The 62293-nt window shown below is 40.0% G+C and overlaps 3 protein-coding genes, 1 long non-coding RNA gene and 1 other non-coding gene across 6 annotated transcripts; 2 read left to right on the top strand and 3 right to left on the bottom strand.

Annotated features, from left to right (window-relative positions):
• Positions 1 to 15111: 15111 nt before the first annotated feature.
• LOC104417415 lies at positions 15112 to 18124 on the bottom strand. The gene is made up of 2 exons (XM_010028699.3): positions 15938 to 18124; positions 15112 to 15803 (listed from the first exon to the last, which is right to left on the bottom strand). The coding sequence occupies exons 1-2, from the start codon at positions 17990 to 17992 to the stop codon at positions 15357 to 15359; spliced, it is 2502 nt and encodes an 833-aa protein (XP_010027001.3). The 5' UTR covers positions 17993 to 18124; the 3' UTR covers positions 15112 to 15356.
• Positions 18125 to 27196: 9072 nt separating this feature from the next.
• LOC104414926 lies at positions 27197 to 29659 on the bottom strand. The gene is made up of 2 exons (XR_005545751.1): positions 28064 to 29659; positions 27197 to 27927 (listed from the first exon to the last, which is right to left on the bottom strand). It is a non-coding gene; the product is annotated as an uncharacterized LOC104414926 (transcript).
• On the top strand, positions 29378 to 31847 carry LOC120287597. 2 transcript variants are annotated; one of them, XR_005545752.1, is made up of 3 exons: positions 29378 to 29518; positions 29613 to 31632; positions 31717 to 31847. It is a non-coding gene; the product is annotated as an uncharacterized LOC120287597 (long non-coding RNA). The 2 variants fall into 2 exon arrangements; XR_005545753.1 differs by lacking the exon at positions 31717 to 31847 and having other exon boundaries at positions 29613 to 30485; positions 30578 to 31007.
• Positions 31848 to 31891: 44 nt separating this feature from the next.
• Positions 31892 to 34840, bottom strand: LOC104414917. The gene is made up of 2 exons (XM_010026139.3): positions 32743 to 34840; positions 31892 to 32605 (listed from the first exon to the last, which is right to left on the bottom strand). The coding sequence occupies exons 1-2, from the start codon at positions 34813 to 34815 to the stop codon at positions 32159 to 32161; spliced, it is 2520 nt and encodes an 839-aa protein (XP_010024441.2). The 5' UTR covers positions 34816 to 34840; the 3' UTR covers positions 31892 to 32158.
• Positions 34841 to 40652: 5812 nt separating this feature from the next.
• On the top strand, positions 40653 to 41294 carry LOC104417414 (E3 ubiquitin-protein ligase AIP2-like). The gene has a single exon (XM_010028698.1). The coding sequence runs from the start codon at positions 40653 to 40655 to the stop codon at positions 41292 to 41294; it is 642 nt and encodes a 213-aa protein (XP_010027000.1).
• Positions 41295 to 62293: the final 20999 nt, after the last annotated feature.

Below are 62293 nucleotides of genomic sequence, written 5' to 3'. Positions count from 1 at the left end.
TGCCCAGATCCCTGAAGATCTGCGCATTTGCTGATTTCTCTCTCATCATCCAAATTGCCAGCTCGATAGCAAACCTTCTCATTCTTGGCACCTTTACATGTGGGTTCCGGTGGCTCCTCAGGTTGATGCAACATATTTGATGATGTGTTTTGCAGCACTTAAATGAGATTCTTTGGGATCTAATTGAAATCTGGCATAAATACAAACACTAAACAAAATGTCAGGTCTAGAAGCAATAAGATAAAGAAGTAAACAAATAATACTCATGTATAGCTTTTGGTCAACTTTCTTTCCTCCTTCATCTTTGTCCAACTTTGAGGAACTTGACATCGGAATATCAGTCTTTTTGCAATTCTCCAAGCTGAACTTTTTAACAAGTTCTTTAGCATATTTTTATTGGTGAATGAAAATTCTTTCCTTCAATTGTTTTACTTGAAGTCCGAGAAAGAAGGATAGTTCACCCATCATGCTCATTTCAAACTCATCCCGTATAGTCTTAGAGAATTTCTTGCACAGATTTTCGTTAGGTGATCTAAAAATAATATCATCAACATAAATTTGAACAAGTAAAAAGTTTTTGTTTTCTCTTTTGATAAACAATAAAGTATCTACTTTACCTTTAACAAAGCTATTTTGGATTAAAAACTTACTTAATCTATCATACTAAGCTCAAGGTGCTTGCTTTAAACTGTATAGCGCATTTTTCAGTTTGAATACAGAGTCTGGTTTCCTTAGGTCTTCAAAACCGGGAGATTGTTCTACATAGACTTCTTCTTGGATAAATCCATTTAGGAAAGCGCTTTGGACATCCATTCGAAATAACCTGAAATTCTTATAACAAGCAAAATCAAATAATAATCTAATTGCTTCTAACCTTGCTACTGGTGCGTAAGTCCAATCATAGTCTATCCATTTTTCTTGCGTATATCCTTTGGCCACGAGTCTTGTTTTGTTCCTTATGACTTTTCCTTTCTCGTTCATCTTATTCCCGAAAACCCATTTTGCTCCAATAATAGATTTACCTTTTAGTTTAGGAGTCAATTCCCATACATCATTGATACTTGAATTGCCTGAGTTCTTCTTGCATAGCTTCAATCCAGTTTTCATCAGTTAAAGCTTCTTTTATGCTATTGGGTTCTATTTCAGAGATAAGAGCCACAACACTAGACTTTTCACGCCTTTTGGATCTTGTACAAATACCTTCATTAATGTCGCTAATAATAAGTTCTTTGGGATGACTGGACTTGTGTTTCCAGTTGCTAGTTGATTTGTCAGACTATTATTCTTTTTCTTCATTTGATTCTTCAATGATCATCCGTTGCTGGTCTTCTAAAGTCTGAGCTACTTCTAAAGATTTAGACTTTGTAGAGTTTGGAGTAGGTTCAGATTCTTCAAGTTGAGTCTGAATCGATTGAATTTGTATAAAGTCTTGAAATTTGACATTCATCGATTTCTCCACAGATTGAGTCTTTATGTTGTATACTCTGTAAGCTTTGCTGGTAGTTGAATATCTAAGGAAGATGCCTTCGTCTGATTTTTCTTCAAACTTACAAATTCGATCATTTGCATTTTTCAATATAAAATATTTGCAACCAAATACATGAAAATAGGAAACAATTGGATTCTTTCCTTTGAACAATTCATATGTAGTTTTTTCCATAATAGGCCTTAAGAAAACTCTATTAATAATATAACACGCTGTAGAAACCGCTTCAGCAAAAAAACGAGAGGAAATTTTACTTTTAATTAATAATGTTCTAGCCATTTCTTGCAACGATCTATTCTTATTTTCCACAACTCCATTCTATTCTGGAGTGTATTGTGAGGAGAACACATGCTAAAAACCAGATTCATTACAGAATTTAGCAAAGTCTTGATTTTCAAACTCACTTCCATGGTCCTGTCGGTATACTTGAAATAACATATCCTTTCTCATTTTGAAATTTCTTAGCAAATTTTATAAAATAAGAGAATGTTTCAGACTTACTTGCTAGGAAATATACCCAAGTGAATCATGAATAATCATCCACTATTACTACAATATTTCTTACCTCTAATATTCTGGGTTCTGGTTGATCCAAAAAGATCCATATGTAAGAGCTGCAGTACATGATTAGTGGAAACTTGATTTATTGGTTTGAAAGAATTTATAACCTGTTTTCCTAATACACACGGTGTGCATAGATCAAATTTTTGATATGTCGGTTGGATAGTTCACAAACAAGTTTCTTTGCAGAGAGATCTTGGCTATTTGCTTCATATTGATGTGGCCAAGTTTTCTATGCCAAAGATTAGCTTCCTCTTGAATTGAAATTAGATATTGAGATTCTTTTGGTTTGATATCCAAGAGATATATATTCCCATGTCTTCGCCCCGTGAATGTTTGAGAAGAGTCTTTGCTAGTTCCTAAACATATTCCTTCTTGAAAGTTGATTTTGTAACCTGTGTTGCACAGTTGGTTGATACTCAGCAAATTGTAGTTGAGTCATTTCACTAAGGAAACGTTGTTGATTGTGAGACTTCCAATCTTTATAGTTCCGCATCCCATAATTCTACCTTTGCTATTTCCTCCAAAAGAAACTTTTCCACCATCAACTTGCATAAGCTTTATAAAAAAAACTTGAGTCTCCTGTCATATGTCTTGAGCATCCACTATCCAAGTATCATTTAATTTTTTTTCTTGATAGTGACTTGCATTTAAAAAAGAAACTCAAGCTTTCTTTGGTACCCATACTTTCTTGAGTCTAGTGGAGTTAGTGCAATATACAGTCTTTGCCCAAACCTTCTCAATGGGTTTCCAAATCATAGGACATTCTTTCTCAAAATGTTCTGAGCTGTTGCACTTTGAACATTTAAGAGCACTGCAGCCTACAGGTTTTATGAAAACTTTTTGGAAATGATTTCTATAAAAATCTTTTGTAGGTCTTTGTTTAATTCTTTCCTTTACTTTTGAAAAATCAATTAGAGGAATGGTTTCAATAGTCATTCTCAAGTCAGATTTGTTAAAGTAAGGTCTTTGTGCTGAAAGAATCTTTTCTAATTTCTCAGAACCTATTGAAAACCTTTTCGAAAAACTTGAGATATCATTTTTCAAAAGTGCATTTTCTTTTGAAAGTGAGTCTGCATTTTCCTTCAAACTAATAAAACTTTTATCCAAAATTTTGACTTTTTCTTTCCAAACAATCTCCTGTTGCTTCAGTGTAGTGTTTTCTCTTTTTAGTTCGGAAATACTCTTGAGAGAGGTTTTGAGACTTAGACACAATTCATCAATATATTTAGAGACTTTAGTAGGAATTTTTAAATTACTTACCTCGATTTCACCGTCTGAATATGAGTCCTGTCTCAAAGTCTGAATCTGATTCTGATTGTGCCATTAGACAAATATTGGCATAATCATCATCACTCTCTTCACACTCGGTATTACTCTAAGTTTATGCTTTGAGAGCTTTTTTGTATTTCTCAGCTTTTCCCTTCTTTTTCTTCAGTAAGGGTCTGATGTGTCCATTTTTCTTGCATTCAAAACAAATCACATCTTTATTGGAATCATTGTCTTCAGCTAATTTATTTTGAAATTGATTTGTCTGTTAAACTTCTCATAGATGTTTTCTCATAGATGTTTCAAAATTATCCGTTCCTTAACATAGAACGGTAGACTTTGAGTTACTTGATGATCATCCATGTGGTCCCCATGTTCCGACCTCAATGGACGACAGCCGAATTCCGGAATACAAACTCAATAACTTAAAAGGTTTCCCGTGCAATGCAGAAGAGGAAGACATGGTGTATCATTTACTTTTAAAATCCTACTATGCATTACTCGAGTGTTGACATTGATCAACTACATCAGACGTCCATGCAAGATGTCAGAGGCATTACACGATTGAGAGATGCATCGCCGCCGTAACGATGAAGCACATCTTGATGACAGCTCGACGAGTATATCCAAGTCTTCACATGCAGGCGATCTTGAAAGTTTTATAGCAAAAGTTGCAAAGTTTCGGAAACAGAATCATCCTACCCTTCATTCACTAGAGCACGCAGTTCAACATCAGAAGTTAAACATCCTATGTCATCGGCATTTAAAACTCCATCCATGGATTCGAGTAAAGAGATGCTTCAGAAAAGGCCTCGCTTGCATTCCATGCCTATTCAGATATGCCCATCCATGTAGCAGCCAGGACGATGCTTGGTAATTACCCGACAAGCCATGTAATGGATGATTCGAAATACCGTTGGGATCTTTACTTTCTCAACAATAGTGGAAGAAACTAAAGTACATTGTGTTGCAGTCACTGTCGTATGCTTTCTTTGAGTATAAGCGTTCAGTAATTTCACAATATTTTAAAAATAATGTGAAAATATGAATGGACTTTTATTTTTCATGGGGTTGTTTAAGAAGATGAAGATGAAAGCTTCTATCTCACGGACAACCTTATTGAAAATATTCTAAATTTTGAAACTTATTCCTCACTTGTGTGCAATGTCATTATGTAATTAGTGAAATCTTATGTTTTTTTTTTGTTCATAAATGAAATATTATGTTATGAGGTGTTTTTTTTATTTGTGTGGGTTTGATACTAGAGGAAGTTGGCCAAAAGATCAAATGAGGAAATAAAATCGAGTAACTGTTGAGAAATACGGGTAACTCAAATCGTGTGTTGAGAAAAGGAAAGTTTTTAGGATAAACAACTCAAAATCTTTGACATAGGCTCTCTATAATCTGGATGAACCAAAGCTTAAAAGAGGAAACTATACTTGTTTCCTGAAATTTCTGTCAATGGCGGTGTCCTATGACTGAGTACATATAGACATACCCAACCCAAGAACGCTTTCACTTGCCATCTCCACAATTCTCGTAAAGATGTCGAATTATTACACTCGAGTCTTCGCAATACCAACGCGCGTTCCAGACGATGACGATGAATCTTTGCCCCAACCCAGTGTGATCCTGTCATGCCATGTCCAAAGCTACTGTAGTCTGTCCAAAGCACAAGGAGGAACAGGAGGCCGAATCTGTGAACGTAGCTTTTCATACCGAGCGGAGCATCCGAGCACACCGTTCGCATCCCGCGACCACTCGCCATCCTCGCCGTGGTGGGCAATCGTGTCCTCCATGATGGAGGGCATGCTGCTGCCCTTCCTTTGGACCGGATACAGTGGCTCGACATGAACGCGGGAAGTACGCGAGCAGGACATGCATTACCCGCGACGAGTTAGTGTCTGAGATCGCGAGGGTGTTGTCCCGCGAGGTGAACGACAAGGGGCGCAAGAGGACGAAGGTGATGGTGAGTATGACGCACGTGGTCACCGTCTCGGAGAGCGATATCCACGAGAGTCGTGAACGGCACTGCGTGATTTGCGCGGAAGAAATTGTGATGGGAGACCAGCTGGTTCGGATGCATTGCTCTCATGAATTTCATCATGGTTGCATCGAAGCTTGGCTGAAGATACACCAAACATGCCCTTTGCGTCGCTGCGAGTTACCCGCCAAGATGTCTTGAAGTCTCAGTCTTTTCTGGTTTTTCTAGGAGACCACTTGATGTAAATGAAGTTTCTGCTTGTTGGTCCAATTCTGTTCCGATCAGCAGTCGATTCCCAAGCCACTTTGTAAATGTTGGTAATTGCATAGGTTAGAAGATATATCGACAAGAGGAAACTACTCGAAATATTTTACTTGTTTGGTTGAATAACTATCAAAATTTTGTTTCCGCAGTGTCGGCATGTATTTCGTAAATTTGGGTGATTTCAAGAACTATAAGATAAGGCGCTCTCTTCAATTTTGATAAAATAAAGCAAAAAAAAGAAAAGAAAATTAATTTTTTACAGGAATCTTGTCAAACGCAGTGTAGGAATCAGTCCTATATCCTATTCGGATTAGTAATGTTCACTATATATACCCAATCCAAAATTGTTTGGCCTGTCATCTCTACAATCCTTGTTAAGATGTTTTACTATCGTACTTTCGTTTTTGCGATGCCGGCGTATATTCCCGACAATCGGTCTTTGCCCCAACCTCGGGTGATCATGTCATGCATCGTCCGACGTCGCCATATTCAGTCCGAAGTAGGAGAAGGAGCTGCATTACCGCCTCATGCCGATGGTGGCTTTTGGTACAGAGCTGAGTACCCGAGCGGGCCGTTTGCGTCCCACGACAGATCGCCATCATCGCCGTCACGGGCGATTGTGTCCTCCATGTTGGACGACATGCGGCTGCCCTTCCCGTTGGACCAGCTGGGGTGGCTCGACGTGAGTGCGGGCACTTACGTGATCAAGTGCCTGACTCGCGACGAGCTAGTGTCCGAGATCGCGAGGGCCACGTCCCACGCGGTGAGCGACACTTGCAGCGAGGGGCGCAAGACGACGAAGATGGTGGTGAGCATTGTGCACATCGCCATCTCGGAGCACGAGATGCAAGCCCGATGGCCGAGGTTCCAGTGGCGGATCATGCATTCGCGGATCCTATGGCGGCGGCTAATTTCGGGGCAGCGATCCGCGCTTAGTCTAACGAGGCAAGAAGGAGCAGTCACAACCCATGATCGCAATGCGGAGAATGTGTCGCGGACAAGGGTCATGAGGGAGTCGATGGATCATACTTTGGTTTTCGTTTTTGCGATGCCAGCGTATATTCCCGACAATCAGTCTTTGCCCCAACCTCAGGTGATCATGTCACGCATCGTCCGACGTCGTTATGTTCAGTCCGAAGTAGGAGGAGGAACTGCATTACCGCCTCGTGCCTCCGATGGTGGCTTTTTGTACAGAGCTGAGTACCCGAGCGGGCCGTTTGCGTCCCACGACAGATCGCCATCATCGCAGTCGCGGGCGATTGTGTCCTCCATGTTGGACGACATGCGGCTGTCCATTCCGTTGGACCAGCCGTGGTGGCTCGACGTGAGTGTGGGGACGCATGTGGCCAAGAAGTGCCTGACTCGCGACGAGCTAGTGTCCGACATCACGAGGGCCACGTCCCGCGCGGTGAACGACACTCGCAACGAGGGGCGCAAGAGGACGATGATGTTGGTGGGCATTGTGCAGATCATGAGGGAGTCGATGGATCAAGAGAGGATCAACTTCGGAGCTGCACATGAGTCAATGATTGAAAGCTTGAACAAAGTGGCGTTTGAAGGTGATCAAGGCTCAACTAGTTCGCATTGTGTGAATTGCCTGGAAGATGTTGGGATCGGAGGCTAACTTTTTCGCATGGATTGCTCTCATGAATTTCACAGAGATTGCATCGAAACTTGGTTGAAGATACACCCCCACATGCCCCCTATGTCGGTGCCACTTGTCCCCCAAGAAGTCAAGAGATTTTTAACTTTTCTGATTTCCTTAGGAGACTGGAGATTCACGATTAATTACGTGGATGCAAACAAAGTTTCAAATTAGTCCTTTTTTCGGAATTATAGGTTACTCTGATTATTATTTTTTAGTAATATACGTCATTTTGAATATTGTGAATACTTGTTATGGCTATATTAAATTTGTCCTTTTTTGTGATTATATAACGTATAATTGAGCTATTTTTATTATCTACCATGGAATTTTTTTTTTCTTTTTCTGGACTTTTGGACTTCTTTTGCATCCTTACCTTCCTCTGACTGCATGAGCTCCATTACCATGTTCTGCTCTTTTCCTAATAAATTAAAATTCTGTAACTTGAACCAAACCTATCTACATCATCGATTTGAAGTTATCGATTGAGAGTTTGTTTGGATTAATTTAAAGAAATTGCACAACTCGCCTCTTTTTTCCTTTTCCAAATCTTAAGAAAGAATTCATTGAAAGCTCCAAAATATTACCAAATTTATATATGAATTTGCATATCCGTATTTTAATATCTTGAGCCTCGCTTCAAAATAAAAAGTCAACTATCAAATTTCATGAGTCCGAAGATTTGAAAAGAAAATTGTATTTGAAAAGTTATCGCATGTCAATTATCAAGTTTGAAATCTTTTTCCCAGACATCAAGTTTATCATAAATTTCACAAAACTTGCATCAAAACTTGGGAACACCACGTATGTCCTCTGCGTCGGTACAACTTGTCGACCAAGAATTTTGAGATCCAAGTTTTTTCTAATTTTCCAAGTGATCGTGATTGATTACGAAAAATATTTGATTTTTGTAACCAAATTCTTTTATTATTTAGTGTGGAAAACTCCAAAGCCTGGACCGAAAATTACTTGGTTCAATCCAGGACGGTTTGGGCATTTAACCCAAAATTACTCGCTTTTTAAATTTTCTTTTAAAAAAATGTTATTTATATGATCAGATTTCAAGACTTTAAAATACAACTATAAAAAAGAAACAATAAATTAACCTAAGTAAGCATATGTATCATAATTATGTTTTCTGTTTACCGTGCATGGTTAACTCTCGTATTCAAGTCTGGCGGTGCTTTTTGAGGAAAATTATGTTATTTTGGGAAAAATGCTTATTGGTATTTAAGTTAGTTTCCGGATTTTTTTTTCTTTTTATGGAAATTCTTCTTCACAAAGCTTTCGGATGACTTGGACGTCATCTTTACGTCAGTTGAATGTTGTTGAAACTTGCAAAATAATTTTATGTTCAAGCACACGGGAGCCACGTATTGTTCATCTTCGAAACAAATAGATATCGACACATGCATTTAAAGTTAGAGTACGTAATATTCTATTCCAAAAGTTAAAGATGTTGGATATCGATGACCTACATGAATTGTATTTTAATATTTAGTCATTTATAATTTTTTTCTAATAATTCAAAAACTAAAATTTTATCACCTGGACACATAAATCTTTTAGAGGCTTGAACCATAAACTTGCTACACCAACAGGAAGGATGAATTGGGGCTTAAATTACAAACACCACCTAATGCAGAAAGTTAGCTTCTTTAACGGTGATCAGAGTACCTAATTTAAAAAATTAACATTATATGAATATTATGTTTTTCTTTTGTATAAGAGTATGTTTATGATCATTAGACTTGGAGTGCTTGAACACACTCATGTATTACAAATATGTTTTTGTTTACTGTAAAAAAAAGAGTAAAATATATTTTCTGAACCTAAATAAGATCAAATGTTTAAGGCGGGATTATACAATCGTAAGCTCTACTATTAGCGCGTGTTTGAAATTGGACATTTTATTTAATCTCTATCACCTCAATTTTTTTTTTTTCATAAAGCCACGTTTAAGTTATGTGTTTTCGTTTTTATCAAAACAGAACTTTTCACTTCGAATAGCCAAAAATGGTGGCAAATTTATTGCCTCCATTGTTCCAAGAAATTTGCCACGGGAGAATTACCAAAAAAGTCCTAAACCTATTGCAATTGTGCCAATTCAGTCCTAAGCCTTTTTTTTTGTCCAATTTAGTCCTAAACCTTTTATAATTGTGCAGTTCAGTCCATCCGGCCAAAATTGGCCAGCCGGTGCTGACATGGACGCCGGTGGGGATAGCCGGCCGGCGAGGTAATTTTTTAATATTTTTTATTTTTTATTTATTTTTTTTTCGAATTTTTAAATATTTTTAAGTATTTTTAAATATTTTTTTTTTTAGGCCTTCTTCTCCTTCCTCTCGGCCGGCGTCCGCCGAGGTGAGGGCCGGCGACCGGCCGTAGGTGAGGGCCGGCGAGGCCGACCTCGCCGGCCACCGGCGGAGGCGAGCCTCGCCCGGCGACGGCGGGCGGCCGTCGCTAGATCGGCGCGAGGCTCGACCTCGCCATGGCCGGGCGAGACCGAGCCTCACCGGATCTCGGCGACGACGGCCTCGCCGTCGCCGGGTGAGGCCGAGCCTCGCCAGTCCGGCGAGCTCGGCCCTCGCCGGCTGCGGCGAGGGCGAGGCCCCCGCGCGCCGCGTGGTGTAGTCGAGGAACTGCGGAGGAGCTCGATCTCGTCCTCGTCGGTCCGGGCGCCGGAACAGGGTTTTGCGATGGTCACGGCCGGGAGGGCCGCTTGAGCTCGGAGGGGAGATCGTGCCGACGATCGGGGACGGGGGAGGCGGCGGAGGTGGCGATGGCGACGGTAGCCTTGTCGGCCACCGGCGAGGTCGAGGCTGCCTCATCGGCCCGGGCGAGGCGGCCGTCGCCCCGATCCGGCGAGGCTCGGCCTCGCCCGGCCATGGCGAGGCGAGCGTCGCTAGATCCGGCGACGGCCACCTCGCCGCGCGGGCGAGGCTCGCCTCCGCCGGTGGCCGGCGGGCGAGCCTCGCCGGTGGCCGGCGAGGTCAGCCTCGCCGGCCCACCTCTGGCCGGCGTTCGCCGCAGGAAGGAGAAGAAAGAAAAAAATTTAAAAAAAAAATTTAAAAATTCGAAAAAATAAAATAATTATTTAAAAAATAAAAAAAATTACCTCGCCGGCCGGCTGTCCCCCCGCCGGCATCCACGTCGTGCCGGCCGGCCAATTTTGGCCGGATTGACTGAATTGGCACAATTATAAAAGGTTTAGGACTAAATTGGACCAAAAAAAAAAAAAAAGTTTAGGACCGAATTGACACAATTGCAATAGGTTTAGGACTTTTTTGGTAATTCTCCCAATTTGCCACCATTTTTGGCTATTCGAAGTGAAAAGTTCTGTTTTGATAAAAACGAAAACACATAACTTAAACGTGGCTTTATGAAAAAAAGAGACAAGATAAATGATGTTTTGGCCGGGACATATATAGTTATTTGACAGTTTTAATTCACTTTTGTTCTGTCACGTCCTTCCTTCGCTCAACCATTTCTTCTTCACTTAGGACCAAAGCAAGTTCATAAAAGGTTCTAACAAGACAAGACCACGTGCCGTGAAATATCATAGTGGGTACTATGGAGAGCAAGACAAGAAAAAGACACTGTATCAACAAGGGGAGGGGCTAGGGAGATAATTCAACAAGGCCCCTCAATATTGACCAGTAACGAGGTTATCGCAAATACAATCACAAAAATGTCTCGATTCTCGTAGTTTATGGCCTTAGTTCATTGCCTTTTGTTTTATAGAGTGAGTTGTTCGACTGCAAGTTTCCATTTTTTCTTTGCTTCTTATTCTATCCTATATAGTGCATTTAAGAGAAGCGAATAACTCGGATGATTTATGGATCCATTATCAGATTTCCTTCCATAGTCAAAGAGTAAGTAATGTGTTCTTTCTTTTCATTTTATTAACTCCAATTGCATGATGAATTGCCTTTTGGGGGTCATGTTCTTGTGTAGTCATTTGAAAATATGTCACGATTGCCTTAGATTATATAATCCTTTAGGTTTTTGATTCACTGCTAAGTAGAACAAGAAAAATTTGATCTTTTGATATCTGAAGTAGTGACTCAGAATCACCGTATATGCATCTCTCTATCCTCAGATGTTTCGAGATTTCAATTTAAAAATGAAAAAAAAAATGTGTGGGTGTATGTACATGTTCTGCATATGTTTTAGTACATGTGATGTGTCATTAGTTTCTCAAATTCCACATGAATAGATAAAGAAGGTGAAAACTGTTAGGATCATTGGATTAGATTTAAGCCGGCGGAGTTGCTAAAGAAGCAATTCCCCTTTATTTCTTTACATATAGGATTAGAGAATAAAATGTGTAGTGTAGCTTACTTGGACAATTTGGCATCATCACCTGGTCAGTGACCTATTAATTGATCAAAGACTGCTCTTCAGCAGCATAAGCGCGGTCTCAACAAGTGAGTGAATAGACTTGCTGTGCCTGCTTAGTCCAATGGTGCCAGAGAAGATATTGAAGCTTTTCTAGCTTTGATGCCGTATGCTCTCCTTTTGGGGGTGTGCATGATCCGGGCGGGCGGTTCCCGACCTAGAACAGGGAACCGACCGCCCACTAAGGACCGGTTCCAAAAAATTGGAACCGGGATCCATCCGTTTGTTGCATAGATCCACCCGGGAACCGGACCGTTCGTCCGGTCCGGTTCCCTGGTGGATCCATAGAACCAATCTTGACGCAAAAACAATTTTGGTTTTCAACATAAAATGATTGCGTGACATCAAAGCAAGTCAAAGAAAGAAAAACCAAATTTAAGTACGTGGAGATGCGAACGGTAGAAGAAGTAAACGCAGCGAAATGGTGATAGGATTAGGAGCCGAAGACGAAGGGAGTAAGATGAGATCTAGGGTTTCTTTTAGTATTTTTTTTTAATATTAAAAAGGTTCCAGTCCGGTCCGGGTGGGTGGGCGGGCGGATCCGTCCATGGAACCGGGAACCGAACCGTACCCACCGGATCCCATAAATTGGAACCGGGAACCGGACCGGTTCCTCAAGAACCGCCGGTTCCGGGCGGTCCGGGCGGTTCCCGGATATTTTGCACACCCCTATCTCCTTCAAACTTGTCCTCCATGCCCTGATCGGTGAAGATCTGCACATTTGTCGATTTGTCCCTCACCGCCCTCTCTGGTAATTGATATATTGGTTGAGGTTCACTTTTTGCAAAAGAGAGGTGCACTTACTCTTAGTGAAAAAGGAAAGAGAATAAATAAATGTAAATAATTAAAATATTAAAATATTATTAAAAATGTCCACGTTAGTGCTAGTTGTGTCATATCAACCTAACTCGTCAAAATTGATCGGATTACAAAAATACAAAAGATTTAAAAATCAATTGATAAAAAAAAAGCGTTATGATCAAATTGACATAATTACAATAGGTTATGACTTTTTAAGTAATTATTCTATGCGGTTTGTCGTCCCCCTCATAGGATGTTAGAAGAAAATTGTTTTTTTTGTAATTAAAAAACAGATTGAAATTTTGCTCCCCAATCATCAAGTTTACCATTTAATTTTGGCACTCTAAATTTTGTAATAAGTTTATTGTTAGATAAAGTAAAGACAATCCTTTCTTTTTTCCTTTTTCCCAAAATGCCGTTAATTTATTATTTTATAAATATTCTATTGGTGGCTAAATACAATAGTTTATGACAAATGTGCAGATCGGTGAAGATCTGCACATTTGTCGATTTGTCTCTCATCATCCAGATCGCCAGCACAATAGCAAACATTCTCATTCCCGGCTCCTTAATAAGGTGAGGTAGTTAAAATTAATTCGTTCTCTCGAGGACGACTTAAACTTGGATATCACCGCCCTTTCTGGTAATCGAGGTACCGGCTGATGTACACTTTTTTTGCAAAAGAGGTGCACTTACTCTTAGTGAAAAAGGAAGAAAATAAATAAATAAATAAATAAATAAATAAATAAATAAATAAATAAATAAATAAATAAATAAATAAATAAATAAATAAATAATAATTAAAAAATATTAAAAGGTTCACATTAGTGCTAGCTGTGTCACGCCAGCTTAACCCGTTAAAATTGGTCGGATCGCAAAAATACAAAATGTTTAAGACTTAATTGACAACAAAAATTGTTATGATTGAATTGTTATAATTATAATAAATTTAGGACTTTTTGGTTAATTGTTCTATGCGATTTGTTGTTTCCTTCACAGGATGTTCGAAGAAATTGGTTTTTTGTAATGAAAAATCAGATTGAAATTTTGCTCCCCAATCATCAAGTTTAACATTTAATGTTGGCACTCTAAATTTTGTAATAAGTTTATTATTAGATGAAGTAAAGACGATCGCATTCCCTTCTTTTTTTTTTTTTTTTTTCCATATTCTATCGGCAGCTAAATATATAAATTTATATGTTCATATTTTCTCTGGCATCTTCAATTTCAAATTCGAATTTTTCCATCCTATGAACAAGCTTATCAAAAAGATTTAAATCTTGAATTTTTATCCCTTTCCAACATGCAACTCCATTATTTAATAAAATTTTTAGTATTTCGTTATAAAACAATTTGTTGAAAAATATATTTAATTATTAATTATTTTTTTAAATTCACGCAACATACGTGTATTTTTACTATTATATAAGAAAAAGTCGGCTCGCCTGGGTTTAAACTAGAGGAAGTTGCCTAAAATAAAAATACTAGACAAGGAAATAAAAAGGTAACTTCCAAAAAATACAACTAATTCAAAGTATCTTGAAATAATAATAATAATAATAAAAAAATATCATGCGTTCAGAAAAGGAAAGTCTTAAGAGATTTTCGTACCGAGCCGAGCACCCGAGCGCGCCATTCGCCTCCCGCGACCACCTGCCGTCGTTGCCGTCCTGGGCAATCGTGTCCTCCATGTTGGACGACATGCGGCTGCCCTTCCTGTTGGACCGGCTATGGTGGCTCGACTCAAGTACGGGGACGAACGCAATCAAGAAGTGCCTGACCCGTGATGAGCTAGCGTCTGAGATCGCAAGGGTCGCGTCCAGCGCTGTGAATAGCCCTCGCAATGAGGGGCGCAACAGGACGGACCCTGATCACGACGGGGAAGATGTGTGGAGGAGAAGGGTCAGGAGAGAATCACTGGACCAAGCGGCTATCAACTATGAAGCTGCTCGCGAGTCGATAATTCAAAGCTTGAACGAAGTGGTGTTTAAGGGTGATGGACGCTCAAGTAGTCAAGAACTAGATTGCGTAATTTGCATGGAAGAAGTTGCAACGGGAGACCAGCTTGTTCGCATGGATTGGGCTCATGAATTTCGTAAAAATTGCGTCGAAGCTTCAATTCACTCCCGTTCTTTCCGTTTCCTTCCTTCCCCTCCACCATTTCTTGCTTTTCCATCTTACTGATCTCGCTCACCGTCAAGACGCTGAATCCTCGGTTGCCTCAGCTCCAAAACTCCCGGATGTGCATCACAAGAGTGTCGGTTCACGTAGATTACGATCTTACTTTCATTCGCTTTTGCTTTATGGAGTAGCTGTTCAACTGCGAGTTCCCATTTTTCCTTTGGTTCTTCGGTTCTCATCCTATTTAAGAGTTTCAGAGAGAGAAGCGTATGGTGCAGATAATTTATGGGTTCATTGCGAGATGTCCTTCTAAAGCCGTCACAAAGTAAGCAATGGGTTCTTTCTTTTTCTTTTTGTCTACTTCTGTTGCCTGATGAATTGCCTTCTGGGATTCTTGATCTTGGTGTAGGCGTTTGAAAATATGGAATGACTGCATTGGATTATTCCGTCTTAAGTCTTCGAGTAGCTGCTAAGTTGAAAAAGATTTGGAAGGGGAAATCCGGTCTTTTAATAGCAGAAGTAGGGAGCTCAGAATCAGGGGATAGCAACACTCGGATGCTTGAATGTTCAAGAGTTGAATCGGAAAGCAAAAATTGCTTGGGTGTATGTATTCATATTCATATATTACGGTAGTAGTACATGTGGTGCGTTGCACGACACACAAACTCCGTGTGAAACAAATAAACATGGTTATAACTTTCAGAAGCATTTCATCGGACTTAAAGGGAGTTGCTAAAGAAGCAATTACCTTTATTTATTTGCTTCTGGAATTAGTGAAAGAAATGTCATGTTTCCCATTTTTTGGATAATTTGACATCATCACTTGCTCAGTAGCCTATCGGTTGATCAAACCTGTTCTTCAGCAGCATAAGTGCAGTCTCAACAAGTGAGTGAATGGTTGTGCTGTGCCTGCTTAGTCCAATGGTGCCAGAGAAAATATTGAAGCTCTCTAGCTCTGATGTCGTATCCATGACTCCTTCAAGCTCCTCCTCCATGCCCAGATCCCTGAAGATCTGCACATTTGTTGATTTCTCTCTCATCATCCAAATTGCCAGCTCGATAGCAAACCTTCTCATTCTTGGCACCTTTACATGTGGGTTCCGGTGGCTCCTCAGGATCTCGACCAAAGCACAAGCTAATTTGGCTTCTCTAAACCCCGCCCGCTGAAACAAGGCGGTCGATTCTTCGGCTGTCATGAACTTGAAAGCATGTACCGCTAACCCAACCATCACCTCTTGTACTTTGCCTTCCCCTGACAAGATTGCCTTGAGAACCTGAGTTGAGGAAATATGGTTAGGTAGGAACAATTAATATCATTCTCTCCAGGACAACTTAAACTTGTACATAATTGCCGTTTCGGTTATTGAGATACTGGCTCAGGTTCAATTTTTGCAAAAAATGCACTTACTGTTGGTGCCACTGCTGTTACTCCCTTTAGCTGGTTGAAGGACTCTGGCCCACTGTAAGTGCACAGGTTCCTCAAAATTCTTCCAGCATTGACATGAAGAAGCGGAATCTCCAATGCTTCTAGGAGCCTCTCCACTACATTTAACTTTAAGATGCGACGACAGTTGCTCTTGCTTTCAAACACCAGCATTGCCAGAGCTTCTCCAGCCACAATCTTCACATCCCTTTGTTCTTCCTGCACTCCTTGGAAGAAAATGTTTAACAGTTCTTTCAGAACTCCACCAGTCCCTCCTATACACTCTGTCGCCTCATTATCCTGTGCTAAACTGGTAAGGATCTCAATCCCTAGTTTCTGCAGTTCTGGTTTTTTCTCTCCGTGTTGTAGAATATCTCTTATGTTGCTTATGGTGAAGACTATCTCTGAGATCTCTCTACGGAGATTTTTCCCTGTGGTACCTGTCGTGCTTGCCAGCATCTTTATAACCTTTAGGGATCTTTTAACAGTCAAAACCTGCGATGTGGTAACAGTTGAGTCCTTCAATATTCTCTCGTCAGCATGAGTGAAATCTATGATTTTGGAAAGAAGGCCCCTTGTGTTTCCAATTTTTCCACAGTTATCATGATCATGGGCAAGTTTCTTGAGAATGAGTAGCCCCAAATTAATGAAAGTCCAGTGTCCATAATCCTCATGGTCAAAGACAATTTTCCTTTCTCCAATTTCGTCTGCTGTAGAACTGAGGCTTCTGTTTGTCTGTAGAAGAGATGATATCGATTCCATTGCTGCGGGTATCCCAGCGACCCGAAGGGAGTTTTGCTTTTTCCCGGCTAATTTGGAAACTATTTCTGCAGCTGATACCCTGATTTCTTTCTCGTGTGGGTCTTTCCAGTTCAAGATCTCCACCAGTCTCTCTATAACTGGCAGAGTTGTTCCCATCTTCTGAAGCGTGTCATCTGAAAACCGTTCTTTCGTAGAAAACTGGCGAAGAATCCTGGCTCCTATGAGCTGCTCTTGCGGCGAGTTTGAAGATAAGAGATCCATGGCAAAAGTCACCATATCCATTCCCAGGCCATCAAAAATGCTCCCATTGATACATCTCGAATAGGAGTCATAGAAAAATCTCAAAGTCGAGTTCGTACCTGAAGCCCCCAGATCGCATTCCTCATTCACCCCTTCAAGAAGCTTACAGATGACAACCTTCCACTCCCAGTAAAGTTTCTCTGTCAGGACAACCAGAGCTTCTGCCAAAGCCAAGGCATAAAAGATATCCAGAGCAGCCTTCCCGTTACTCTCGTCAGTGTCTCTTTTAGCAATGTCACCAAAATTGCGCTTGATGAGCTTCATCAATGAGAGCACGACGCAGGCTATTGCAGATAAGAGCTGAAGCCAATACAGAATCTTGCTGACGTTTCTTGAAAGGAAAACTCTCCCTGCATAAGGTACAATAGGAACTTCGGAAGAAGTCCAAATCCGGGTTGGCTTCCTTCTCAATTTCTGGTCTGTAATGTTTGTTGCATCTGTAGTTTTGGAAATATTCCTGCTGTGTTGACTTTGCTTCCTCGTAGCAGAGCTTACAGGGCTTAACTTATCCTTCATGGATTCAACTAGAGCTCTAGAGCTCGATCTGAGCGCTCGGAAGCTGCTAATTCCTGCGTCAGCTATTGACCATGTGGACTGGTGTTGCCATTCCAGCTCGTGACTCCTGCTGAAGATTCTAGCTCCTTCAATTAATAAAATGATGGTGATGAACCAGAAGTCGGTTTTGTCTAGGGTACTGGCAAGGCCCCCCAGGAGTACAACCGTCGCCCAGATGAAACCAAGGGTTCCCAGGCCAGTGGCCATTTTTTCAAGAATTGCAAGGTGGAGAGCAAACAGAGTCAGCTTTTTCTCCGGGGCTGAAACAGCTGGCAGCGTGGGAGATACATAGTTTTCGCTGCTAGCACTAGTTTGTGGCTCAAAAATTGTGGCGGGTGAAATGGTGCTTTCATTTTCCTTCTGAAGCTGAGGAATGTCCAAATGAATGCTGCTTTGACCTTCAGCAAAGCTCTTGACTGTCATTTCGCGGTCTGGAGTGGCTCAGGAACAGATTCTTCTTTATACGTCAAATCAGCTGAGGAAAACTTCCACCTAGCGGTCTGTTGATTAATTTCTTGGATTGGGATGGGACAGAGCAGCTATGCCGCTGTATGCAAAGTGGGGGGTGTCGTCGGCGCTGTTATAACTGCATCTTGCAGAGGAAAAGGAAGGTCAAGCAGCTTCTATTGCCTACTTTCCTGCAAGTTCTCTTGCTCTTGGATCGAATTCCAATATCGTTGGATTGTTTTCTTCTAATGTTCCATTGACGACCTTTCTTGATTGCGCCATGATCTCCTACTCTCTTTCTGCATATCGGAGCGACACGCTTGCTGCTTGGTGACTGCGTTGGCTTGCAGCTGACAAAACTTGTACAAGAGTGACGACAAGTGTGAGACGGTATCGACTCTGTTTGAAGAACATATGCTTAATGTCCTGATGTTATAATGAATTATCAGGGTTCTTAGAGTTCTATAACGCCGTGCACAGCTCCCTGAAAGGTGTGGTCGACGTCAACCTTATCGAAAGGAAGATAAGTCATTAAGTTGAACCTTCAGAGTCTCCTTTTTCTTTGGGCGTCTCTGTCCATGAGAATCATTTGGTCAAGTGTGCTGTTAACATTCATAGTCATTCGCTCCATGACAGGCGCATCCTCGGATCTCCAAGGCCACGTGCTTGCTCCTCGACCATTCTTTTTATGTCGTGTTTAAGTGCAGTTTGGCATTTCGTTTGGAGATTGCTGGAGATATTTTATCGAATGTCTTCGTCTCGAGCTAGAGGACACACAGATGGTCCACCTGGTTTGTGTCGAAGGTCCAGATGGGTGGCTACTGGCTATTGCGTGAGGAGAAATTACTTCTATTTACTCGCCAAAGTTCGAAAACCCATTAACCATTTATCTGAAAAGAAAAATGATCATGTGTGGCGTCATCAAAACGAAGAAAAAGGGCACAACTTTTATTGTCCCAGGTATTCCTTAATATTCAATCATGGGCAGGCGTCGCAACTGGCGTTTGCTGGTGCTTAATTAAGTAATTACACATAGAAAGGAATTGAATAATTATGTATAGTAGGTGAGCATAAGGTAAGGAAAGTTTGGACAATTCAGAAAATTTTGGCGAAAAAAAGAGTCAACGGTGGTTCGAAAAATGGATGAAGACAAGCGAAAGAAAGAAAGGGTAATTTAACAAAAATGTGTGTGTGTGAGTGTGTGTGTTTTTTTAATATATGGTGAATTCATCCGACTATCGTTTGAAATTGTTTTGAGTAAAGATAATGATACAAATGATCCTTAAGCTTTAATTCAATATACAATATGGTCTTTAAATTTTTAATTTATTCGATATGATCCTTAAATTAGATCTCAATGTGCAATGTGGTTCGTAAAGTTTTAATTTGTTCAATAAGATCTCTAGACTTAAGTGCATGTTCAATTTAGTTCATAAACTATATAAAAATGTTTATTATTGTCCCAAAACATGTATCAAATATCCAAAGACCACATTTAACAAATTGAAAGTTTAGACACTACATCACATATTTGGTCAATATTCAATGATAATTTGTGTCGTTTTCCCTTTTGCATAATGTTTCCTTATCAATTTCTTGTTTGGGGTAGACAGTCTTTAACTAATTTTCGTTCTTTCCGTTTCTTGCCTTTCCCTCCACCATTTGTTCCTCATGCAATTCGCAGTGACTGAGCCTGCTCGCCGTCAAGACGCTCAATCCTCACTCATCTCAGCTCCGGAACTCCATGATCTCAACGAACAGCGAGGTTCTCGCCGAATTCAATCAAAGGAATGTCTCGGTTTTTGTTGTTTATGAGCTTAGTGCATTGCCTTTTGCTTTCTAGAGTGACGTGTTCAACCGCAAGTTCCCCTTTTTTTCTTCGGGTTCTTATCTCGTCCTGTTTAGGGGTACTTCAGGGGAGCCAATAATGCAGATAATGTTGTGGGTTCATGGTGAGATTTCCTTCCGTGGTCACAGAGCTCTATGATCTTTCTTTTTATCAACGTCGGTTGCACGATGAATTTTGCCTTTTGGATTCTTGTTCTTGTGTAGTCATTTGCAACATATGTGATGGTTGCCTTGGACTATATTGTCATTAAATTTTGATTCGTTGCTAAGTAGAACAAGATTTGGAAATAAAAATAAGATCATTTATTAGTAGATGTAGTGAGATCAGAATAGTGGTACATGCAAGTCTTGGATGCTTCAATAAAAAGAATCATCCTATCCTTCATTCGCTAGAGCATGCAATTCAACATCAGAAGTAAACATCCATCTACATCCTGATACAAGCATATTATCATCATCTAAAACTTTGTCCATGGATTTGAGCCAAGAGATTTTTGATGGGAGCAATGCTTCGGAAAAGACCTCGATTGCATCACACGCCGGTTCGGATATGTCCATCCATATGACAGCCACAACGATGGTTGCTAAGGGCTGGCAAGCCATATTATGGATGTTTTGAAGTAGATGTTTACTTTCTCAGCAGAAGTGGAAGAAACTAAAAGCGCATTATGTCGTAGTAAGTGTTGCATCTATTCTTATCTATCTTCTTCGTAGAATCTATAATCAATGAAAGTTTAAAGATTTGCATCGATGTGAATCTCAATATATTTTACTCATGAGACGTAATTGAATTTATGTCATTCTTGAAGTTTGATATCTTTTTTATTCATATAAAATCAAATGAAGAAAGGTTTTGGTTCAATGAAGAGGCTTATGACCTTTAGGAACAACAAGTCATAATGTTATTTTTAGTTGTAGAATAGTGTCTTCAATGGACAAATTTTCTCCCTTGTCTTCTGATATCTGTTCACAGGGATCGTGGAGAGAGAATTCTAGAGAGAGCTCTCCGGAGAGAATGGATCTCTATTATTGAATTTGGATGAATAAAACGATGGGAGAGCATCCCTTCTTATATTAAAAGCCCTCTCATTACAACCATTGATTTATATTCAATCTAGCGGATGAGATCATATCTCTTGTCCTACCAACTATTTAAGCCGAGAGAATTCTAGAACCCGACTCAATTACTGTCTCACTCGTCTCTGAGAATGTTCCATAAATTCTAGGGCAAAACCTGGCTAAACTTGGATGGTCTCCATCGATCATCCTTTATCACGGGAACCTTGAGACTATAACACTTGCTCATATTTGCCATAATTCTTCTCTAATGGTCTACATATTTTTCAGGTCGCATATATTCGTGATTCCTCAATGTAGTAATTATGTACCCGTAGTTGATGGTCAAGGAAAACCTTTGCCATGCATTATTTTCTGCTGTGAGAACAAGTTTATTGTCTGTTTGCTACATACTAAATGAATTTAGCATAATTTCAAAGTTTCAACAGTCTCTAGTAAATCACAGTTTTGGGCAGCGGGTGCCGAATTGACGCGGGTGAAGCGGCCATACTTTTGCTTCCTTCGAATGTGACTGTTTTTACCCTCGATTTCACTGGATCAGGACTTTATGGGGAAGGAACATGTGACTTTGGGGGTGGAACGAAGTGAATTTCTACTAATAAATCGGAGAAACTACTGTTCTGTGTTTTCTTCCAGGCATTTGTTTATTAAAGACTTGGCCAAAAAGTATTCCTTGGACTCTTTTGTCGGGCCTTTCTCCTTTTTAACTCTTGACTTGACACACATATGTAAGTTTCATGTGAGGAAAACCGTGACATGGCTTGTGGCTGAATTCGCTAGGGGTGTAAATGCTAACATTTTTGTTTCGAAGAATAATTTTAATTTATTTTTTTCTATTTTACTTCCCGAAATAATTTCTAGATGAAACAATGCATTTGGTAATTATATAAAATTTCTATTCTTAGAATTGAAATATAATAAGAATGAGTTTGGTACAATTCACAAATTTTTTTGTGACGTAGAATTTTTTTAATCTTTTAAATTTTATTTTATTTTATTTTATTTTATTTTATTTTCTTCTTCATGCTTGCCGCTCACCACTTCTTCTTGCTTATCATCGCTGCCACCCACTATAGTATGTCGCGAGCAGCAAGTAGGAAGAATAAAAGAAAAAATTGACTTATTTCTAAAAATTGTTCTCGGGAACAAGAAACTATTTTTTTCTATTTCTTATTTCTATTCCAAATCTATTCGCCTACTACTTTTCTATTTCATAAAATAGAAAAATTAGTTGATGTTACCAAACATATTTCTATTTTTTTTTTTTTTGGTTTCAGGGAGCGAAAAATAAAATAAAAGAACAGATGATTTGAAACTTTCCCATGCACTAGGCATACTTATGTCCTGGGGAAAGTTTTTAGCATAGAAGAGGTTGAAGAATGAAGCAACCACTAGTCTTGCTAATATTTAGCACATGTATGTAATAGGTTTAGGACTGTTTTGGTAACTTTCCTAAGTTGAAACCTTTATTGCCATTGGGCTTGCTAGTTTCTGTATTTGTCTTATTAAAATTTGTTAGCTTCAGTTGCAAGTTGCAGTGCTTCGGAACTTATTATCCCTATGCAGGTTGTTTTAAAATCATTCTTCTTTATAGACTATAATTTCCAGCTCACTTTCTTTTTGCCCCCTCGAGAAGGATGACCTGAGGCTGTGGTCGATTATCTTCGGCCTGACGAAAAAGTCTCTTCGATTAGCTTGTGAGGTCGTTCAATGGGTGCCGTTATGTTCTTTAATCCTTCTCTTTTAAGCTCTTTCCAAATTCGTCAAATGGATTTTTCCCTGAAAGAGACAAAGTAAGGAATGCAAGAAAGAACTCCTTCGTGGCTGGTGTCACCAAGGAGTAGGAACTATATTAGATGTTCATTGGGGCGGTGGTCAAGGCAAAGAGAGAGCTGTGCCCTTCTATTAACCCGATCAATGCGCCACAAAAAAGAATGGCAAAAAATGTTCTGTATCATTTTCTGCTGAGTTTTCTAGCGAGATAAGTACACTAATGGTGCCATAAGTTGTGTACGACACTCACTTTGGTGCCAAAAGTTTCCGCCAGATCAATTAAGTACCAAATCGGAGGAAACACGATCAATTTGATGCCACCGACGACAGATTCTAGCCAAAATGATTATGTGGCTTTTATATTTTAAAAAAAAATTGAGAAGCCTTTTAAACGACGTCGTTTTCCATCTTCCTTAAGAAAACGACGTCGTTTTGCCATCCTACGTGGATAGCCTCACAAGAACGACGCCGTTTTTTTTTTATTATTTATTTTTTATTTTTTATTTGGAGATTGAAATTAGGGTTTTTTTGTCCGCCATTGCTCGTCCGCCGTCGCTTGGCCGCCGTCCCTCAGCCACCGTCACTTGGCCATCGTTCGGCCACCGTCGCTCAACCGCCATCCTCGACCTCCATCGTAGTTGCTTGCCATAGCAAGATAAAAGAAAAAAAAAACGAATAGAAAATCCCGAGAGAGATGGAGGTGTCGATGATGAGGGCGGAGGAAGGGATGGCGGGGCCACGGGCACCACCTTCGTAGCAGCTGGCTTCACTGACAACCTCTGTGACGTTCCAGATCTTCGCGGCTACCATTGGCTAGATCGCTTGTGCTTTTGGAGATTCTTCGAGCTCGTGTTTCCTCTACACCCAACGATCTTCCTTGGGAAAAGGCGGTGGTGGGGTTGAGATTCGGGGATTTGAAAGGTTGATAAGGTGATTGAAAATGGGGGAAAACTATTGGAGGAGGGTGGAGGTGAATGCATGGTTTCTTTTCTGGAAAATTACTGTTGTTGCTGGTTCTGCGCTGCTGGTGTTGCTAGTTCAGCGCTATTGGCGTTGCTGGATCTGTTCAAGGAAGAAGACGACACAAAACGGCATCGTTTGGGGATTTAGGGTTTCGAATTTGGGGGAAAGACACAAAACGATGTCATTTTGGTGTTAGGATGCTAAAACGACGTCGTTTGAAGGCCTAAGTGATCCAATGGAAACTTCGGCGAACCACATCAGCATAAGAAATTAATAAAAAAAAAAGGCCACGTCAGATTTCCGGCCGATCAGATCAGCCTTGGCACCAAACTGAACGTTTTTCAAAATTTTTGGTACTTAAATGATCTTATGGAAACTTTTGGCACTAAAGTGAGCACCGTCCACAACTTATGGCATCATTAGTGTACTTATCCCGTTTTCTAGCATTTGAAAAGATGTCATATCTTAGCTGAAGATTGTGTTTGCAGCACCCAAAGTCCAATACAGCCTTGTTATTCAGTACGCTAAATGGTGATTCTCTTTATTTAGTGCGACAAGAATACTATTAAGTTTGGGATAGATCGCATTGTGTTGCGGTCACGTTGTCTTATTTGAGTATAAGCCTTCAGTAATTTTGCAATATTTTAAAAATAATGTGAAAATATGAATACTAATTTTTTTTTTTCCATGGGGTTGTATAAGAACATGAACATAGAAGCTTCTATCTCATGGACAACCTTATTGAAAAGATTTCAAATTTTGAAACTTATTCCTTACTTATGTGCAATGTCATTATTTAAATAGTGAAATATATATATACATATTGGTTCGTAAGTGAAATATTATGTTATAAGGTGTTTTTTTCGCGTGGGTCCGATACTAGAGGAAGTTGACCGAAAGATCAAATGAGGAAATAAAATTGGATAACTATTGAGAAATACGGGTAACTCAAATCGTGTGTTGAGAAAATGAAAGTTTTTAGGATAAATGACTCAAAATCGTTGACATAAGCTCTCTATAATCTAGACGAACCAAAGCTTAAAAGAGGAAACTATACGACTTGTTTCTTGAAATTTTTGTCAATGTGGATCAGCCATTGCGCTTGGAACGAACTTGCTCTGATACCACTTGTCATAGGCCGATCGATCTAGCGTTCCCTAACCTGTGCGGCCTTAGGATTTCTCTGAAGCAGCATTTCTCACACTCGACTCACAAAGATTGTCATGGGCCGATCGATCTAGCATTTCCTAACTCGTGCGGCACTTAGGATTTCTCTCAAGGATTGTCATGGGCCGATCGATTTAGCGTTCCCTAACCCGTGCGGTCTTACGATTTCTCTCAAGCAGCCTTTTTCACACTCGATTCACAAGGATCTTTTAAAGAGAGAAACTCTAGAGAGAGAAGATAAGTACAATGAGAGGGATGAGACCCTATATATATAACTACAAGACAAACCGTATCCGTAGGTCTCTTCTCGATCTAATAGTGGAGATCGCATCTCCCCAACTATCATCTACCTGCATTTTATGTAATAAATGTACAATTACCGTATCACTCGTCCCCAGGAGTATTCTAGAAGACTCAAAAAACCTTAGGACTCAGGGATACAAGCCTATGGTCACTTGTTCCATGGATGGGTCACGGCTGTCGTTCAAAGCCCTCTTGGATCGAGGTCAATCTCTCAAATTCTGCACAAAAGATAGAGAAGGTGATAACTTTTAGAATAATTGGATTATATTTAAGTTGGCAGAGTTGCTAAAGAAGCAATTCCCCTTTATTTCTTTACATATAGAATTAGAGAATGAAATGTGTAGTGCATTGTACTTGGACAATTTGGCATGATCACTTGGTCAGTGACCTATTAATTGATCAAAGACTGCTCTTCAGTAGCATAAGCGCGGTCTCAACAAGTGAGTGAATGGACGTGCTATGCCTGCTTAGTCCAATGGTGCCGGAGAAGATATTGAAGCTTTTCTAGCTCTGATGTTGTATGCTCTCCTTCAAATTTGAATTTTTCCATCCTATGAATGAGCTTATCAAAAAAAGATTTAAATCTTGAATTTTTATTCCTTTCCAATGTGCAACTCCATTATTTAATAATTTTTTTAAGTATTTTGTTATAAAACAATTTCTTGATTTTTTTTTAAAATTCATGCAACATTCGTGTATTTTTACTATTATGTGAGAAAAAGTCGGCTCGCCTGGGTTAAAACTAGAGGAAGTTGCCTAAAATATAAAAATACTAGACAAGGAAATAAAAAGGTAACTTCCAAAAAAAATAAATACAAGTAATTCAAAGTATTTTGAAATAAATAAATAAATAAATAAATATATCATGTGTTCAGAAAAGGAAAGTTTTAGAGATCTTCGCTATGTATATATATACAATGCCCAATTCAAGAACAATCCACTTTACCATCTCAACGATTTCTCGAAAAGATGTCGAATTACCAAACTTTAGTCTCTGCAATGCCAACGCCTGTTCCAGACGATCAGTCCTTGCCCGGACCTCGTGTGATCGTGTCATTCCATGTCCAACTCTGCTATCTTCAGTCCCAGGTACGAGGAGGCACTGAATTCCCGCCTCGCATCCTCGACCACCGTACCTTTCGTACCGAGCCGACCACCCGAGCGCGCCATTCGCCTCCCGCGACCACCTGCCATCATCGCCGTCCTGGGCGATCGTGTCCTCCGTGTTGGACGACATGCGGCTGCCCTTCTTGCTGGACCGGCTATGGTGGCTCGACTTAAGTGCGGGGACGAAGGCAACCAAGAAGTGCCTGACCCGTGATGAGCTAGCGTCTGAGATCGCGAGGGTCGCGTCCAGCGCCGTGAGCAACCCTTGCAACGAGGGGCGCAAGAGGACGGAAGTGGCGGTGAGCATGATTCACAAGGTCGCGATCTCGGAGCATGAGTTCTGCGAGATGCGAGCCCAACTGCGGAGACTCGAATTGTGCTACCTGCATTCTCGGATGCTCGAAGAGGAGGAGAGAGGGCGGCAGTTTCCTATTCTGGAGCGGCGGTTCCTGCTCAATCTAATGAGGCAAGAAGGGTTGGTGGCAAACCCTTATCACGACAGGGAAGATGTGGTGAGGAGGAGGAGGAGAAGGGTCAGGAGAGAGTCACTGGACCAAGCGGCGATCAACTTTGAAGCTATATCTCGCATCTGATTCGTTGATGAATAGATAAGCAAACAGGCTTTGTGATTATACCGTGCTTATGATTTCGAAATATACGAGTGGTTTTGATGATTTATGGGTTCATAGATTTCCTTCCACAGTCGCAGACTAAGCAATGAGTTATCTATTTTCTTTCAATTAACTTCAGCTGCCTGATGAATTTGCCTTTCAGAGTGCTTGTTCTTGCGTAGTCATGTGAAAATATGTGTTGATGGCCCTGAATTATATCATCCTCAAGTCTTAGATTCACTGCTAAGTAGAACAAGATTTGGAAGGAAAGATCTCATCTTATAATAGCAGAAGTTGTGAGCTCAGAATCATGGTATATGCGACACTTGGATGCTTGAATGTACAGGAGTTGAAATGTAAATTATAAGAATGTGGTCTATGTACACATTTTGCATATGTTTTGGTAGCAGTACTTGTGGTGTGCTGTTAATCGCACAAAACCTGTGCAAACAAATAAGGAAGGTGCTAACTTTCGGAAGCATTTCATCATACTTATGCGGGACAGAGTTGCCAAAGAAGCAATTACTTTTATTTCTTTACATCTGGGATTGGAGAATGAACCGGCATGCCTTCATGTTTTCCATTTGTTGGATATTTTGGCATCATCACTGTGTCAGTAATCTTTTGTTTGATCAATCATGTTGTTCTTCAGCAGCATAAGTGCGGTCTCAACAAGTGAGTGAATGGTCATGCTGTGCCTGCTTAGGCCATTGGTGCCAGAGAAAATATGGAAGCTTTCTAGCTCTGATGTCGTATCCATTACTCCTTCAAGCTCCTCCTCCATGCCCAGATCCCTGAAGATCTGCACATTTGTTGATTTCTCTCTCATCATCCAGATTGCCAGCTCAATTGCAAACCTTCTCAATCCGGCACCTTTATATGTGGGTTCCAGTGGCTTCTCAGGATCTCAACCAAAGCGCACGCTAATTTGGCTTCACTAAACCCTGCCCTCTTGAAGAAGGCAGTCGATTCTTCTGCTGTCATGAACTTGAAAGCATGTACCGCTAACCCAACTATCACCTCTTGTAGTTTGCCTTCTCCTGACAAGATTGCCTTGAGAACCTGAGTTGAGGAAATATGGTTAGGTGGGAACAATTAATATCGTTCTCTCCAGGACAACTTAAACTTGTACATAACTGCCCTTTTCGGTTATTGAGATGCCGGCTCAGGTTCAATTTTTGCAAAATAATGCACTTACTGTTGGTGCTGCTGCTGTTACTCCCTTTAGCTGGTTGAAGGACTCTGGCCCACTGTAAGTGCACAGATTCCTCAAAATTCTTCCAGCAATAACATGAAGAAGCGGAATCTCCAATGCTTTTAGGAGCCTCTCCAGTGGAGAGTCTCCACTTCATTTAACTTCAAGATGCGATGACAGTTGCTCTTGTTCTCGAAAGCCAGCATTGCCAGGGCTTCTCCGGCCACTATCCTCATGTCCCTCTGATTTTCCGGCACTTCTTGGAAGAAAATGTTTAACAGTTCTTTCAGAACTCCACCAGTCCCTCTTATACACTCTGTTGCATCGTGTTCTTGTGCTAAATTGGTCAGGATCTCAATCCCTAATTTCTGCAGTTCTGGTCGTTTCTCTCCGTGTCGTGGAATATCTCTTATGTTGCTTATGTTGTAGGCTATCTCTGAGATCTCTCTCTGCATAATTTTCCCTGTGGTACTTGTCGTGCTTGCCAGCATCTTTATAACCTGAAGGGATCTTTTTACAGTCAAACCTGCAATGTGGTAACGGTTGAATCCTTCAATATTCTTTCGTCAGCGTGAGTGAAATCTATGATTTTGGAAAGAAGGCCCCTTGTGTTTCCAATTTTTCTGCAGTTATATTGATCACGGGCTAGTTTCTTCAGAATGAGAAGTCCCAAATATTGAAAGTCCAGTATCCATAGTCTTCATGGTCAAAGATGATTTTCTTTCCACCAATTCTGTCTGCTGGAGTTCTGGGGCTTCCATTTGTTGAGAGAAGAGATGAAATCGATTCCATTGCTCCGGGAATTCCAGCGACCCGAAGAGAGTTTTGCTTTTCCTTGGTTAATTTGGAAACTATTTCTGCAGCTGATAGCCTGATTTCTTCCTCTTGTGGGTCTCTATGACTGGCAGAGTTGTTCCGAACTTCTGAAGCATGTCATTTGAAAACCGTTCTTTCATAGAAAACTGGTGAAGAATCCTGGCTCCTATGAGCTGCTCATGTGGCGAGTTTGAACATAGGAGATCCATAGCAAAAGTGACCAAATCCATTCCCAGACCATAAAAAATGCTCCCATGAATACATTTTGAATAGGATTCATAGAAAAATCTCCGAGTCGAGATCATACCCAAAGCCCACAGATCACATTCCTCGTTCACTCGCTTGAGAAGCTTATAGATGACAACCTTCCACTGCCAGTAAACTTTCTCTGCCAAGACGACCAGAGCATCTGCCAAAGCCAAGGCATAAAAGGTACACAGAGCAGCTTTTCAGTGCCTCTCGACAGTGTCTCCTTCAGTGACCTTACCAAAATTGTGCTCGAGGAGCTTCATCAATGAAAGGATAATGCAGGCTATCGCAGATAAGAGCTGAAGCCAATACAGAATCTTGCTGATATTTCTGGAAAGGAAAACCCACCCTGCATAAGGTACAATGGGAACTTCTGAAGAAATCCAAATCCAGGTCAGCCTTCTATGCAATTTCAGCTCTCTGACATATGTTGCATCTTTAGTTTCGGAAATTTCCCCGCTGTGTTGACTTAGCTTCCTCGTAGCAGAGCTGATGGGGCTCAACATATCCTCCACGGATTCAATTAGATCTCTAGAGCTTGATCTCAGTCCTCGGAAGCTGCTAATTCCAGCATCAGCTATTGACCATGTGGATTGGCGTTGCCATTCTAGCTCGTGACTCCCGTTTAATATTCTAGCTCCTTCAATTCATAGAATGATGGTGATGAACCAGAAGTCGGTTTTGTCTGGGGTATTGGCAAAGCCTCCCAGGATTACAACCGTTGCCTAGATGAAACCAAGGGTTCCCGGGCCAGTGGCTGTGTTTTCGAGAACAGCAAGGCGAAGAGCAAACAATGTCAGCTTTTTGTCAGGGCCAGAACAGCTGGCAGAGCAGGGAAACAGAGTTTTTTCTGTTTCTTTCTCTCATACCAGCACTAGTTTTTGGCTCAAAAATTGTCGCGGGTGAAATGATGGTATCATTTTTCTTCTGAAGCGGAGGAATATCCAGATGAATGCTGCTTCGACCTTCAGTGGAGTTCTTCACCTTCATTTTGCAGTCTGGAGTCGCTCAAAATTGGATGGCTCTTTATATGTCGAATCGGCTGAGGAAAACTTATACTTAGTGGTGTTCAATAGAACCTGAATTCAATTTCCAAAATTTCTGTTTATGAATTTCCTGGAATGGGATGAGAAAGAGCAGGTTAAGCCGTTTCTATTGCCAACTTTTCTGGAAGTTCTCTCGTTCTTGGACTAAATTCCAATATCGTTGGCTTGCTTACATCTAAAGTTCCATCGATGAGCTTTCTTGACTGCCTGTTGAAGATCTTGTACTCTCCTTCCGCATACCGCCATTTGCTGCTCAGCAACTGCTTTGGCTTGTAATCAACAATAAACTATGCAAGAGAGAAAATGAGTTCAAGGTAAATCAGCTCCGCTTAGATGTGTACTTAAAACTCTTTGATATTATGCAATGAATGATCTGGCTTCTTGAGTTGTACATTGCCCTGCGCAGCTCCTTCTAAGGCATCGGCGCCAACCTCATCAAAAGGAAGATCAGTCATGGAGTCGAACCTTTCAAGGTCTCCTTCTTTTTCGGGTCTCTCTGTGCACGAGGGTCATTGTACTATTGCAAGTCATCATCATTCGGTCCTGTCTGGAAATCGCCACATTACTTGCAGCAGTTCTTTACGTCAGAATCTGTCAACCTGTTTTGCATCCGCATGTTCATGCATTGAGTAATATTGTAATCTCTCGCATGACAGGTGCATTCTCGGGTTTCCGCAGCCGCTTGCTTGCTTGCAACTCGACTATTCTTGCAGTGTCATGGAAAGAGCAGTTTGGCATTTTAGTCTGTAGCTTGCTGGAGATGTCGTTACTTGCAAAAATTCGAAAACCTTTGAAACGTTTATCTAAGGTTATGGCAATTTCTATTGACCTCGGTATCTTTTAATATGCAACTAAGGTTATGGCAGGTGTTGCAGCTACCGTCGCTTGCGCGCGCATAATAAAGTAATTATGCATAGAAAGAAAATGAATGTGCATGCATAGTAGGTGAGCTGAAGAGAGAGGAAGTAGGGACAATTCTGAAAATTTAATAGTGAGGGAAAAAAAGGGAGTGGTCAACTGAAGCGTGAAAGAATGGAAGGGGGTAATCTATGTGTATGTATCTGTGTGTGTGTCTATATATATAATTTATTTTGTAATTTCTTGTGCAGAGTCAACAGTTTCAATTGACTTTCGTTCTTTCCGTTTCCTTCCTTCCCCTCCACCATTTCTTGCTTTTCCATCTTCGCAACTCACAGCGACTGATCTCGCTCACCGTCGAGACGCTGAATCCTCGCTTGTCTCAGCTCCAAAACTCCCTGATGTGCATCACAAGAATGTCGGTTCGCGTAGATTACGATCTTAGTTTCATTCGCTTTTGTTTTATGGAGTCAGCTGTTCAACTGCGAGTTCCCATTTTTCTTTGGTTCTTCGGTTCTCATCCTATTTAACGGGTTTCGGAGAAGCGTTAGTGCAGATAATTTATGGGTTCATTGCAAGATGTCCTTCTAAAGACGTCACAAAGTAAGCAATGGGTTCTTTCTTTTTCTTTTTGTCTACTTCTGTTGCCTGATGAATTGCCTTTTGGGATTCTTGATCTTGGTGTAGGCGTTTGAAATTACGGAATTACTGCACTGGATTATGCCGTCTTAAGTCTTCGAGTAGCAGCTAAGTTGAAAAAGATTTGGAAGGGGAAATCCGGTCTTTTAATAGCAGAAGTAGGGAGCTCAGAATCAGGGGATATGCAACACTCGGATGCTTGAATGTTCAAGAGTTGAATCGGAAAGCAAAAATTGCTTGGGTGTATGTATTCATATTCATATGTTTTGGTAGTAGTACATGTGGTGCGTCGCATGACACACAAACTCCGTGCGAAACAAATAAACATGGTTGTAACTTGTAACTTTCAGAAGCATTTCATCGGACTTAAGGGAGTTGCTAAAGAAGCAATTACCTTTATATCTTTGCTTCTGGAATTAGCGAATGAAATGTGTATTCTAGCATCGCTTCATGTTTCTCATTTGTTGGATAATTTGACATGGTCACTTGCTCAGTAACCTATCGGTTGATCAAACCTGTTATTCAGCAGCATAAGTGCGGTCTCAACAAGTGAGTGAATGGTCGTACTGTGCCTGCTTAGTCCAATGGTGCCAGAGAAAATGTTGTAGCTCTCTAGCTCCGATGTCGTATCCATGACTCCTTCAAGCTCCTCCTCCATGCCCAGATCCCTGAAGATCTGCACATTTGTTGATTTCTCTCTCATCATCCAGATAGCCAGCTCGATAGCAAACCTTCTCATTCTCGGCACCTTTATATGTGGGTTCGGGTGGCTCCTCAGGATCTCGACCAAAGCACAAGCTAATTCAGCTTCTCTAAACCCCGCCTGCTTGAAGAAGGCAGTCGATTCTTCTGCCGTCATGTACTTGAAAGCATGCACTGCTAACCCAACCATCACCTCTTGTAGTTTGCCTTCTCCTGACAAGATTGCCTTGAGAACCTGAGTTGAAGAAATGTGGTTAGGTAGGAACAATTAATGTCATTCTCTCCAGGACAACTTAAAACTTGTACATAACTGCCCTTTCCGGTTATTGAGATGCCATCTCAGGTTCAATTTTTGCAAAATAATGCACTTACCGTTGGTGCCGCTGCTGTTACTTCCTTTAGCTGGTTGAAGGACTCTGGGCCACTGTAAGTGCACATATTCCTCAAAATTCTTCCAGCACTAACATCAAGAACCGGAATCTCCAACACGTTTAGGAGCCTCTCCACTACATTTAACTTCAAGATGCGTTGACAGTTGCTCTTGCTTTCAAAAGCCAGCATTGCCAGGGCTTCTCCGGCCACAATCCTCACGTCCCTTTGATTTTCCAGCACTCCTTCTTGGAAGAAAATCTTTAACAGTTCTTTCAGAACTCCACCAGTCCCTCCTATATGCTCTGTCGCATCATTATCCTGTGCTAAACTGGTAAGGATCTCAATCCCTAGTTTCTGCAGTTCTGGTCGCTTCTCTCCATGTCGTAGAATATCTCTTATGTTGCTTATGGTGAAGACTATCTCTGAGATCTCTCTCCGCAGATTTTTCCCTGTGGTACCTGTTGTGCTTGCCAGCATCTTTATAACCTGAAGGGATCTTTTAATGGTCAAAACTTGCGATGTGGTAACGGTTGAGTCCTTCAATATTCTTTCGTCTGCATGAGTGAAATCTATGATTTTGGAAAGAAGGCCCCTTGTGTTTCCAATTTTTCCACAGTTATCATGATCACGGGCTAGTTTCTTCAGAATGAGTAGCCCCAAATTAATGAAAGTCCAGTGTTCATAGTCCTCATGGTCAAAGATGATTTTCTTTTCTCTAATTTCATCTGCTGTGGAACTGGGGCTTCTGTTTGTCTGTAGAAGAGATGATATTGATTCCATTGCCCCGGGTATCCCAGCGACCCGAAGGGAGTTTTGCTTTTTCCCGGCTAATTTGGAAACTATTTCGGCAGCTGATACCCTGATTTCTTCCTCTTGTGGGTCTTCCCAGTTTAAGATCTCCACCAGTCTCTCTATAACTGGCAGAGTTGTTCCTATCTTCTGAAGCGTGTCATCTGAAAACCGTTCTTTCGTAGAAAACTGGTGAAGAATCCTGGCTCCTATGAGCTGCTCATGCGGCGAGTTTGAAGATAAGAGATCCATAGCAAAAGTCACCATATCCATTCCCAGGCCATCAAAAATGCTACCATTAATACATCTCGAATAGGAGTCATAGAAAAATCTCTGAGTCGAGTTCATACCTGAAGCCCCCAGATCGCATTCCTCGTTCACTCGTTCGAGAAGCTTACAGATGACAACCTTCCACTCCCAGTAAAGTTTCTCTGTCAGGACGACCAAAGCTTCTGCCAAAGCCAGGCCATAAAAGATATACAGAGCAGCTTTCCCGTTCCTCTCGTCAGTGTCTTTTTTAGCAATGTCACCAAAATTGCGCTTGATGAGCTTCATCAATGAAAGCACAACGCAGGCTATTGCGGATAAGAGCTGAAGCCAATAGAGAATCTTGCTCACGTTTCTCGAAAGGAAAACTCTCCCTGCATAAGGTACAATAGGAACTTCGGAAGAAGTCCATATCCGGGTCGGCTTCCATCTCAATTTCTGCTCTCTAACGTTTGTTGCATCTGTAGTTTTGGAAATTTCCCTGCTCTGTTGACTTTGCTTCCTTGTAGCAGAGCTTACAGGGCTTAACATATCCTTGACGGATTCAACTAGAGCTCTAGGGCTCGATCTGAGCTTTCGGAAGCTGCTAACTCCGGCTTCAGCTATTGACCTTGTGGACTGGTGTTGCCATTCCAGCTCATGACTTCTGCTGAATATTCGAGTTCCTTCAATTAATAAAATGATGGTGATGAACCAGAAGTCGGTTTTGTCTAGGGTACTGGCAAAGCCCCCCAGAAGTACAACCGTCGCCCAGATGAAACCAAGGGTTCCCAGGCCAGTGGCCGTTTTTTCAAGAACTGCAAGGCGGAGAGCAAACAGTGTCAGCTTTTTCTCCGGGGCGGAAACAGCTGGCAGCGTGGGGGAAACCGAGTTTCCGCTACTTCTGTCTCTCGTACCAGCACTATTTTGTGGCTCAAACATTGTGGCAGGTGAAATGACGGTGTCATTTTTCTTCTGAAGCTGAGGAATATCCAAATGAATGCTGCTTTGACCTTCAGTGGAGCTCTTGACCGTCATTTTGTAGTCTGCAGTGGCTCAAGAACACTCTTCTTTATATGTCAAATCAGCTGACGAAAACTTCCATCTAGTGGTTCAATGGAACCTGAATTCAATTTCCAAATGTTCTGTTCATGAATTTCCTGGATTGGGATGAGACAGAGCAGCTATGCCTCTGTGGGGGAAGGGGGGTTGGGGAGGAGAGGAAGAAGATGATCTAGCAGAGGAAAAGGAAGGTTAAGCAGCTTCTATTGCCAACTTTCCTGCAAGTTCTCTTACTCTTTGACCAAATTCCAGTATCGTTGGATTGTTTACTTCTAAAGCTCCATTGACGATCTTTCTTGTTTGCCTGATGAAGATGCGGAACTCTCTTTCTGCATATGGAGCGATGTGCTTGCTGCTTGGCCACTGCTTTGGCTTGTAGTCAACAGAACTTGTACAGGAGAGAAGACAAGTGCGAGACGATATCGACTCTGTCTGAGGAACATATGCTTAAGGTCCTGATGTTATAATGAATGATCAGGGTTCTTGAGTTATATTGCCGTGCACAGCCCCTCGAAAGGCATCATCAATGTCAAACTCATTGAAAGGAAAAGGAAGATTAGTCGGGAAGTTGAACCTTCAAAGTCGTCTTTTGCTTCGGGCGTCTCTTTCCATGAGAGTCATTTGGTCAAGTGGGCTGTTGAAATTCATGGTCATTCGGTCCAGTTTGGAAATCGCCACATCACTTGGAACAACAACTGGGTCTTCCCTCCTGATTCCAGCAGTTCGTTTCGTTGAAATCAAGTAATGTGCTTTCGTATCCGCATGATCATGCAAGGAATCGTATCACGATATCTTTCATGGGAGGCGCATTCTCGGATCTCCACGGCCACTTGCTTGCTCCTCGACGATTCTTTCCGTGTCGTGTTAAGTGCAGTTTGGCATTTCGTTTGTGGCTAGCTGGAAATGTCTTCGTCTCGAGCTAGAGGACACAGAAGTGGTCCCCTGCTGTCAGTGCTTTGTGTTGAAGGTCTAGCCAGGTGGCTATTGCATGAGGAGAAATTACTTCTATTTGCTCGCCAAAGTTCGGAGACCCATTAACCATTTATCTGAGAAGAAGAATTATTATGCGTGGCGTCATCAAAATGAAGAAAGAAGGCGCAACTTTTATTGGCCCTGTATTCCTTAATGTTCAATCAGAGCTGTGGCACGCGTTGCAACTGGCGTTTGTGTGTGCGTAATTAAGTAATTACGCATAGAAAGAAATTGAATAATTATGTATAGTAGGTAAGCATGAAACTTTGGATAATTCAGAAAATTTAATAGTTAGAAAAAAAGAAGAAGAAAAAGTGATCAGTCGTTCCAAAATGGATGTTGACGAGCAAAAGAAACAAAGGGTGAAAACGAACGAAAGAACCAAAGGGTAATTTTAAGTTTTTTTTTTTTAAAAAAAAAGACAAAAATGTGTGTGTGTGTGTGTTTTTTTTTTTTTTTTTTAAATATGGTGAATTCGAGCGACTATGACTTGAAATTGTTTAGAGTAGAGATAATGACATAAATAGTTTTTAAACTATGGCTAGGTGTGTAATATTGTTTATGAACTTTTAATTTATTCGATATAGTTCTTGAACTGTATGATTCATGAACTTTTAATTTATTCAATGCGATTTTTAAACTTTTTATATATATTCAATTTAGTGTTTACACAATATGAAAATGTTCACTATTATCCCAGAACATGTACAAACGTCAAATACCACATTAAACAAATTAAAAGTTTGAGAGCCGTAGAGATCATTTGTGTCGTTTTCGTTTTGAGTAATATTTCTTTTTCAATTTCTTGTTTGGGGTTAACAGTTTTTAACTAATTTTCGTTCTTTCAATTTCTTACCTTTCCCTCCACCATTTGTTCTTCATTTTGGAAATTCGCAGCGACTGAGGTCGCTCGCCATCAAGACACTCAATCCTCACTCATCTCGGCTCTGAAACTCCCTGATCTTGAGGGGTAACAAGTTTCCCAACGAATTCAATCGCAAGAACGTCTCGTTTTTCATAGTTTATGAGCTTAGTTCATTTCCTTGCGTTTTATAGTGAAGTGTTCAACTGCAAGTTCCCCTTTTTTTCTCTGGTTCTTATCTCGTTCTGTTCAGGCGTGGTTCAGAGAAGCGATGGTGAGATTTCCTTCCGTCGTCACAAAGTAAGCGATAAGTTCTTTCTTTTTATCAACTTCGGTAGCACGATGAATTGCCTTTTGGAATTCTCGTCCTTGTGTAGTCATTTGAAAATTATGGGATGATTGCCTCGGACTCTATCGTCCTTAACCCTTGATTCGCTGCTAAGTGGAGCAAGATGTGGATGGAAAAATCTGATCCTTTAGTAGCGGAAGTGGTGAGCTCAGAATCATAGTATATGGAACTCTTGGATGCTTCCATTTTCAGGAGTTAAATTGTGAAATAAAAGAATGTGTGGGAGTTGTAAGCAATAATGTGATTCTTTTATGCAGAAATTCAAAACAGGAATCTTTTTTTTTTTTTTTTGGTAAAAGGTAATAATTCAAAACAGGAATCTTTGATCTTCGTGATATTCCACAATGAGATAAATGAAAACATACCTTCGTGAGAAAATCAAAGAATGAAGAAATTTAATTTCTATCCTTTAATTCGCACTTTTCTTTGACTTGTTATGTATAGATAATAGAATATAACGTAAGTTTCTCCTGTTTGGGTGAAGAGAGAATCAGATTCTTAGAGTGCGTATGATAATGTTTCTATTACCAAGAACAATTTTTATTTGAAAACATTTTTTTTTTCTATTTTTGTTCTCAGATCAGTTTCTAAGTATTTTAAGACATTTAGAAACTATACAAAATTTATATTCTTGAAACAAAATGCGTTTGGTACTCTCTTTCTGCATATTGAAGTGACGCGCTGCTGCTTGGTTACGACTTTGCTTTATCTTGCCTTGAAGAAACCTTGTACAAAAGAGAGGACGAATTGAGACAATGTTGAGTCTCTCAGAGGAGTATGTGCCTAAGGTTCTGATGCCGTAATGAATGACCTGGCTCTGAGTTCTATATTACCATGCACAGCTCCTTGCGAGGCATTGACTTCAATATCAATGAAACGAACATTAATCTCTTGCTGCTTGGTTACGACTTTGCTTTGGCTTGTCTTTTAGAAACCTTGTACAAAAGAGAGGACAATTTGAGACAATGTTGACTTTGTCAGAGGAACCTGTGCCTAAGGTTCTGATGTCGTGACGAATGATCAGGTTCTGAGTTCTATATTGCCGTGCCCAGCCCCTTGGAAGGCATTGACTTCATCATGAATGAAAGGAAGATTCATCTCTTCCTACAAATTGGAGTGACGCGTTGCTGCTTGGTTACGACTTTGCTTTGGCTCGTCTTGAATAGACCTTGGAGGCATTGACTTGAACATCAATGACAGGAATATTCCTCATGAAGTTGCACAGCTCCTTGGAGGCATTGACTTTAACATCAATGACAGGAATATTCCTCATGAAGTTGAACCCTTGAAGTTTCCTTGTTCTTCTCGTCATTGGCCAACTGTATTAATGTCGCATCCTATCGGCATGATCATGCTAGTGATATTATAATCTCTTATGTGGCAGTACATTTTTGGGATTCCACAGCAACTTGCTTGCTCCTTGATGATTTCTTGCGCCTTGACAATTATTTCAATGTCATACAATGCGTGGCCGAGGCATTTATTTTGTACTTTAAAGGCGGCCGCATCTCTTCACTGTGTTTTCTATTGCTTGATGTGATAAATCCCACTATCAATAAAAAGAATCATCTTGTCCTTCATTCACTAGAGTTTGTAGTTCAACATTAAAAGTTAAACATCCATCTCCGTCTACATACAAGCATATTATCGGCATCTAAAACTTTGTCCATGGATCTCTCATCACACGCCGGTTCGAATATGTCCATCCATATGACAGCCACAACGATGGTTGCTAAGGATTGGCAAGCCATATTATGGATGGTCTGATGTACCATTTGAATGTTTACTTTCTCAGCAGAAGTGGAGGAAATTTAAGTGTATTGTGTTGTAGTAAATGTCGCATGTATTTTCATCTATTAGAATCTATAATCGGTGAAAATTTAAAGATTTGCATCGATGTCGATCTCAATATATTTTACTCATGAGACATAATTGAATTTATGTCATTCTTGAAGTTTGATATCTTCTTGACTCATATAAAATTAGATGAAGAAAGGTTCTGGTTCAATAAAGAGGCTTATGACCTTTAGGAACAATCAGTAATATATGGAAGAATGTTGTTTTTGGTTGTACAATAGTGTCTTCAACGGACAAATTTTCTCCCTTGTATTTTTTTTTTAAACATCAAGATGTGATTTTCATGATTGTGTGATGGATTGTCTTGTAATATCTATTCACATGGATCGTGAAGAGAGAATTCCAGAGAGAGTAGTCTGGAGAGAATAGATCTCTATTATTGAATGTTTGGATGAATAAAATTATGGGAGAGCACCCCTTCTTAGCATCAAAGAGGCTGTAGAATGAAGTAACCACTAGACTTGCTAATATTTAGCACATGTATGTAATAGGTTTAGGACTGTTTTGGTAACTTTTCTCAAAGTTGAGACCTTTATTGCCATTGGGCTTGCTAGTTTCTGTATTTGTCTTATTAAATTTTGTCAGCTTCAGTTTCAGTGCTTCGGAACTTATTATCCCTATGCAGGTTGTTTTAAAATCATTCTTCTTTATAATTTCCAGTTCACTTTCTTTTTGGCCCCTCTAGAAGGATGACCTGAAGGCTGTGGTCGATTATCTTCGGACTGATGAAAAAGTCTCTTCGATTGGCTTGTGAGGTCGTTCAATGGGTGCCGTTATGTTCTTTAATCCTTCTCTTTTAAGCTCTTTCCAAAATCGTCAAATGGATTTTTTCCTGAAGGAAACAAAGTAAGGAATGCAAAAAAGAACTCCTTCGTGGCTGGTGTCACCAAGAAGTAGGAATATTAGATGTTCATTGGGGGCGGTGGTCAAGGCAAAGGGAGAGCTGTGCCCTTCTTATTAACCCGATCGATGCGCCACAGAAAAGAATGGCAAACAATGTTCTGTATCATTTTCTGCTGAGTTTTCTGGCATTTGAAAATATGTCATATCTTAGCTTAAGATTGTGTTTGCAGTGCCCAATACAGCCTTGTTACTCGGTATGCTAAATGGTGATTCTCTTTATTTAGTGCGACAAGAATACTATTAAGTTTAAGGTAGATTTGTTGCGATCACTCTGCCTTCTTTGAATATAAGCCTTCAGTAATTTCGCAATATTTTTAAAATAATGTGAAAAGTAATGTGAAAATATGTGAAAAGTAATGTGAAAATATGAATAAGAATTTTTTTTTCAATGGGGTTGTATAAGAAGATGAACATAGAAGCTTCTATCTCACGGACAACCTTATTGAAAAGATTTCAAATTTTGAAACGTATTCCTTACTTGTGTGTAATGTCATTATTTAATTAGTGAAATATTATGTTTTTTTTTTTTTTGGTTCATAAGTGAAATATTATGTTATAAGGTGTTTTTTCGTATGGGTCCGATACTAGAGGAAGTTGGCCAAGATCAAATGAGGAGATAAAATCGGGTAACTATTGAGAAATACGGGTAACTCAAATCTTATCTTGAGAAAAGGAAAGTTTTTCGGATAAACGACTCAAAATCTTTGACATAGGCTCTGTCTAATCTGGACGAACCAAAGCTTAAAAAGGAAACTATACGACTTGTTTCCTGAAATTTCTGTCAATGGCGGTGTCCTATGACTGAGTACATATATATACATACCCAACCCAAGAACGCTTTCACTTGCCATCTCCACAATTCTCGTAAAGATGTCGAATTATTACACTCGAGTCTTCGCAATACCAACGCGTGTTCCAGACGATGACGATGAATCTTTGCCCCAACCCAATGTGATCTTGTCATGCCATGTCCAAAGCTACTGTAGTCTGTCCAAAGTACAAGGAGGAACAGGAGGCCGAATCTGTGAACGTAGCTTTTCATACCGAGCAGAGCATCCGAGCACGCCGTTTGCGTCCCGTGACCACTCGCCGTCATTGCCGTGGTGGGCAATCGTGTCCTCCATGATGGAGGGCATGCTGCTGCCCTTCCCTTTGGACCGGATACAGTGGCTCGACATGAACGCGGGGAAGTACGCGAGCAGGACATGCATGACCCCCGACGAGTTAATGTCTGAGATCGCGAGGGTGTTGTCCCGCGAGGTGAACGACAAGGGGCGCAAGAGGACGAAGGTGATGGTGAGTATGATGCACGTGGTCACCGTCTCGGAGAGCGAGATCCACGAGAGTCGTGAACGGCACTGCGTGATTTGCGCGGAAGAAATTGTGATGGGAGACCAGCTGGTTCGGATGCATTGCTCTCATGAATTTCATCATGGTTGCATCGAAGCTAGGCTGAAGATACACCAAACATGCCCTTTGTGTCGCTGCGAGTTGCCCGCCAAGATGTCTTGAAGTCTCAGTCTTTTCTGGTTTTTCTAGGAGACCACTTGATGTAAATGAAGTTTCTGCTTGTTGGTCTAATTCTGTTCCGATCAGCAGTCGATTCCCAAGCCACTTTGTAATTACACTTTATCATATATTATCCAATTTCCTTTTCTCTTTCTTCTCTGAAACGTCCCTTGTAAGGCTATGACAGAATGTGAAATGGAGATTTGAGAAAATCTTTTTCTCTGTATATTCATTGTGTATATTTAGATTACACTTGTACATTTATAATGTAAGAGACAAAAGAATAAAACAGGAAAAAATAATAAATGAATCTCTATTTTCCTATTTTCTTATTTACCAAAACTAATCCACGGAATCGGAATCTTCAAGATATATTTCCAACACTCCCCCTCAAGCTGGTGGCCGGCCTGTAGATGTCAAGGATACCAAGCTTGCTCAATAGATATCTATGCTGTTTCCGACATAACGCTTTAGTAAAGACGTCTGCAGGTTGCTCCGTTGTTCCGATTCCTTTTGTCACCAGGACTCCATCTTTGATCCTATCCCAAGTGAAATGACAATCCACTTCTATGTGTTTTGTTCTTTCATGAAAGACTGGATTTGCCGCTAATTTGAGTGCAGCATCATTATCACAAAACAATTCAGTCGGTCCACTGATTTGTATTCCGAGATCCAGGAGTAGTCCTCGTATCCAGACTATTTCACAGGTGGCCTTTGCCATGGCCCGATACTCCGATTCTGCGGATGATAGTGAGACAGTTGACTGTTTCTTTGTCTTCCACGAAATCAAGGACTTTCCCAGCTTTATGCAGAAACCAGTAATAGATCTCCTAGTCATTGGACAGGTGGCATAATCCGTGTCACAAAAAGCTATTATCTTCATATTGTAGTCACGAGATAGAAGTATACCAAGGCCTGGACATCCCTTTAGATACTTCACAACCTTCAATGCCGCATCCATATGTGATTGCTTTGGTATATGCATGAACTGGCTGAGTATTTGTACGGCATATGATATGTCAGGTCTTGTCATTGTAAGATATATCAACTTTCCGACAAGTCGCTGGTATTCTGAAGGATCTTTGAGCACTGAGTCCTTAATGTTTGAAGAAGAACTTATGTCATATTCATGCGTCGTCAATTTGACATTCTGCTCAACTGGAATGACTGCTGGTTTACATCCCGATAGACCTGCTTCAGAAACAATCTCCAAGATGAATTTCCTTTGACTGAGGCAAATTCCTTCATTGGACCGAGCAATCTCAATGCCAAGAAAATATTTTGGTGATCCCAAATCTTTGATGTGAAAGGTGGAGTGTAAATATCTTTTGAACTTGGCAACATCAGAGTCATTATTTCCCATGACAAGTATGTCATCAACATATATCATCAGATAAATTGATGATGCTTTTGTAGTATGTGTAAACAAGGCATAATCATACTTAGAATGCTCAAAACCTGCATTGGTTAGTGTAGCAGTGAATTTGGCATACCATTGTCTAGATGCATGTTTTAATCCATATAAGGATTTGTGAAGACGACATACCCGAGACTCCCCCTGTCTGTGTAATCCTTGAGGAATATCCATGTAGATTTCTTCATCGAGATCACCGTGGAGAAAAGCATTATGCGCATCCATCTGATGGAGAGACCAATTTCGTATGGCTGCAACGGATAAGAAGGAACGTACAGTGACTTCTTTAGCTACTGGAGAAAAAGTCTCATGGTAATCAAAACCTTCTTTTTGATTAGAGGTTGTTGAGTGCAAACATATGCATCTGTTAGAGGTTGCTTGTGCTCTAAAATATCAAGCTTCCATTCCAGAAGATTTTTGGGGAGATTGTGTGGTCACAGCAGCTTACTTGATCAATCGCATGCCAACTAGAATTCTTAATGGTAGGACCCCTTTTGAGATGCTTTACAACAAACAACCTGATAATAATCATCTTAAAGTATTTGGTTGTTTATGCTATACAACAAATGTGGGTCCTCGAGATAAAATGGGCCCTCGAGCCACTCGGTGCGTCTTTATGGGATATTCTTCTCTTCAGAAAGGATATCGAGTTATGGAGATCTCTACAGGGACCTTTTTCATTAGCAGGGATGTTGTATTCCATGAAGACATATTTCCTTTTGAGGAAACGGTTTCTTCATCACAGTCCTCTTTACCATCAAGACACGACAAACTATTTTTGTCCGATGACTCTTTGTCCTCAGCACCAGGGTGTCTTATTGCACTAGGACCACCCATATCATCAGGACCACCTTCGTCTGCATCAATGGAATTATCACCTTCAGAAGCAACTTCGCCAGGATTATCTGAGGACATTTCCCAATCTCCTATAACAACAGCTGCTTCACCAATTCTCCTTGAATCATCGGATCCTCCAACACAAATCCTCGAGCTGCCTCGTCGATCTGGAAGGCACACTCGTCCACCTACATGGACAAAGGATTACATATGTTCTGCAAGAAGTTCTTCAGGTACACAATATCCCATTGGCTCATATGTATAATTTAATCAGTTATCGCCAGGACATATGTGTTGTATAAGTCGCATATCTGAAGAACGAGAACCATTCTCCTTCACTGAGGCGGCACGAGACCCTAGATGGCAACATGCGATGGAATCCGAACTTACTGCTTTAATGGAGAATCACACATGGGATATTGTCCCTTTGCCACCAAGACGGAAACCGATTGGCTGCAAATGGGTTTACAAGATCAAATTCAAGGCAGATGGCTCTATTGAGCGATATAAAGCTCGATTAGTTGCCAAGGGATTCACTCAAAAAGAAGGTTTTGATTACCATGAGACTTTTTCTCCAGTAGCTAAAGAAGTCATGGTACGTTCCTTCTTATCCGTTGCAGCCATACGAAATTGGTCTCTCCATCGATGGATGTGCATAATGCTTTTCTCCACGGTGATCTCGATGAAGAAATCTACATGGATATTCCTCAAGGATTACGCAGACAGGGGGAGTCTCGGGTATGTCGTCTTCGCAAATCCTTATATGGATTAAAACATGCATCTAGACAATGGTATGATGTGGACGTTTACAGTAGCTGCAATATTTATTTTTAAACCTGGAATTCTGCCCACTAACCTTTCTTGCTGACGTGGCACGATCCCAGCCGTCCGATTCTGTTGAAGCTGCGGATAGATGATGGCCGTCCGATCTAGCGCGTTGACCGCGTCCGTCCATTCCAGCGCTGAGATCCCAGCCGTCCGATCCAGCGAGCCGATCTCGTCCGTTTGTTACCGTGCTGAGATCCCAGCCGTCAGATCCAGCGCGTCTATCTGAGTCGTCCATCTTGGATCGGCGATCCCAGCCATCCATTCCAGATCTTAGATCCGAGCCGTCAGATCGAAATGATTTAGGGTTTCCTCCTGTTCTCCTCGCCGCAGTTGCAGCCACAATTTTTCTCTCCAGATCTGTGGAGTTTCCGCCGAGAGTTGCATCGCCGGAGGGAAGAACGGCCAAGCTCAGGCCTTTCCCTATCCGAGCATGTCCAGCGGCAGCCATCCGATGATGCTCCTCTTGGACGGCCAACTGGTAAATGCGGCCGAGCGGAGGTGGAGGGTCCATCGCAAGGATTTGCGATCGGAAAACCGAGAAGGATTCGTTTAAAATGAGTAAGAATCTCGTCGTTTTCTCCCTCTCCTTAATTTTTCGATATTGTTGGAGGGTTTCTTCGGAACCTTCGAGTCGTTCTTCGGCGGCCTCAAGCTCATTCCATAGAGCAGAGAAGCGGTTGAAGCAGGAGGTAACCGAGAGGTTCCCTTGCTTCAACTCCGACAGGGCTTGGGTGACGGTGAACAGCTTCGCTCGGTCGAGGTGTCTGTACATCTCGCGGATGCTGTCCCAGAGAGTTCGGGAGTCTTCGGTTGGTGGGAGTCCGGCTGCGATTTCTGGTGCGAGGCAGTTCCCGAGCCATGTGCAAACCAGTTGATTGCACTTACGCCATTGCCGTTGAAGACGTTCGTCAGCCGGAAAAGGAACGGCTCCGTCGAGGAAGCCGTCCTTATCTTTGGTGACAAGGGCGCGCCGGAGATCCCTTGCCCAGGCCGCATAATTTTCTGCTCCGGTAAGCTGCATCCCGAGGAGCTTCAATTCGGGTCCATCGGCCGGCGACGTGTACAGAGGGTTGCCGGGTTCAAGCCGGCCGCCGCCGCCAACCGAAAAAAACAATGGCGCATATCCGGATTGAAATCCTGGGTAGGGATTCGTCCCATGACCCGGGATAGATCTGGTTCCCTGACCCGGTGGCGCATATCCGGGTTGAAATCCCGGGTAGGGATTTTAACCCGGGATAGATCCGGATCCCTAACCCGATGGCGTGTATCTGGGTTGAAATCCCGGGTAGGGATTCGAACTCGGGATAGATTCGGATCCCTGACCCGGAACGAATCCGGATTCCTGAGCAGAATTCGTCTGGCTCGATGTCTCTGTGGGGCCTGTTACGGACTGCAACGGCCCAAAAGGGTCTTGGGTCCATACTTGTCCTAGCAACGGGCCAAAAGGGTGCGATTCCACACCTGTCCATATCTTTGGAGGAAAGGTTGGAGGCCACTGGACCGGGCCGGAGATGTGGCCCGACGCTGGAATCAATTGTGCGAAAGGGTTTCTTCGATGGATGAACAGAGGTTCGGTTGCCGCCAAGAGATATAACCGGATCGAGGTAGGTGTCTCCTCCGTTGAGGAATTCTCAACATTCTTCGTCATGGCACCAAAAAAAAAAAAAAATTGAATTCCTAATCGTTTTGCTGGGCTGTTTCGCAGGTAAAGATTATGCAAGAAGAGGCCAGAAAAAGGAACGATGGCAATTCAAAGAGTATGCGGAAGCTAGGTCAAGAGTATCGGCTCTGATACCATGACAGAATGTGAAATGGAGATTTGAGAAAATCTTTTTCTCTGTATATTCATTGTGTATATTTAGATTACACTTGTACATTTATAATGTAAGAGACAAAAGAATAAAACAGGAAAAAATAATAAATGAATCTCTATTTTCCTATTTTCTTATTTACCAAAACTAATCCACGGAATCGGAATCTTCAAGATATATTTCCAACAGGCTACATCTTGCTTTCGATTCGGTGAAAGAAAGCCAAGATTGGAATTATGCAGTCTTGTGCCAATTCAAAGCTTTTAGTCTAATTATTTTACATAGTTTTAGAAGTTTCTTAGAAAAAAAATTGTGTATCGTCAATTTTCAAGACTCTAAATACAATCATCAAATAACTAACATAAACTCGCTTAAAGTTCACAAATTTGATCAAAAGAAACGAAATTTGGTCCCTTAGTTTTAGCATTACATGACTTTTTTCAATGGCCTTTTTATAGTCGGATAGCTACTTTATTATTTTTTATAACTTAATTGAGGTATAGAAACAATAAATACCGATCCTTTAAATGTTTTATTTTAATTTTTCCAATTATGGAAATATTTTCTTTTCCAAAATATCATCAATAAGTTATTTCATAGATATTTCATCATTGGAGAAATGTGTAAATTAGTAATTCTATATTATCTCTCACATACCTTAATTTAAAATTAAATCAACACCCTTATCAAAAAAAGTTTTGAATCTTAAGATTTTTTTTTCCCTTTTCTTTGTCTAGTTTCACTATTAATAAATCAAATATCACGTTATAAGGTAATTTTTGTTAAATCTTTTAAATTTCATTATCCCCCCCTCCCCCAAATATACTTTTTTGCTAGTATATTGAAAAAAAAAAAAAAACAATTACTTGGGTTCGATACTAGAGGAGGATGTTGCCCAAAAGGAAGAAATGGATGAAAAAATAAAAGTGGGCAACTTTAGAGAAATACAAGTGACTTAAAGCATCTTTAATTCAGATATCATGTGTTTGGAAAAAGGAAAGTTTTTGGGAACTGACTATTCAAAATATCTTGAGAATCTATATCTAATAATCAGATTAATTTCTAACACATAATCTTCCGTAATTGCTGATGATTTGATCAGATTTTCTCTCCAATCTTGACAAACCAAAGCCAGAAGAAAAAAAAGTTTAGGACTTAAAATTTCACTTCAATGATTAAAAAGACTTTAGGAAACATATTAATGTTGTGTTTCCTATTTTGGATTGGCAATGTTTCTTGTCCAAGATGAGCCGATTTCTAGCAGAATCAGGTCATGTTTCACTAAAGAATATTCACTTCATCAGTCGTGAAAATCTTTTAATCTAATATGTCGAATTATCAAATTCTGGTTTCTGCAAGCCCCGCGTTTATACGAGATGATCGATCCTTGTCTCATGCTCTTCGAATCATATCGTGCTATGTCAATTGCTACCATATTGAGTCCGATGTACAAGGACCAAACTCTCCGGCGTGTATCATGGATGACGACCGTAGCTTTTCCTTCCAATTCAAGCAGCCGAGCGGACCCTTTGCATCTGACGACCACTCGCCATCGTTGCCGTCATGGGCAACCGTGTTCTCCATGGAGGAAAGCGGGAGAAAGATACGAGCCTTGGACCGGGAATTTTGGTTTGATCTAATGTAACTAGAAGGATAAATGGTGCGCCTAATGAAAAATGGAAAAAAAAATGAAAATAAAGATTTTTCAAGGGATACATATGATCATTTTAGAAAATATTTTTAAAATAATTTATTTCCCGCATAACAAGTAAAACCCTAATCACAAGTTGGAATTAGATGAGCTAAGGAAGAGAGTGAAGAGGAAGTCGACAAATCAATTAACAAGGGGAGAATTACAAAAGAAGTTTTAAACTTATTATGATAGTATCAATTCAATCATAAACTTTTTTTTTTTTTTGGGGATCAAATGAGTTCTAAACCTTTTATATTTGTGTAAATTCAATCCATTCATCCAAATTTGACTAGTTTGCGCTAACATGCCACGATTTGTGCTGCTGACATTGATAATTTTGAATAATATTTTAATATTTAAAAAAATTAACTATTTTTCCTTTTTTTCTTTTATTTTCTTTCTCTTTATTTGTCCTCTTTCTTATTTCTCCACCTAGTCGCCGAACTAATTGTTGGCCACTAGTGAGGCTCGCCTTGCAGTCGCTAGGCAAGGGCAACCTCACCCAGCCATAAGCGAAACAAGCCCTCGTCGTCGCTAAGTGAAGGGAGCTTAACCAGCAAGGTCAAGCCTCACTGGATCCGGCACGGGGTGGGTAAGGGTCTCCCCCACCAGTCAGAGAAAGAAGAAAGAGGGAAAAAAAAGAATTAAAAAATTTGAGAAATATTAAAATATTATAAATTATCTATGTTAGTATCGGCCGGGTTATGTGAGCATAGGTCGTGCTACATCAACATTAACTAGATGGACTTGATTGACACAAATATAAAAGGTCGATGACTCATTTGGCCAAAAAAAGTTTAGAACTGAATTTGTACGACCGCAATAGGATTAAGACTTTTTTGGTAATTATCCCACTTAGCAAGTCAACCCCGAAGCAACCCATGAGTCCATGATCCAATGTTGAAGCTAGTTAGTAAGGAGATGAATTAATGAAATTTTAGAAATTCCTTTTTTTTTTTCCGCTAAGCTAACTGCTCTATCAGTTTGATGATTATGGTTTTCTTTCAGTTGAACAAATTTATGGTAATTAATGTTGAATGCATGAAATTAGTATAGAAGCTATTTTCATTTCCCCCTTCATTTACAATACCAAATAGTTTTTTTTTTTTTTCGTTTATTGATTTTTATTTTGGTAATACGTGAAGCCAAACCCGTGCAGTAAACCTATTAATGTTTTCATACATTTTCATCATATACGAATTAGTGATTTAGGTTAGTTGATTAATCAAATAACTTGTGCATAGCTCTTTAACTAAAGTTTAGGTAGGTCCAATTGGATACATCGATGGGATCTCTCTTGCTGATCTTCACGTATTAAGATATTGAACTTTAGTCGCCGCTTTCAATAGCAAGTTTTCCAGATCAACAACTCAAAGAAATCTTGGAAGTCTATTTAATAATAAGCAGAGAAAATCTCACAGATACAATTTTTCGTAAATGTTGGTAATTGCATAGGTTATAAGATATCTCAACAAGAGAAAAGTACTCGAAACATTTTACTTAAATGGTTAAATAACTATCAAAGTTCTGTTTCTGCAGTGCCAGCGTTGTGTTTCATAAATTTCGGTGATTTCACGAGTGATAAGATAAGACACGCTCTTCAATCTTGATAAAACAAAGCCAAAAATAAAATAAAAAAATTAATTTTTCACAGGAATCTTGTCAAAGGCAGTCTAGGAAACAGTGCTGTTTCCTATTCGGATTAGTAATGTTACCTATATATACCCAATCCAACCAATCCAAGATTGTTTGGCTTGCCATCTCGACATCCCTTTTAAGATGGCGAGTGATCATACTTTGGTTTTTGCGATGCCAGCGTATATTCCCGACAATCAGTCTTTGCCCCAACCTCGGGTGATCATGTCATGCATCGTCCGACGTCGCTATATTCAGTCTGAAGTAGGAGGAGGAACTGCATTACCGCCTCGTGCCTCCGATGGTGGCTTTTGGTACAGAGCTGAGTACCCGAGCGGACCGTTTGTGTCCCACGACAGATCGCCATCATCGCAGTCGCGGGCGATTGTGTCCTCCATGTTGGACGACATGCGGCTGCCCTTCCCATTGGACCGGCTGCGATGGCTCGACGTGAGTGTGGGGATGCACGTGACCGAGAAGTACCTCACTCGCGACGAGCTTGTGTCCGAGATCGCGAGGGCCACGTCCCACGCAGTGAACGACACTTGCAGAGAGGGGCGCAAGAGGACGAAGATGGTGGTGAGCATTGTGCACAAGGTCACCATCTCGGAGCACCAGATGCGAGCCCGATGGCGGAGGCTCCAGTGGCGGATCTTGCATTCGCGGATCCTCGAAGAGGAGGAGAGATGGCGGCGGCTACTTTCGGGGCAGCGATCCGCGCTTAATCTAACGAGGCAAGAAGGAGCAGTCACAACCCCTGATCGCAACACGGAGGGTGCGTCGCGGATAAGGGTCATGAGGGAGTCGGTGGACCGAGAGAGGATCAACTTCGGAGCCGCACATGAGACAATGATTGAAAGCTTGGACAAAGTGGCGTTTGAGGGTGATCAAGGCTCAACTAGTTCGCATTGTGTGATTTGCATGGAAGAAGTTGCGATCCGAGGCCAACTTATTCGCATGGATTGCTCTCATAAATTTCACAGAGATTGCATCGAAACTTGGTTGAAGGTACACCCCACATGCCCCCTATGTTGGCGCCACTTGTCCCCCAAGAAGTCGAGAGATTTTTAACTTTTCTGATTTCCTTAGGAGATTGGAGATTCACGATTAATTACAAGGATGCATATAAAGTTTCAGACAAGTCATTTTTCGGAATTATAGGTTACTATGATTTTTTTTATTTATTACCGCGCATCACTTTGAATATTGTGAATACTTGTTATGGCTATATTAAAATTTGTCCTTTTTTTGCGATTATATAATGCGTAATCAAGCTCTTTTATTATCTTGAGACCTGAAAAAAAAAGTCTTTTTATCATCTACCATGGATTTTTTGTTGGAAGCAAATCATGCAATCCCAAAATCTCCATAACCAGAATAAGAATATGCATAATTGAGTAGAAATACACCTATTTAGGGATCCATCGAATATAAAACGGAAACAGAAAATGGATTACCCACATATCAAGGGGATCCACGCATCAAGTCATTCTCCTCTATTGCCCTCCGTATCACTAGCTCAATGAGGCGGCTCCCCTCACATTTAACATTAGGTAAACGCCTCTTAGGTGAGGATACATGTGAGAATTAGTATTAGAGGAGAGACTTGAGCACTATTTATAGAGTTTCCAGCCGGGCCTCCTCATTACGAGCTAAGCTCAACTCGGCCCACACTAGCCAGCCCCATATTAGATTAATTATAAAACATTCTATCTCACCTTAGACCAACCATGTTTTACGGTAACCGTAAAAACAGTAAATTACAATATCAATTAATGTAGTCTACATTAGGAAAACTCTTACATTCTCCCACTTGGACTATATTAATTGAAATCGTACTATATGTGCATACATTTAGTCCAAAGATAATTCTTAATAATCAATCATATCCCATAAAGTCTTAAACACCGAATCATGGCGGTAATTGCATGTATACACACAGAGCCTTCCATGGTCATGAGTGCTCTCAACTTTATTGATATGTATTCAATATGGTAGTATGGCAAATGGATAATATCTCTCATAGAGAGATCCCATTTGTCAGTCACCATTCTCTTACCTTAGGCGACACAAAAACTTGTACCACTAGAGAATGCTTTATGGTTCCAATAAACCCAAATATGTCTTGTCCTTATGGTTAACCTTTCTTTATATATCACAAGACATATGCACAAGGCTAATAACTGAATGTCCGGATGTCCTAACCTTCACTCAAGGTTTATACAATCCATTGAGATTTTATTAATATGTATTCAACATAATAACAACACATTCAAAAATATTTTATTGAATGCAAAAGTTGATACATATCAAATTGTTACAAAGTGTAACGAATACAGATGAAACATTTATTAGAGTAAAGCCAAAATATCTCCCACTAAACAACAACATTTTATGTTGCTCTTAGGCCCATGCTAATAACATGTCACTCAAATACACATTGGCATAGACCTTTAATTAGTGGATCTGCAACCATATTATCTGTGGAAATATGTTATATTATTACGTCACATTTCTATATCGTTTCCTTTTGGTCAAAAATTTTGACCACCATATATTTAGACCCCTTGAGACCTCAGTAGTAAATAAATAATACTACAAATTTGTTATCTCAAAACAACCGTATGGGTCTATCCATAAAGTTAAAACGATTAGCTCTTTCATGAGGTTCTGTAGCTTAATAGTCCAAGTAACAACTTAAGAGGATGTTACTAACACTGCTTACATAGTATAAGATAATATAGAACTTAATTTATTGCACTTCCTGCTAACATAAATATATATTCCGTTATTGATTGCATGTCATCAGAACATCCAATAAAGTTTATATTTAAATACCCTACTAACTGCAATAATTGAGCATGTCTATAAATTAGCATACAATCTCATGTCCTCTTTAAGTACCTTAAAACATTCTTGACAGCAATCTAGTGATCACGTCTTGGATTTGACTGATATCTGTCTAGAAGTCCCGTCAGAAAGACAATATTTATTCTAGTGCAAATTTGAGCATACATTATACTTTTAAGTGCACTGACACAAGGTACACCATTTAATTAGATTTTCTCAATATCTAAATAAGGACAATGTGATAGATTTAATCCATCACCCTTAACAACATGAGCAATTCTTGACTTGCAATGATATATATTGAATATTTCCAATATACAATCAGCAAATGTCCTCCGAGAAAATCTAATATAATATAACAAAAACAATCCTTACAGACCTTAGTACAAAAGACAAAAGATGCTTTAAGGTCACTATTTGTAAACAAAATATCATGTACATAGTGTATGAGAAAAATAAATTTCCTCCTACTAACCTTGCAGTATATCGAATTACTTTGTTCTAAATTGAACAAGATAATAACACTATAAAACTTTAATAATATTGTCTAGAAACATGCTTAAAACTATGAATAAGACTTTTCAATGTACACACAAGTTTACTTGAATTTGCTACAAAATCATCTAGTTACACTATATAGATTTTGTATCTGTTTGGCGTAACTCCATATCAAAATAAATTATTAATGTCACGTTCACTCTGAAAGAATTTTTAAAAATAGTAGAAATAAATATTTATTTTTTCACTATTAACTATCCAACCCTATTTCAAAGTGAAACCTTTAGCTACCAATTTGGCTTTAAATTCTACAATCTTTCTTTGAAATTCTTTTAGTTTTGTACGCCAATTTGCAACTAATAAACTTATGATCTTTAGGCAAGTAAGTTAGTTTCCAAACACTATGATGTTTTATAAATTATATATCGCCTTTTATGGCATCTAATCACATACTTGATTGAGAATAAGAAATGGCATTTACAAATATGTTATTACATCAACCATATAGTGGATATTGTAATCATGCTCTCACAAATAGATTATATAATCTAATGGTATAACTGATCGTCTTTTCATAATAAATCTCCTTAATAAAGCTGCAACCACTTCATTCTGCACTTGAGATGTTTAAGAAATTTCATTATAAACTATATCATGAATAATACATTGAACCTAAAAAAGTTTAGTCTATGGTACATGAGATTCCATAATTATCTATATAGGTAAAGACAACATAGTAACATCCATTATACTATTATCTTTAATAGTCTAAAAGCAGCTATCCTCTACAATTACGTCAATCTTTAGAAACTTTAGAGTATGTAATTCTATAATTATTGTACCTTTTTTAGGGTTATAAAATCAATACTCCTTTAACAATCTAGATAAGATACAAAATAATTTTGAGTAGATCTGAATTCCAACGCACTTAATATTGGATTAGATAACCTCACTTTTGTATGACACCTCTAAATTTCATATGATTCAAATAATTTATGTCCAGTCTATAACTCAAAAGAAGTTTATGAAAGTATTTTTGTATGTGAAAAATGTTACTTTCAAAATGTCAGCTCACAAAAGACCAGATAAATTAGTCTTATTAATCATACTCATAACCATGTTTAATATGGTGCATTTATGCCTTTCGGCCAAATCTTTTTGTCAGGATTTTTAGGTATAGTAATTAAGTTACCATCCAAGAATCTACTAAGTATTTGACAAATGACCCTTTAAGCTATTTCGCATTGTCATACTTGTCAAAATATTCACGGCCATTGTTAAGCCTAACAACCTTTTAAGACTATTTATAATTATTTTATTCTTCATCTCGGTCATTTTCTTTAAATAGAAAATTTTCGGAAACAACCTTTTAATTTTATACAAGATGTATATGTCATTAGGACTTAAACACAATTTTTGCAGATGTGTCCTAATTTCAATATCATACAAGATATAATTTCAAGCAACTAAGGCTTCCATCATCTTATAGCAGTGTAATCCGCATGCAAACCTCTTTTCAAGTGCTCTCATGGACAGTAAACAAATTCTATTGCTCTTTTCTCAAACAACAAATCATATGTCCACTATTTAAAATTTGAAGTAGTAAAAACCTCAATAATAATGGTAACTGAAAACCAAGCAATATATATAATTAGTATCATGTGAGCACCGTGTAACTTGACGTACAAGTATACATCCAGAGAGTTACACGCATAATCATATAATCACATTTGGACAGAATACATGACATGCAGTTGTACACTCCCCACATGATAGCGGTTATGAGAATATATTCTAATTTTTGTGAATTCATCACCTTTGGGTAGAAAAACCACTGTGATCAATCAATATTCTACTTTATGAACTAATACACAATCACCTCCTTTGGGAGTATGACCGCGTATTAGACCAGGAGACATCTCAATCAGCATACGAGACCGAAATTTCTCAAACCCAATCAAGTGTGTCATTTTGGCGGTCACTACTCAATTGAATCATTGAAGTTCTCTCATACCAGGGATATAAACTTTACTACTCACATACATCATATACATATGATTTTAACTTTAGTGATAGGGGCAGGTTATCACTAAAATCGCATATCATGCTAATTACATTGCTTTATCCATTAATAAAAATTAAAAATTATATATATATATATATATATATAACGAATCTGAAAAATAGATTCCAATGAGATCACCGATCACAACAACAAAAGAAAATTCTCATAACATAGAAGCAATCATCTATTGTGTACCCCGATTACTAATTACTAAAACATCATCAAAAGAATGCCGATCCAAATGATCCATCACAAGTTAACATCAATAGCAATACATGATACTTAAGATTGACAAGCTTAATAGCTGATCAACTATCGCTCACGAGTTTCATAAGGCAAAACATGACTCTAAGCCCAATAGCTGATTTATTAACCAATTTTAAGTAACAAATTATCATTCTAATCAACCAATGGCCTATTAATTGAGTCAAACCAGATAACCATATATCTAAAATTTAACAGTAGATACTATTGCTCTACGTAAATGTTGTCATACTTCTTAACCATAAAAATATTCAACTTGATAGACATTAACAAGTGACTAGATGAATTCATGTACAATATGCAGTAACTTAATTGACATGCATTACCCACATTCAACAGATGTGTTAATCAGTACAATCAGTTTGGTTATGAGTTCTTAAGACGTCCATCATTCAAAGATTACCAGTGTGTCAATGAGTATGTTTGAGTAATAAAAATTTCATAACCTTTACTGTTTCTCATCAGCTCAATACATAGATCAAATACTATCACATACTGATTGTATCTCATTAAGCCAGTTTCAATTTATAATAAAATTTGATTTTATTAATGAATCACACCATTATAATATTTATGTAATAACATACCTGTAACCCAATACTTATATTTTCAAAATCACAGAAAATATAAGAAAAATACGCAAAAATACACTAAAAATACATGTATTTATGGTTTCGTATGTATTTTCACATCCATAAAATTATCAAACATGTAAAATAAATACACCACGATGTAGAGGATGATCATACGAACCTAACGCCACCATCCACGCACCGAACAGAGGCTCCACGTGCCCACACGCGCCTGCTTGAGTGCTTGGCGCATGGAGCTCACGCGCGCGCGCGCTCGACACCAGGCGGTGCGTGGGGGTGCGTGCAGACTCCTCCGGCGATGTGCCGCCAACCGTCTTGCTCATCTCATCGAGCCCAATCCAAATTTATGATTTAATTTTATTTTTATTGAACAAAAAATCATGAAAATCACAAATTATGGCAAAAAACTTATGCATTCGAGTTCTAGGGTTATGATTGCTCTGATACCACATGTTGGAAGCAAATCACGCAATCCCAAGATCTCCATAACCAGAATAAGAACATGCATACTTGAGTAGAAAGATTAACGCACCTATTTTGGGATCCATCGAACATAAAGCGGAAGCAAAAAAGGGATTACCCACATATCAAGGGGATCCACGTATTAAGTGCTTCTCCTCTATTGTCCTCCGTATCACTGGCTCTATGAGGCGGCTCCCCTCACGTTTAGCGTTAGGTAAACGCCCATTAGGTAATGATACATGTGAGAATTATGGTTAGAGGAGAGACTTGAGCACTATTTATAGAGTTTCTAGCTAGGCACCCTAATTAGGGGCCAAGCTCAACTCGGCCCACACTAGCTAGTCCCATATTAGACTAATTAAGAAACATTCTATCTCACCTTAGACCAATCTTATTTTACGGTAATCGTAAAAACAGTAAATTACAATATCAATTAATGTAGTCCACATTAGGAAAACTCTTACATTTTTTTTTTCTGGACTTTTGGACTTCTTTTGCACCCTTACCTTCCTCTGACTACATGAGCTCCATTACCATGTTCCGGTCTTCTCCTCGTAAATTAAAATTATGTAACTTTAACTAAACCTATCTATATCATCAATTTGAAGTTATAGAATAGAGTTTGTTTGGATTAATTTAAAGAAATTGCGCAACTTGCCTCTTTTTTTCTTTTCCAAATCTTAAGAAAGAATTCATTGAAAGCTCCAAAATATTACGAAATTTATTTATTAATTTGCATATCTGTATTTTAATATCTTGAGCCTCACTTCAAAATCAAAAGTCAACTATCAAATTTTATGAGTCCGAAGATTTGAAAAGACCAACCCAATGGGTTCGATCCGGTTTCCAAGTCAACACAAGACCAACCATTAATTTTTTATTTCATTTTTTGTATTTCTTAAAAGGACAACCAAGGACCGTACCCACCCAATGGGTCGATGATGAGCGAAGTCAGTTAAGAAAGGCAAGCGGTGAGGATCAAGTGAGATGAGTGTCGATTAGCATGAGCATCGAATGTCGAGCGGGGAGCAACAAGCCAACCAAGCATTAAGCAGCAAGCGACACGAATGACCCAAAGCGAGCGGGCGAGTGTCAAGTGGTGAGCAGAGAAGTTGTTTATTTCAATTTTGGCAAATTGAAGACTAAGAGGACAAATAAGATGGAAGAGAACGAATACTATAGAATGATGCTATAATGAGCTGTTTATGTCTTTTTGGATGTCGTAAGGATGCTATAAGGAGCTCTATAGATTTGTTGAAATCTTCTATTCTAAGGAAGATGTAGATCTTCTATGTAGGCTCATACTTAAGATTGGAAGTATTCCTTCTTCAGAACCATTACAGAGCTAAACCAACGGTCTAACAGCCACTTGGGGGACTTACGGCTTGGACCACTCTGTAGAAACAAGAAAAATGCCAACGAATGGCTCTTGATCTATGAGTATGTTCTTACAAAGACTATCTATACATTCCCACTGGCTCTCTATCACAAATGGACTCAGATCCAAGTCCTATACACAGAGAAGAAGTTAGAATAGAAGATTTCAACAAATCTATAGAAAATTGGGAAATCTAAAATACAACTTAAGGAAATATACAAACAATCAAAATTGAATTTTTTTTTTTAAAAATCAGACTATGTCATAACCACTGAAGAAAGAGATGTTCCTCTTTCTAATTCCTATGAAAAAATACATCTTTTAAATAAAAAGTCCATCCAAAAGCATAAACAAACATTCATATAGGATTAGTCCAAGTAGGAATTAAACCCCTTACAAAAGAAGGTCTTAATACATCCATTCTCTTAGTTTTACGAGATTCACGCCTCTTGAACTATGATGAATCCATCCTTGGTACAGTAGAGACAAGTCTCTGCAAAGAACCAATACATTTTGACTGTTATCCCAATTTCTCTGTTTCTCTTTGTGACATCCTGATTTTTCAAATCTGATTTCAATTGAATAAATCGGGCCTTTCGTCGATGCATCTATAGTGCTATTCTCTGAGCTGATCACTCATGAGATAACTAGACTATTTGGGAAAGTCATTAAGGATTTTAACACAAAAGACTTGAGAATTCGATTAGGAATCAACTACTCAACCGTGCTAATTTGCAAGGGTCATTACGGCATAATTAAAAATCGATCAGAGATCAATGATAGGTCGATTCGATTGAGATGGGTGATCAAAATGTGGGTGATTCCACTTGATTGCAAAATTCTCATCGATCGGCACTAAATTGATTTTCTATCGTTTTGGGTACCATGTATTCGTATTTAAAATATTGAGATTTTTCATGACAATCGAGAGTCGCCAATGTGTCGAAGATGTACATTGTGATTCGAGATAAATCGATCACGGCTCAATTGTACCAAAAATTCCTAAAAGTTACTCGGTAGACTAGGTCACACTAAAAGCGCGCCGGATTGAAAATAACCGCGAATTTGAACCCGATTTCAGAAATTAAAAGTTTAGAGGTGTCACAAGCTATTTTAGAAGTGTTGACTCAGTCTCAAAAGATTTTTTCTAACAACCGACACTTTTTGGGAAAAAGTCGTCACCGGGTCATTTTTGTACAAAAAATGTTGAAGATGGTCTTTGGTTGCAAAATTGAGAAGCATGATGGATTCTGGGATGAGGAAAATTATCAATTGAGGCATTCATAGGTCAAGTGATTTTTGTTGAAGTCATTCGAGATTAATTCAAGAGAGAATTTGAGTTCATTTAAGCTAATCCTCCCCCAAATTCGTGTACCCCCCACCTAGCCACAACCTTTGGACCATTTCGGCTTCTAGAGGAGGTGCATGTGTGGTCATTATGAGCCAAGGATTTATGCTTGGCCTAGAATGAAACTTGGGGATCAAGTTTGGAAAATATCAAGCAAAAAGGGATCCTCCATCCCTCCTCATCTTTATCCTCTCTTCTTATTTTCTTCCCACCGGCCAAATCTTCCTCTTCTCTCTCCATTTTGGGCGACCGTTGGCCATCAGAAGAAAACCCACCGAAGCTGCTACCCAGGAAGATCGAAGCCACAACCCACCGATCTTCTCTCTCTCTTGTTGCTGTCCCCAAGCTAGTCAATTCCAGCGATTTTCTTCAAGTTAGTTGACCCAACTTCCTTGCCCACGATCCCACCGTCTCGGCCAGCATCTCCACCAAATCCCACCGAGCAGTTCGGCTAGTGAAGCCCTCGATTCGACCACCGAAGCTCTTCCATCTTGCCCCTCGTGTCTTCTTCTCCACGCTCGTGTCTTCTTCGGTAAATCTTCAGCCGAAGTCTTCAAGCAGCACCGCACGACCGAAGCTGCCACGTCGAAGTCTTCATTCGGTTCGGTCAACAAGCGAGCGTCCCTCTTCACGCATCCAAGTCTCCTCTCGTTCGGCCAACAGCCGGTAGAACTCTCCCTTCGTTGACCCCGCATCCGTGAATTCCTCTGCCCGCGCGTCCATGTTTTTCTTCAGCTTGGTCAGCCACCAACTGAATCAATCAAGCCAGCAACTCAGCGGATTCAGTCCACGTTTCCAGTGAAGCTGTTGCCCTCACGTCTGCGGATCCAGCAGTAAAGACCGAAGCTGCCCCGCGTTTCCATCTCGCGCTGCCTGCTCGCGTTTCCCTTGCCCACCTTCGCATGGCTTCATTTCACCGAGTCAGGCCCAGCATCACCGAAGCTCAGCCCACATCAACGGCCCAGTAAGTTGCCATTTTTCTGCAGCCCATCTTCACCGCAAAGCCAACCCATTTGAAGTCCATCTTCTGCCGCAAGCCCACTTGAAGTCAGGCCCAAGTCCTGTTTTCTTCAGCGGCAAGCCCACGTCAATTGAAGCCCGCGAAGCAGCCCATCTTGAAGTCAGCTCAGTTCAATGAAGCCCGGCCCATTTCAGCAACAAATCTCAGTTGGGCTGAGATTTGTTGGGCCATTTTAGGCCCGGCCCAAGTCCGCCGATGCCGCGGAAAATTCAAATTTCGGCCGCTATCGCATCGTCATCACGGTGAATCGGTTTCCGCAATTAACTGGTGAGTTTATACTATAAACTCTACTTAGTAGGTTAATGACGTTTAAGGGGTGTTTAGATTTATTTTATTAGGAATTAGGTGGTTAGTTAAATTAAATTAGAAATTTAATTATTTAATTGAGCATGTGAGTTGGTTAGCATGGTTTAGCTAAGGCCTAAATAAATTGTATTATTTATCTAGAAGGGTTCGGAATTTTCCAGGTCCGTATTGGTATTTAATTTAATAATTTTGGCCAAGGTTAGTATTTTTAGAAATTAAATTGAATTAATTAATTTTCGAAATTAATTATTTATTAATTATTTTTCTGGAATTTAGGCCGAGATAGCCGATGATCGGAATTTTGTGCTAATTGCAATGGTGTGGTTAATTTCTGCAATTGAGTATTAAATTATGCAAATTGAGTGCTGATTGGATTTTTGGTATTTAATTCCAAAAATTGTGAATTTCCAATATTTATTCAGAAAATCCCGGGTGTCGGGTTTTGACACCAAAAATGGTTTTTAGTATTATGTGAAATAGTGGGATTTCAAAAAGGGAGAATATCAATTTTTTTAAGGTCAAATTGACCGTGTACCCACACACGAATAATTTCATGTGAATTTCTAATACGAAGAAAAAAGGCCAGGCTCACCATTTTAATTGAAGCATTTGAGTGCAATGCACTGTGCTCTGGGTCATATTTGAGTGATCGTGTGATGGTTAAGAGAAATCGTCCTGGGCTGTTGAGCTAGACGTTATCCTTATTCGGGATACCCCTGGACAACGGGAAGCCGGTCGTAGTAGATTCTGGACCCTATGCTCATTCGAGAAAGCCGTCTGATAAAGAGACGTGCCATGCTCAATGCGGTGAAATGATACTTGGCAATGCCAGAAGACTGCCGAACAAAGAGTAGGCCATGGTATATGCCGAGATCAGTCTAGGAACGCATGATTAATTAAATGTGGTGTTCTAGTTGTTGGAGCTTATTTATTGCTCATGTTTTCATGCTATCTAAGTTATAAATTGTATTGACCTGCAAGGTGGATTTGAGACGAGATAAGTCTCATTGATTGTGTGATTGTGTGATTAGGACACTTCTGGTCGTATTTCCCTCATAATTTGGGTTTAGAGTGTAGACTCGCTGAGATTATATCTCACTCCGTTGTGGGACAACATTTTCAGGGTCGTCGAGTAGAGGACCTGGAGCTGAGAGGAGGTGATCGGAAGCGTAAGTCAGTTAGAACCGCTTCTTTTTGGAAGGCCAGTCTTTTGTAATCTTTTGGCCATGGACTTTTGTACATGACTCGGTGTATATATAAAAGCATATTTGTTTGTGAATCTATTGTCCTACTTTTCTATCCTGAGATGATTACTGTCAGGGATTTCTTTTTGCTTCCGCATGTGCAATAAAATGGAAAGGGTCGGCGACTCGTCCTGGGAAGTTGCAATTTATTATCGACCAGAAAGGGATGGGCATGCGCTCGGGGTTCAGTGCGTGACACTCTTAAGGATAAAAATATTCTTAAAGCTCTCACACTCCAAATCAAAACCCATAATTACAAAGTAGCATATGGATCCATTCCTTTAGCTCTTGTCTATAGGATCCATTATAAAGCCATGTCCTCCATCTTTGGAGAAAATGCTTTTAAACATAGTCCAAGAGGAGAAACACTTCTCCTCTAGACCGACATTTCTAGAGCTAATACAACCATTCCTAGATCCATTAATTGGAACCAAGTCACTTTACCAGAACAATGGAAATTAGAAAACCAAATTCCCCAACAAGTTGTTCAAAATATTAGTCCGACTAATGTCATCCAACATCCAAAAGGAAGAGTAACCATTAGATTTCCTAGAAGATCTAGTCCTTCTTTTCATATATCTTATACAAGGTCGATAGATCTTAATCCCAATCTTCCGCCTATAATCACTATCCCTCCAAGTACGCATAGAAACACTCCTCCTCCTAGTATGCATAGAGACACTCCCACACGCGATACAATACCTTTATCTCCTTCCACCGATAGAAGTAATCATGAGATACTACTTGAACTGGAA

The sequence above is a fragment of the Eucalyptus grandis genome, chromosome 8, assembly GCF_016545825.1.
Source record: "Eucalyptus grandis isolate ANBG69807.140 chromosome 8, ASM1654582v1, whole genome shotgun sequence".
Classification (NCBI taxonomy): domain Eukaryota; kingdom Viridiplantae; phylum Streptophyta; class Magnoliopsida; order Myrtales; family Myrtaceae; genus Eucalyptus; species Eucalyptus grandis.
Note: the sequence above shows the minus strand (reverse complement) of the source record. Positions and strands in the feature narration are given on the sequence as shown.

What these genes read in the sequence shown, in the direction of transcription:
- LOC104417414 (XM_010028698.1), top strand. Translation starts at nt 40,653, where the DNA reads ATGTCGAATTATTACACTCGAGTCTTCGCAATACCAACGCGTGTTCCA.
- LOC104417415 (XM_010028699.3), bottom strand. Translation starts at nt 17,992, where the DNA reads ATGACAGTCAAGAGCTTTGCTGAAGGTCAAAGCAGCATTCATTTGGAC. An exon ending in TAACAGCAGTGGCACCAACA is followed by an intron (nt 15,804 to 15,937) that starts GTAAGTGCATTT and finishes TCCTCAACTCAG; the next exon opens with GTTCTCAAGGCAATCTTGTC.
- LOC104414917 (XM_010026139.3), bottom strand. Translation starts at nt 34,815, where the DNA reads ATGACGGTCAAGAGCTCCACTGAAGGTCAAAGCAGCATTCATTTGGAT. An exon ending in TAACAGCAGCGGCACCAACG is followed by an intron (nt 32,606 to 32,742) that starts GTAAGTGCATTA and finishes TCTTCAACTCAG; the next exon opens with GTTCTCAAGGCAATCTTGTC.